The sequence below is a fragment of the Lactuca saligna genome, chromosome 3 (genome assembly GCF_052625555.1).
Source record: "Lactuca saligna cultivar CGN05327 chromosome 3, ASM5262555v1, whole genome shotgun sequence".
Classification (NCBI taxonomy): domain Eukaryota; kingdom Viridiplantae; phylum Streptophyta; class Magnoliopsida; order Asterales; family Asteraceae; genus Lactuca; species Lactuca saligna.
This window is the reverse complement of record NC_136419.1, coordinates 184,167,860-184,238,544: the sequence shown is the minus strand read 5'-3', so window position 1 is coordinate 184,238,544 and position 70,685 is coordinate 184,167,860. Positions and strand designations below refer to the sequence as shown.

The 70,685-nt window shown below is 35.9% G+C and overlaps 1 protein-coding gene and 1 pseudogene across 2 annotated transcripts; one reads left to right on the top strand and one right to left on the bottom strand.

Annotated features, from left to right (window-relative positions):
- The first annotated feature begins 30,587 nt into the window (after positions 1 to 30,587).
- On the top strand, positions 30,588 to 47,915 carry LOC145036245 (putative protein disulfide-isomerase A6). The gene is made up of 8 exons (XM_078984701.1): positions 30,588 to 30,915; positions 41,359 to 41,504; positions 41,799 to 41,890; positions 42,012 to 42,168; positions 42,273 to 42,343; positions 47,461 to 47,507; positions 47,629 to 47,735; positions 47,829 to 47,915. The coding sequence occupies exons 1-8, from the start codon at positions 30,588 to 30,590 to the stop codon at positions 47,892 to 47,894; spliced, it is 1,014 nt and encodes a 337-aa protein (XP_078840827.1). The 3' UTR covers positions 47,895 to 47,915.
- A 7,354-nt stretch (positions 47,916 to 55,269) lies between these two features.
- LOC145037603 (putative disease resistance RPP13-like protein 1) lies at positions 55,270 to 62,474 on the bottom strand (annotated as a pseudogene). Its single transcript, XR_013678921.1, has 5 exons — positions 62,164 to 62,474; positions 58,133 to 61,910; positions 57,943 to 58,005; positions 57,400 to 57,486; positions 55,270 to 57,206 (listed from the first exon to the last, which is right to left on the bottom strand). The product of XR_013678921.1 is annotated as a putative disease resistance RPP13-like protein 1 (transcript).
- Positions 62,475 to 70,685: the final 8,211 nt, after the last annotated feature.

Here is a 70,685-nt window from a genome sequence, read left to right as displayed (position 1 = left end):
GTAACCAACCCCCTACCCCACACTTATGTGATGCAATGCCCTCATTGCATATTATGCATAAAAACAGAAAAATAAAGAGGGAATTGGAACAAACTCCCCTGGGATAGCAGTGGATAGGTTGATCACTCTTATTTAAGCTCCAACTTCAATAAACTTTATACATGGGAACATCTCATCCATGTCTCGTGTGTTTCGTCTCGTGTGGGTCGCTCCAAATATGCGAAAATCGGTGTAAGATCTTCAAGAATGGATATGGAATTAGAAGGAAGCAAGTGGTATAAGTATTAGCATCAAATCAGCAGTCGTTCGGCATAAAAATGAACGACTCGTCGAGTCTTATGATGGACTCGTCGAGTAGCAGCGCGCCTTCTCAGAATTTGTGGAAATACAAGGCGACTCGTCGAGTCAGCTTAGTGCACTCGACGAGTTGGCCACTGAACGAAAAATCTTGGTTTGTGGCAACTGTTTTAGCCTCTAGAAACTTCTTTAACCCTTCCTCACATGCGGACTCAATTGCTCATACCCCTAGGACCGGACTCGACACTTTGACGTTAAAAATCCGCTTCCTTGACTCGCTCTCACTCGCAAAAACATCCATGCTTTACATCTCTATACCATCCTAAGCAAGCAATCATAATTCAATCCTAAAAAATAACTAAAGCAAACAACCATTAAACATAATAAAATCTCAAAGCATACACACCAAAAAAAACAAAATAAAAATTGAAGTTGTTGGATTCTAGCTTCCTTGGTCGACTTCTAGGGTTCTCCTAGCTTCTTATTCGCAGCTAAGCACTTCTGAAACTTCCCAGAATTCTCCCTTCTCGATTTGTGGAGTTATCTTTATATATGCGTTCCGACTCGTCGAGTCATATTGTGGTAAGTATTCCTGCCTGTCACTCGGGTGACCCCCTACCCCACACTTATGTGATGCAATGCCCTCATTGCATATTATGCATAAAAACAGAAAAATAAAGAGGGAATTGGAACAAACTCCCCTGGGATAGTAGTGGATAGGTTGATCACTCTCATTTAAGCTCCAACTTCAATAAACTTTATACATGGGAACAGCCCATCCATGTCTCGTGTGTTTCGTCTCGTGTGGGTCGCTCCAAATATGCGAAAATCGGTGTAAGATCTTCAAGAATGGATATGGAATTAGAAGGAACCAAGTGGTATAAGTATTAGCATCAAATCAGCAGTCGTTCGGCATAAAAATGAACGACTCGTCGAGTCTTATGATGGACTCATCGAGTAGCAGCGCGCCTTCTCAGAATTTGTGGAAATACAAGGCGACTCGTCGAGTCAGCTTAGTGCACTCGACGAGTTGGCCACTGAACGAAAAATCTTGGTATGTGGCAACTGTTTTAGCCTCTAAAAACTTCTTTAATCCTTCCTCACATGTGGACTCAATTGCTCATACCCCTAGGACCGGACTCGACACTTTGACGTTAAAAACCCGCTTCCTTGACTCGCTCTCACTCGCAAAAACATCCATGCTTTACATCTCTATACCATCCTAAGCAAGCAATCATAATTCAATCCTGAAAAATAACTAAAGCAAACAACCATTAAACATAATAAAATCTCAAAGCATACACACCAAAAAAAAACAAAATAAAAATTGAAGTTGTTTGATTAAAAACACAAAAACATCAAAATCAATCTTCATCCTCCCCATCATCATTGTTGGCTCCACTTCCCCCGACTCCGCTTCGTCGCGCACCAATCCTCTCATCCCAAGATGGAATGAATGGGTAATTCCCACCATCAATATGTGGAATATTGAAGTGGTCAAAAAGTCGTATGTGGGATTGGTTGCTAAAGTTCAGCCCCCTCGCCATTTGATCCTGCATCCGCCTCAACTCTACATTGTACCAATCCATTGGTACGTCTTCATTCTCGACTGGAATCACTGGCGGCTCGTCCTCCACATCCCGTTCTCTTCTTGATCTCACCCTCCTTCTCGGTGCTTCGGGACCAACAACTGGGTCATCATTTGGGATGGCATAATGGCCACCACCATAGTCTTCAATTATCCGTGCTCTTCGGAAAAGAATGGGATTAAACGGGGGTGTCGGGATCAATTTCATGAAGTTCCAGACACCACGGTTCATCAACCCGAATGAATTAGCCAATCGAGTGACAAACATCCCTCCATTGATACGAGAGGTTTTGCGATCTTTGACCGCACCCTCCGAGAGATATGAAGCAATACACCACGGGATGTTGCAAAAGACGCCGGGTGTTATTATGCTCCATAGGTAGAAAACGTCAAGGTTGGAGGCCTTGTCATTGTCTTTCCTTTAGTTGATGGTGGAGGAAATAAGGCGGTGAATGAGGCGGTGAGTCGGGGATCGGATGCTCCCTTCTTGTGCAGACTTTGGGATGTAAACTTTATTTCCTATAGTATTCCACCAACCCGTGCTTGTAACTCCACCGGGGAACACCATGTGAGTGCTTGCCAAAAAGGCCCGAAAGATGTTTGTTGACACCAAGGGTTGATCATAGATCCCTAGTCGGCAGGCAAGGTCCACCACCGAGCATTGACGATACTCGCCCCCAAGACAAAAAGTAAAGCTCACCGGATGATACACATCCACTCCCCCGGTAAAAGATACCGTGGAGAAAAACTCCAAGCAAAGCTCTAAATAGACCGGCTCTTGTATGCAGAAGACCCGGCTCCACCCATCGCAGATCATTGTCTCGCCTTCATGTTGGAACTCCTTCAAAAGGTAAGGAGCTAATTCTTCTTCATATCTAACACTTTGCAGCCACTCCCAATCAATTCTGTTCGACACATACACCTCCTTCTTTTTAATGTCGGAGAGCTTCTTCTTCCACTTCCTCATTGTTGAAGCGGATTCAATTTGCGGGAAATTTAGCCATGGAAACTCCCCTTGGCTACCACTAGAAGATTGTCCTCTTCTGAACATGATTTCTGCAAAACGTATACACAAAACCCAGAAAACACAGAATATAATTAAAAACTGGATTGTCTCTGTAAATCAACTAGACTCGTCGAGTCCATGCCCGACTCGGCGAGTCGCGCAACCTGCACGAGTCGGTCGACGGGTCTCATAAAATTGGACCATTAAACCTATAAATTCTTTCAAGGGTTTTGTCTCAACACTTAGTATTGATGTATTAAGGCCAAAATAAGCATTCAAAACAACTTAATTCATGAGAAATCAAAACCCTAGAAATTTGGAACTTCTCAAAAACGGGTTTTTCATGCAATTTCTACCTTGGATAGCCTTATAATCATGCTCTTAACATAAAATAGGAAGAAATTTGATACCTTTTTGGATTGTGCTTAAGAATTTTGGAAGATCTTTAAGAACTTGATGAATGCTTGAGGGAGAAGTTGCAAAAACGGCCCATCGAGTGTATAAGTGAAACTGATTCTTTAGGGTTAAAACCCTACTTACCCAATGTAAAATTAATTTTGAATTTTTTTTTTCTGTAAATACGACCGACTCGTCGAGTCGTGGTCAGACTCGCCGAGTCTAGTCGCGAAGTCAAATGCTTTTCTGGAATCCATGTGGACTCGTCGAGTCGTGGTTAGACTCGGCGATTCATTTAAAAATTTGCATAATTTTCAAAAAATTTCTATTTATTATGAATCATTTCACCCCACACGTAGGCTATGCACACTCTCAAGCAGACATGCCCGATGATTTGGAAGATTATGAATAAAAACGAAGGGGAAATAAAAAATAAATAAATAAATAAATAAACTAAAAGTAAAAGAAAGCAAACTCTATATAACGGGTTGCCTCCCGCCAAGCGCTTCTTTTTGATGAGTCATGAGCTAGACTCCTTCCCATCTACGTTTTGTCATCTTCGAGCATCGGGAACACACGCCTAACTTTTTGTGATTTGTACTTGGTCTTGTAAGCGTGGATCTTTTTCTTGTAATCCCTTTTTAATTCATCTTTTTTTTCTTTTCATTGCTTCATCTTCAGCTGCTTGGGCTTGCCTTTTCCTCTTTTTCTTCTTCACCCCCTTCTTTTCCACCGTCTCTTGAACCTCCTTTTCTTTAAATTTAATAACTTCACATTCCATGATGGTCCGTGCTCTGGGTTTAGTGGTAAATTTGTGAGCAGCTTCCTCCTTCCTTTCCTTTATTCCTGGATCCTTTCCCGTGCTTAACCCTTCCTTGAATTTGACCGTATCAAGACATGCAACATTGGCGTATTGAACTCCCCTTTCCTTTCCCTTTTCTGTTGTTTGTTCTTCTAAAAACTCCTGTATATTGCTGAAAGCTAAGGTATGTAAAGGACTAGTAACAAGCAGGTCCAGGTTGGCCATGTGTTTGCCCAAATCGACTGGACTCGCCGAGTCCATTGAAGTGACTCGGCGAGTCGGTACGAATTCCCACAAATCTTGGGTTTCTTCTGAGTGAGTTCCTTTCAGTAGCTTTTCCAGTTCTTCCAAGTCCTTGTTGACATCTCCTTCTTCTTCAGAGTGCATCACAAACTTGCTTGGATCTTCTTTCATCAAATGCATAAGCTCTTTTTCTAATATTTCATCATCCAATTGGATTATTGAGACTTCTCCATTCGTTTTCTCTTCTTGCTTGATTTCTGGAATAGCTTTAAACTTCACGGCCTCATCACCCACTGTCAATGTCAATGTAGACTCACTTATATCAATTAAGGCACACGCGGTGGTCAAGAAAGATCTCCCCAAAATGATTGGAATTTCGGGGTCTTCTTCCATATCAACAACCACGAAGTCTACTGGGAATATGAATTTGTCAACTTTTATAAGGAGATCTTCGCAAACGCCTTTTGGATGGATTATTGTCTTGTCCGCCAAATGGATCTTCATATGCACCGGTTTTGGTTCTGGTAGATTCATCTTCTTATAGAATGACAAAGGAATCATATTGATGCTTGCCCCCGAGTCAGCCAATGCTCATGTGAAGATCTCATTACCAAATTGGCACGGAATCACCATATTGCCAGGATCACCCTTCTTTTTAGGTAGTTCACTCATCAAGACTTCTGCAACTTTAGCCAAATCCTTCCTAGCAGCAAAAAGGCCCTTAAGCAAGTTGAAGTATTTAGGCGTTTAAAGTATTGTTTCCACGAATGGCACATTAACTTGTAGAGCGTTAACATGATTCATGAAGGTTCTGTATGCTTCAACTTTTTCTGCAGGCATGGCTTTGGTTGGGTATGGCAGTGGAGGCTTATAAGGTTTCGAAGAATTGATGGGTTTCTCTTTTTCGCATGGACTCGTCGAGTCCACAGGAGTGACTCGGCGAGTCGGGTCGGGTTTAGGTGGCTCTGGTTCTTCTTTCTTGTCTACCTTCTGCATGGAGATCCTTTGGGCTTCAGTGCATTTTTCTTCACTTCTGGAAGTTATTGCGCTCACGTTCTCATTTCTTGGATTGGGCTCGGTGTCGCTCGGAAGTTGGCCCGGTCTTCTTTCGTTCACTTGATGTGCAAGTTGGCCCAGCTGTTTCTCAATGTTGAGAATGGAGGCTTGCTGATTCCTCAACATGTTTCTGGTTTCTTGCATTGCCACATCATGATCATTATGTCTTTTTTCAGACGCGGTTATGAATCTTGTAAGTATATCTTCTAAATTCGCCTTCTTGTCCGTCACCGGTTCTTCCTTTTGATAATATCCCCTCTCCCTCTGTTTGTATTTCTCCTCCTTTGCCTTTTTGTACTCTTCGTATGGGAGCCATTCCTTCTTCGGTTTCCTCCAGTCTTCATCGTATCTATCGCCACTTGAATAGAATACTTGAGCCTTTTTATTTCCATTCTCGTCTCGATCACAATCCTTGGTAAGATGGGGACCGCCACAATTTTCGCATCCAACTCTAATAGCATGGATCGTTTGATCCATTTTCGTCATTCTTCGGTCTAGGCTATCGAGTTTAGCTATCACCACCGCCATGCCATCGTTTACTGAGTTTACTGCTCCACGACTCACTTCATTCCTCAGGTTGTGGTATTCTCTAGAGTGCCTGGAGAATTCTTCAATTAACTCCTTTATTTCCGGAGGTGGCTTTCGGGTGAGTGGGCCTTGTGAATCGAGTAGGTTCCTTGTGGTGACATTGACTCCATCATAAAAGATAGAGACCTCTTGTTGGCTATTAAGATCATGGTGGGGGCAATTTCTAAGTAGGCTCTTGTATCTTTCCCAAGCTTCATAAAGAGATTCTCCGGGTTGTTGCTCGAAGTTGGCAATGGCTTTCTTTAGCTTGGCTATCTTGGAAGGTGGGCAGAAATGATCTATGAACTCTTCTTTCATTTTGGCCCATGTGGTAACCGATCCGGGGGGGAGTGACTTCAACCAATCCTTTGCAGCTCCTTTAAATGTGACAGGAAGCATGCGTAGTAGCTGGATCTCGCGGGGCACATTAGGTACATTGAAGTAATCCGCCACGTCATTTACTTCATCCAAGTGCTTATAGGCGTCTTCATGATCTCTCCCGTGAAAAGGTATCTCCTTGAGTTGAGCGAGAATATGGCCCTTTAGTTCAAACGTAGCGGTAGCGGGAATTGCAGGTTGCACAAGTCCCGGGCCGGTGTCATCACGCATCCTTTTCTTCCACTCCCCCATGGGGATTTCGTCAATATTAGCCATAGCGGTGGCTAAATCGTCTTCAAACTCGGATGTGTGCTCGCTTTCTTCCCCGGTCTCGTAGTCGGTGTCTTTTGGGATCGGGTCTTCGGTTGTCAACGATGCACTGGATGCTCCTGATTTGCTGCTCCTTTTCTTGCTAAAAACGGATTTGAGGTTTTTGAGTGGTGAGTTCTTTGAAGAAGCGGTTTCTCCAACGGTTTTGCCCTTGTTTCTTCTTAATGCGGTTTCCGGATCTTCAAGAGGGGGAACTAGAGGCGTAGCAGATCCTCGGGTCATGAACCAACTGCAAACAAAACAAAAACAAAACAAAACGCGTAAAAAAGAACAAAAATTTAAATCTGATTCAGCGTTGTACTCGCCGAGTCGGGGCGAATGCACTCGGCGAGTTCAAGTTAAAATCAGCGTTTTTTTTTTTCACCTAAAAACTTAAACAAAAATTAAACAAAATTTAACTTTGTGTAAGATAAATCTTACACAAAGATCGATTGAATTAGAATTTTAATGCTAATTTTAGAACCGTTCCCCGGCAACGGCGCCAAAAACTTGATGTGTGTAAAACTCACTTAGTTTTAATCCTACTTTAATTATCAAATAACACACAAAAGGCAGTGAACCTATCAATTGTGGTATAGCTAAATAAGCAGGGTATCGAAAACAGGGAACGACAAATTAAATTAAAAACTAATTCTATCTAAGTTGATTAAGCAAATAGGGGATTTTTCTCTAGTTTTACAAGACTAGAAACTTACTAACTAATTCAAGACTAGAAAAGGACAAATTAACTAGATTCAATAATGGGAAAGGAACTTCTGTTTAGTTCAACTCGGTTAACTTTATGGTTGATTTTAGGGTAATAGTGCAATGGATTAATTCTTTCGTTGGTTACCGATTCAAGTGATTAGGTTTATGTTCACTACCCTAATCTTTAGCAAATAAACTAATTCAAACAGTGGCCAATTGCTTAATTTAATTATATTTACTAGATTAATTATTCGGGTTAAGTTAGACTTGCAATAGCTAATTAATTCATTATTCTTAATTAACCTCTTGTTTGATGGTCATCTTACAAGCTTGCACATGAGTTTACTCAATTTCCTTATTAATCCTAGTTTCATGTTCATTAATTCTAGACATATGGTATAGTGGTCACATATCATATGAGGTTGATAATCAATAGATGTTCATGCTAATCAATTATCTTCCTATTAACAGAAAATTAATTATCATTCATACACAAGGTTCTTTAGCAAGCTAAAATAACAATTAATCACCAACTTGGAATTAATCCTACCAATCAATCAAACCATATTGTCAACTTTGTATTCCCAAACAGAAGTCTAAAGAATTTAGTTCATAACTAAGGTAAATAACAGCAAACAAATAAGTTCAAGTTGCTTAATCATGTTGACAAAACAAAAGAATTAAGTAGAATGGTGAAATTATGCCTTAATTACTCCCGGGATTGGATTCTAGCTTCCTTGGTCGACTTCTAGGGTTCTCCTGGCTTCTTATTCACAGCTAAGCACTTCTGAAACTTCCCAGAATTCTCCCTTCTCGATTTGTGGAGTTATCTTTATATATGCGTTCCGACTCGTTGAGTCATATGGTGACTCGTCGAGTCCCTCTCACATCTTTCGTAATCCGATAACTATCTTGACTTCCGAATCATTATCCTTCTGATTCCGCGACCGGACTCGTCGAGTCAAGGCTCGACTCGACGAGTAGAAGCCTTTTTATGGGTGTTTTCTTTCTTCATTCCACTCTTGAGCTCCTAACCGCTTCTCTTGCTTCCTTTCGCTTCCGAGCTTCATCTTTGGACTGAAAAACATAATTTAACACTTTTAAGTACCTTTTGTCCATAATATGCAACAATTTAGCTAATATATGAATAAATAAACTACACTTAATACACACTAAATATGCACATATCAACAGCACATAATATCAACATGGTGGGAGCTTAACCAATCCATGCCGATTATCACATCAAAATTCCTAATATTTAGTGGCATCAAATCTATTTGAAAAGATTATTTGTTTAGTGTTAATGTGCACCCTACACAAATATCTTTGGTTGTTTCGGTTTTCCCATTAGCCATCTCCACAGTAAAGGCTTTGTTTAGCTTCTGGGGTTGTTGGTTTAGTAAGTATTTGAATTTGTTACTAACAAAGCTCCACTCGGCTCCACTATCAAATAAGATGCATACATAAGTGTTGTTAAGTGGGAACATACCAGTAACAACCGTCGGGTCTTGAATTACCTCACCTTGACCCAAAGTCAGGACCCTCCCTGATCCTCCTACTCCTTGGTTGTTGGCGTTGGGGCAATTGCGTCTGAAATGATCGGTTCCTCCACATCCATAACAAGTGTGACTAGCCCCAACATTTTTGTTGTTATTTTTGCTGCGGTTGTTGTTGTTGTTGTTGTTTGGCTGTTGGTTCTGTTGGGGTTGAGATCTGTAGTATCGAGCAGTATGGCCCTTACGGTTGCAATTTGTACACTATATATCCTTGTATTCCCCATGATGGTGGTAGCTGCATTTTTTACACTTGGGTAAGGTTCCCGAGTATTTCCGGGTAGTAGTTTGCATAGTTGACGCTCGAGCATGTGGTGCTGAGGCAACCTGAGCAATAATATTGTGGACCGTAACAGTTTGCTTCTTTTCGATGACTCTTGGCTTTGTCTCCCCTTTCATTTGTTATTGCAACGACCCAATTTTCAAGTCCAAAAATTTTAATTTTAATTAATTGACTTGTAAAAACATTCGTAAGAAAACACCATCAAATCATAAGTTTTCATAAAAACTACAACTCATGTCTGAAAGCCATTCACAAAAACATGAATAATGTCATAGTACATGTTGGATTAGTGTCTAAGTCTATAACTATTTTGGTATGTACTTGACCCGATGGTGCATGGTCCTTTTGGGTTGCCTTCACCAAAGCAACTTGATTGGAGAAATAAATAAAGAGAGAGAGGTTATTATGATTTATTAATATGTTATAAGAATAATATATTAAAGGAGAAATCATATTTGTTTAATTAATAATTGGTCAATAATTAATTAGGAATTAATTTTGTGATCAAGTGTAATTAATTAAACTAGAGGGGCTGATTTGTAAGTATGTGATAGTTGCAAAATAAGGTAAGGATTATCTTATTATTAGGTTGGACGAATTTAAGGTGATAAGGCCTTAGAATTCGACTATGATAAGGATTCAAGGATTATCTTATGGGTTGTTTTGTGGATAAGCAACTAGATAAAGATAATGACTGAAACCCTATCTCTACACCTATATAAAGACCCTAAGGCTCATGAATTCGTGTAACCCTTCCCAAGAGGTCCTAGAGACGAATTCTCATACCTCTCCTCTCTCCTTATACCTTCTCCATTTGCTCTTGGTGTTTGTAAGCCATTAGAGGAGTGACACTTGTGACTCTAAGCATTCCAAAGTCAATTCAAGGAGGAATTAGGATTGTTATTACTCTATAACAATCAAGGTATGTTCTTAAACCTAATTATATGTTAATATCGATTTCCATATGCTAGAATTAGGGTTTATAGTCTTGGATTCAAAGCATGTACAATAGAGAAACCTAGATCCAAGCTTTAGGGTTTGTATGAGCACATAGGATGTCTTATGACCAAAACCCATCAGTGGTATCAGAGCCTAGGATGGTTTCAATTGTATTGATGCATTGTATATCTAAAAAATTCGATTTTTTGGTGTTCTAGAGGCTGGACTCGCCGAGTCCATAGCTGAACTCGCCGAGTCCAGGGTGACTCGACGAATCCAGGATTGACTCGACGAGTCAAGCTCGTCAGATAGTGCTTATCTCGGGATTTCTTGCTGTTTTTGCATTAGGATAGTTACCTTATCATGTTAGATCAATATAAATCCGATTTTATGATATATATGACTATATCCTTGATCTAATTAAAGATAATTATCAATTAACAAAATATTTGTTTCCTTATATGATAATTGATTGATTATTTTGATTAAATTGATAAATTGTTTTGCAAGAAATCATTAAATAAATCAAATATAGATAATTTTGTGATTAAATGTTAATTTAGATTATTTGTTATTTGATCCTTGTTGTTATGAAAAGTTTCATATTTTACCCTTTAGGTTTTATAGTTTAAATTTGAACCCAAAAGTTTTGTTGTTTTGAAATTTAAATAGTTAAAACCCTAACGTTTTGAAAAGTTCAAATACACCCTTATGGTTTTATTAATTAATTAAGGAGTATAATTAAAAGAGATTTAATAAATCCATAAAATTTTAGGTTAACCATTTAATTGAATTAAAAGTGTAATTGTTAAAGTTAACCACATAGTATTTTAAAAGTATAAAATGCACCCTATACTATATATAACATTAAAAGTCTAACATTATATATATGTATGAGTAAAAGTCAGTCTTACCATTAGTAGGCCTCATTCACGAAGCTGGTCTATAAGGGGTGTTTAAGGAAATTGCCTATAATATGGCGATTGAATGGGTATCCACTCTTACCCACCGTACTCTTGACTAGTGGAGGGTCGTTAGCTGAACGGGTAGGATAGGACGAAAACCTTCCATTATAAGTATAATGAAATACATAGTAACTAAATGTTTTGCAAATTCCCAATCTTAGTTACTTAGGCAAAAGTGAATTGATGCAATTCCATGAAATTACACTTTGTGCCCTTGCGAAGACGTTAGTGGAGCGTGTGTGGTTTACCGGCACACTAAATGGTTGTAAGCAAAGGTATCAAAGGGTGACTCAATGTTTGTCATAGTTCGGTGGAGCGTGTGTGGTTTACCGGCACATCGAATAGGTGATTGTAACATGTGAGGGCACCATGTAAGTTTGCATGGTTATTCACACCCGCTTTGTGATCCTCGGCATCCCAGTCACAAACAAGAGGGGCATATCGAGATTTAAACATGCCATTGAAAGTTCAATGAATCTCAAAGGATCTAGGAGTTTTCATAGATCTAAAACTTAAATTTCTTTTTCGTTTTTCATGGTGGAAATTAGTGAGTCGTCATTCACTTACCTTCAAATATTCTGCAACTAGATTACGACATCCCTTTTCTAGGTTGTAGCGTATTGTGTTGGGTCCTAGCCTTGGTATCTCATTTGGGTGATTTACTAAGGACTCAATCGATCAACTAACTTGAATTTGTTTTCTCCCGTTTTGTAGATGTCAAAGTTCGACAACTATGGTCTTCCCAAATCCCGTGGAACAAGCATTCCACATGAAGATGATATTCCACGATTCGATCGAGGAACAAGAAATCATGCTTCACTTCCTCCTCCTCCTCCAAATATTCTCCCTAACCCACAAGATTGTAAATGTGAAAGGTTCAATATCACTCAAGCCCTTTTGGCAAGTAAACATAAAGAAGGAAAGTCGGTGTGTGCACACGTCTTAGAGATGAAGTCACACATTGATAGGTTAAGAATGATGGGATCCATTGTCGGTGAAGAGATGGCTGTTGATTGGGTTCTTCAGTCACTTCCTAACTCGTATAGTGAGTTCGTAAGAGAGTACTATATGATGAACCACGACGTAACCCTTATTGATCTCACCTATATGCTTATTGCTGCTGAATCAGCAATGGTTTGGCGCAATAGAAAAGCAAAGTTGATTGGTGAATCTGCCTTCAAGACCTCTATGGATATAGACAATGGCAATGAAAGACATGCAATGATCAAAAAGTTTGATCATAAGAGAAAGGCAATGTTTGAAGTAGTTCCATGTGTTGTTTCTAAAGAGTCAATTTGCTTTTATTGCCAAGAGAAGGGACATTGGAGACGAAGTTACCCAATTTACCTAAGAGATCTAAGAGATGGGAGAGTCAAAAGTATGACTACGATTCAGGTAAAATCCACTATCTAACTCCATTAAGTTCCTATTCATTGATTCTTAATACAAGATGTGATAAGATTGCATTTGAATGTTTTGAAGGATCAGTGAAAAGAAAGGAAGCTTGATAAGAGAGCAAGATGAATCTAATCACAAGAGATGGATCTTGATCGCATGGACTTGAAGATTGGATTTTGAGCTTAGATAGTTATGATAGACTTGTTAGAAATTTTCCTTTTACATAGTTTTCAATAGATTTTGCATTATAAGGACAAATGCTTTTCCGCTGCTTTTATAAATAAAATAAATTTTGTTTGACTTATTTATTTATTTGTTTACTTCCTTGCAATGAAATCGTTATGAAAATTGATGTTTGTATATTTCTACAACGAATGGATATGATTCCTAGTTATTTATTTATGGAAATGTCGAGAATTTACCAAATAGGGAGAATTTGGAATCACGCAACTTGGTTGCATGATGAATGAGAAATTTCATATTTGGAAATTAGACAAATTCGTTGACAAAATGTCAAGTGAAGGACTAGGAGATCGAGTACACAAAGTTGTGTGTTGATCAAGTTCACCATAAGAGTAACAAAGATATTCATCATGATTTACTAAAGGTTTAGTAAATATGAATATACTTACAGGATTAAGTGTAATTCTAAATTGATTAAAGGGTTTAGATCAATAGTAGAACGAATAAGAAGAATCAAGTAGGCAGAAAAATAAAAGTTTCTCCATTCTAAGAAGAAGGGAGAGTAGCTTTTATGCTTTATAATAGGTCTTAATGATTAAGAACCATATCTTAATTGATCCTCTAAGTGAGTCTTAGTACAATTGTATGTTTAAGAAGAGGAATCAAGGATTGAAGAAATGGTTAAATCAAGAAGTCTATCATACTTCGTTCCAATAACAAGTCTTAAAGTTAAGATTGTGACAATGAGTGAAAAGTATTAAAGGTTTATAACATTCATCAAATGTGGAAAGTTGTGATGTCTTGAATAAGACAAAGGCCAACTAGGACCAATTTATGAAGTGTTTTGATAAAAGCTACACTAACTCTTGAATATTTGGTTGTTAACAAATGTTTATTGACAAGAGAATCTTATATGTCAAGGAGTCAGTGGGAGTCTTAATGGTCTTGAAAGGTTTCAAGAACAAATCAAATAAACCTCATCGATCATCACTAGCACACGAGTTGAGGTTAAGAACCTATCGTGTTGACATTATTTTGTTTCTGTGCTGTACCAATTGAGTTAATTATGCATGTGAGTCCTATGAGTTCTCATCTTGAACGCATAAAAGGCAATGCACCTTAATCAATGAAACATACATTGATAGGAAAAGGTGAGCTGCTTAACTACTTGGAAGACGTGGTGGGCAGCTGTGCTACCATAAGGCAAGAAATCAAGATTAAGAAAGTTCGGTCCATATGAGTTTGAATTTGTCATAAACTTTGTTTTTAACAAATTCACATGGATAGGAACAAATACACCATTTAAATCTAAGTGTCATAAGATTTCCTCCTTCATGAAAATGATTGTGAGGAAATGCTTTCACTAAGAAAGATTTTAAAAAGATAGTGATTGTAAAATTGCATTCTCGAATTCGATCATGGTTACGGTATCCCTTTCCATAATTTGAATTGTGAGGTTTGGCAATTAGTCTTAATTGTTAAGACACACATATGAACTATCTAAGGCAAAGGTGTATAAGTTCAAGAAAAAAGATTATCAAAGCACTAAGTATTAGAAACATGGACTTGAGAAATTCAATAGGTATTGTCTTTCTGAAAGTTAAGATGTTTATGAATACATGTCGAAGCTAGTGGGAGCATAAGTGTTATGTTTTATGGTAATCATCATGATAGTGGGAGCATAAAAGTTATGATTGTATGATTATTATGGAAAGTTTTGCAAGTTTGCAATATTAATTATAGAAAACAAGAGTTATACCTTGCAAAGTCGTAAGGGTTGCATAGTTGTTTTGCTATAATTAAGGGAGAGAATATTATGCTTCATTTCAAATCTAAAGGCTTAGGTTGAGAAATGTTAATAAATTTAGTTAAAGGTACATAGTGTGTTCTTAAAATTTCGATTATGATTACGGAATTCCTTTTCACAATTCGAATTTTGAGAATATAGCAAATAAAACATTGTGCATCGTGTCCCATACGCTTCGGGTATAGGATCGATTGCAAATGCTTTAATATTTGACCATTCTAAAATTTTCCAAATGTCTAGCGCATTTAGAGGGAAAAGGGACTAAAATTGGTTTTGACTAAAATAATTAAATAACTATCAAAGGACAATCCAAAGTTCGACGAAGATTGGTCGCTTCTGAGTAGTTGGAAGTATAGTATTGGAAAATATGGAAATGTTTCCATATTGGATGGACCATATCGGCATTATTATGAATAGATAAGATTCTATTAAGAAATGAGTTGTCATATGGAAAATATGGAAGCGTGTCCATGTTGGGAATTGAATATTGAAAATCTATGTCTAGATTAGAAACTTTTATGCAAAAGGATGTTCAAAGGAATGTACTTTGAGAGAGAGACATCATATCTAAGGAATTCTCTTGTAACAATCTCCGATGGAGGACTTTGTAATATAATTGACAATAGTCTTTGTGACTTTGGTGCAGTGACATTACGAAAGGATCGTTGCATAAAGTGTTAGAATCTAGCATATTGTATAAGTGACAAGAATTTGATATTCTTAAACTTATGAAAAATGGATTGGGAGTTGTGAAATGAGAATGATTGGAAATGTGTTCAATTTGTCTATTTCACAAAAGTAAGAACCATATGTAAACATTGTGTGCATGCTAGGAGCATGGGACAAGTGTTGGAATTCAAGTAAGAAGTTGATTACCCGAAACGACAAATAATGAGTAATCAATATGGTGATAAATAAAAGGCGTTTTATTTATACTCAAAGGTTTGAGGCCATATGGGATTAGTATTATTCTTGTGTTTCACATTTGCATGTTTTGACTTCCTGAATAATTGAGTTTATTAAGAATAATCGAATTATTCGAACGGGCCACAGCCATTCATATGTTGGAAGTAGATATGAATGAAGACTGTCATGAATTGGTGTGTGGATTGTCTAAAGAGCATTAGACATAGAAAATGTTTGTTGCAACGTTCATGAGTGCTTATGAATATGATTTGAGCATTGGATTCAACCCACGCTCACTTGGATCACTCCATGAATTGTATCACGAGTAATTAGTGAGACGATAACATCTTATATTCTTGAAACTGAGATGTGTGAGTTGTATCTTGCAAATCGGTTGCACATTGATAATATGTAAACGCACCAGTAACTTGGTGTTATAAAACATATTGTTGTGTGTAATTCGGTGGGTGAGTGCAACCAAGCATTGTATCAAAGTTTATCCATTCATTTTATTCAAAGTAGGATAAAAGCCATATCTTTTGGGCCCTTCGATGGTTTAGTGATGACAAACGTAAATGCTCGGCCGGGCTAGGGCTAATTTGATTTGTTCAATTAGTCGGTTGTCATAAATCGGAAATCGAGAAATAGTACAAAGAGAATGATTAAAAATCATATCTCATACGATATCTAGAATGGAGGAATATATGATCCCTTATCTAAGGACATGCGTATCTGATAGGATCAGAGTTGACAACGGCTTTGGAAAGCTACGATTGCAGATCAGGATCTGAAGTCATACGCATAATAGTTATTAGACTTATCCAAGTGGGAGACTGTTGGATTAGTGTCTAAGTCCATAACTATTTTGGTATGTACTTGACCCGATGGTGCATGGTCCTTTTGGGTTGCCTTCACCAAAGCAACTTGATTGGAGAAATAAATAAAGAAAGAGAGGTTATTATGATTTATTAATATGTTATAAGAATAATATATTAAAGGAGAAATCATATTTGTTTAATTAATAATTGGTCAATAATTAATTAGGAATTAATTTTGTGATCAAGTGTAATTAATTAAACTAGAGGGGCTGATTTGTAAGTATGTGATAGTTGCAAAATAAGGTAAGGATTATCTTATTATTAGGTTGGACGAATTTAAGGTGATAAGGCCTTAGAATTCGACTATGATAAGGATTCAAGGATTATCTTATGGGTTGCTTTGTGGATAAGCAACTAGATAAAAATAATGACTGAAACCCTATCTCTACACCTATATAAAGACCCTAAGGCTCATGAATTCGTGTAACCCTTCCCAAGAGGTCCTAGAGATGAATTCTCATACCTCTCCTCTCTCCTTATACCTTCTCCATTTGCTCTTGGTGTTTGTAAGCCATTAGAGGAGTGACACTTGTGACTCTAAGCATTCCAAAGTCAATTCAAGGAGGAATTAGGATTGTTATTACTCTATAACAATCAAGGTATGTTCTTAAACCTAATTATATGTTAATATCGATTTCCATATGCTAGAATTAGGGTTTATAGTCTTGGATTCAAAGCATGTACAAGAGAGAAACCTAGATCCAAGCTTTAGGGTTTGTATGAGCACATAGGATGTCTTATGACCAAAACCCATCAGTACACTCCCAAGAAACTCTAGTGCGGAAAACCAACATGTGTGTGCATGATGTGTCGCTACCGCGCCACCTCCTTCCCCTTCGCTGAAGAGGTACCTGAAACTAAAACTGTAAACTGTAAGCACGAAGCTTAGTGAGTTCCCCCATCTTACCACATACCATACAATCATATAACATATATACTGCCGGGCAATTTTGGGGTGCCCGACCTACCCGGCACGGCCATTCTGGGGTGCCGACCTACCCGTACGGCCATTCTGAGGTGCCGAGCTACCTGTTTCAAGCCATTCTGGGGTGCTGACCTACCTATGTCAAGCCATTCTGGGGTGTTGACCTACCCGTCGGTCCTAACAACTGACCCTCGGGGACTATTCCACCCCATACTACTACTATCACATATATCATAACATAACATACTACCAGACATATATTGGGTGTCCGAACTGCCCTTCGGTCCAAACAACCGAACTTGGGGACTGTTCCCCTCCACCACTATCACATATAACATATCATGCCATCGTATAAACATATCATAACATACTTTCAAACATATATGGGGTGTCCGAACTGCCCTTCGGTCCTAACAAGAGAACTCTACTACTATCACATATAACATATCAGGTAGCAAAAAACCTAGATGATATCACAAAGACAATCATCTAACATAAAACTCCTACTGGTGGGCCGGCATTGTGGCCGTAGACCCACCGCTACTGGAAGGTAACTCACCTCGAACAAGTAGCTGCTGATAATCTGTGTGGGAAGTCGCTGTCTTCTGCCGCTCCGAAAATCCTTCGGCTACCATCCCCATAAAACACTTAGTCAAAAACTGACATTTACTCTTAGGGTAAAATGACTATTTTACCCTCAATCCAGTCCAAGTCAAAGTCAACCTCAAGTTGACCCGACTCACCGAGTTGGGCCATCAACTCGTCGAGTCCCTAACCCTTTACACGTCCTCATCCATGACTCGACTCGTCGAGTTTGGCGATGACTCGACGAGTTCCTCTCCTATAAGAACATTGAATGATCCTTCATCTGAATCGCCGAGTTGTATGAACAACTCGTCGAGTTCACCTTCATCAGATGAACAAGTCTAACCTCGACTCGCCGAGTTGTATGAACAACTCGTCGAGTTCATCTTTAGTCTTAAGGATATTGCCTTATACTTGCCGAGTCTATTCTAGCACTCGTCGAGTCCCATGAACTCCAGGCCTAAAATTACGTCTAATGCTTTGGGTCACTCTTTCTGTCTGGTTACAACCCTTCTAACACTCAACTGAGTTCTTTTGACCCTCAACAGATATGAGACTCAAAGCCTTGGACTCATCAAGTCCCATGAACGGACTTGCCGAGTCGATCACGTCCAAACTCTAAATCCTCTTTTTTTGATGTACAACCTTTGATCAAAAGATATATCTAAGCTTCTACAATCGATCTAGCAAGTAAAGTTACAAACATTACGTGCATGCATGGAATAATGAGCTTAAATGGCTCAAAAAGGAACTCCCAACATGCATGAGGCTTTCCATGGGCTCTAAAATAGTTGTTTTCTGCCTTAGGGTCCCTCAAGAACTCTGGATCCGATACCCTAGCCCTCAACCATGCTTGCAATCATGGTTGGTTGCCAAAATGGCTCTTAGAAGTCCTAACTTCATTCACAAATAGATCCATAATAATAATGAGCAAGTTATAAACTTTATACCTCAAATGCACTGTAGAAGATGCTCAAACTCGGATCCCTCTAGCCTCCTCTTGTTCCTTCAAGCTTTTCCTTCCTTCCTTGGATCACAAAGGCACCAAAATCACTCAAAATGCCTTAGATCTTTAATCACACGATTTGGATTGCTATGGGGGTCTTCTGGAAGCAAATGGGATGAAGGGTGATCGAATAAGTTGTTTAAATAAGCTGAAAACCCTCATATTAGGGTTTTTGTCCAGATTGGGTCTAATCGTCGAGTCTGGGACCCGACTCGTCGAGTCCATCATTTAAATCCCGTGTCTCACCCCGCTTCTACTCGGCGAGTTGGTCCTTCAACTCTCCGAGTCCAAGGCCACGAATGCAAAGTACTTACATAAAAATAAAAGAAATACATACCAAGAACCAGGTGCTACAAATATCCCCTACTTATTTCAGACTTCTTCGTCGAGTCTGCTGCTTGTTCTTAAAACAGCTCTGGGTAGTGTTCCATCATCTCGTCCACCGGCTCCCAAGTCTATTTTGTGCCCTTCCGGTGCTGCCATTGCACCTTCACGAGTTCCACTCTCTTGTTCCTTAGATCCTTCGACTTCCGGTCGAGGATCGCCACAGGTCGCTCAATGTAATTCAGGGTGCCATCAACCTGAATGTCCTCCAAGGGAACCACTTCCAAGTCATCCACCAGGAACTTTCGTAGTTGGGAAACATGGAAAGTGTTGTGGATCTGACTGAGTTCGGATGGTAGATCCAGCCTATACGCCGCCTTGCCCACCCGGGCTATAACCCTGAACGATCCAATGTACCTGGGGCCCAACTTGCCCCATTTCCTGAATCGGATAACGCCTTTCCATGGAGACACCTTCAGGAGAACCATATCCCCGACCTGGAACTCCAGGTCTAATCGGCGCTTATCGGCATAGCTTTTCTACCGACTCTGAGCAGTCTGAAGCCTGCTCCGGACCTGCTGAATCTTCACTGTCATCTTGAGCACTACATCAGTGCTCCCCATCACCCTCTGGCCAACTTCGCCCCAAAATATCGGAGTCCTGCACCTCCTCCCATACAACATTTCGAAGGGAGGGCGGTCAATGCTCGCATGGTAACTATTGTTGTAGGAGAACTCTACCAATGGAAGGTAGGGATCCCAACTGTGACAACCCAAAATTTTCATTCGGTCAAACCTTAAAGTCAACCACTTCAAATTATAAGTCAATCTCACTTTTATTTATTTTTAACAAATTTAAAGTTTGTTTGATTATTATAATAATTATTCTTTAAACGAACGGGTGAAAGGATGTGCCGTCTCGAGTCTTGAAATTTCAAAACCGCAAATACCACGTAGTTAAGAAATTCACGTCCAAAATTTTATGTTTGGGCCGTAAATTCCTCCAAAAACCGTAAAATCATGCCTTAAGCACGAGTTTACTCCCCAAAACTCTTCACTTCTCACTTCCATTCTTAAGAACAACTCCAAAACTCTCTCAACTATCATCCCGTTTTTCACCCGATTTCCCGAAAATGTAAGTATTTCTCGACTTGATTTGTTGATATATTATAACAACTAGTGATTATACATCTTTTCATCCATCCATTTTCATGTTTTGCTTAGATTTCCAAAACACCAAGAACACACACTAGTGTTCTTGGGCCCTTAGCACCTTTTCAAGCTTCTAACTAGTAAGTACTCCTACCCTAGTGTATTGTAAAGCTTGTTACCTTTCCATACATCAAGAAAACGTCCCAAGAACACCAAGATCAAGGTGTTTACGGTCCAAGAAGTTCTTGGACCGTAAACCCCAAATAAAGGTGCCAAAGTGTGCTTTAATCCTTCATAAGCCTTGGAAACTAGCCTAGACTCAACCATTGTTATGTTTAGGACTAGAAAACATCAAAATACCATAATCCTTAAGGTTTTACAATAGTAAACCCAAAAGAAAATCGTCTTAGGGCCGTGAACTCCTCAAAGGAGGGAAATGGTGCCCTAATCTCTTCCAAAGACTTAACCATCAAGTAGAAATGATTCTAAGGGTCTTGTAAAGCCTTAAAACATCAAATGGTCAAAGAAGTATGAGCTTACGGCCATAAAATCATGATTTTACGATCGTAAACTCATTTGTTGATGGCCTTAGAACCGTAAACTCCATTAGGGAGTTTTCCTTGAACCCTACACTCACTAGCCATGCCCTACAACACTTGGATGCAACCTTTGTGATCTTTAACACTTGAAACAAAGTGTTTCCATGTTCTAGAGTGTCTTAACTTAATTTATTAGTTATAAATTGACTAATTAGTCATATATATGTTTATTATATGATAACTTGGCACATTGTGTGTGTACAAGTCTCCGCTTGTCACCTAGCACCGTATCCGACACTTCAATCCAATCCACTCACTGCAAGTGAGGTCATACCCCTTTAACTAACCTTTGAAATGCTTTTAAATGTTTTAAATGCTTTATGGGGGGAATACAAGTTGAACCATGTTGGTTATTAGATCAATCATATGTGATTAATAACTAACATGCAAATGGATTTTTCACGCTTTAAACTGTTTTATCAAACAAATGACTTTAAACTGTTATCAAAATATTTTACATGTTTTTAAAACTTATATATTGTTAAAAACCATGTCTACTACATATATAGTTATATAAATAAGGTTTAAAGGACTTAGGAGAGACATCCCACTTTACTTCCTATCCTCGTTGGGTTGTGGTTCTAAAGTACCCGGTTGTTTGTCCGAGTGTCTTTGAATCCTTACTAATATATTGGGTATATATGTATAGACATAAAGATTTATATCTCAGTTTAGTACATTCAGTCATTCATCGAATTTACTAATAAACTATAATAGGTGTAGTTTAGGGTTATACTACTTACTACTTTTAGTTCAATAAGACATACATGAGTTAGTTCATTCATGAGTCATTACTTATTAGATTGAGAACATATACAACTATACTAGAATGAGAACATATACAACTATACTAGAATGAGAACATATACAACTATACTAGAAAAAGAACATATACAACGATACTAAGATGAGTAACAATACATTACATATACATGAATACGTTAACATAAATGTGATCCACTGTATCGGAGCATGCCTTCAATGTCATGGCCCGAGTTGTAGCCAGAGTTTCTTGGAGGGAGAGCGTGAGTGTGCGTATAGATCTATACTGGATTGACTATCCTACACCTTGCTGCTAGCTACAGCCGGACCTGCAGGTTTGCGGGTGCCAAACGTCATACCTTTTTACGACCTACATTGTCGTGTTTCACAATCGATAGTATAGTTGAGAAATCCATTTATGGATTAAAGCAAGCACCTCGCACATGGAATCTTTGCTTTGATGAGAAAGTCAAAGAGTTTGGCTTTTCTAGGAGTGATGATGAATCTTGTGTATGTGTAAAGGCTAGTAGGAGTATAGTTAGCTTTTTGGTATTGTATGTGGATGACATACTACTCATAGGAAATGACATTCCAACTCTGCAGGAAGTGAAGTCCTGGCTTGGGAAGTGTTTCTCTATGAAGGACCTAGGAGAAGCTGCCTATATTCTAGGGATAAGGATTTTGAGAGACCAGAGTAAAAGACTAATTAGACTTAGTCAAAGTCCCTACTTGGACAAGGTGCTAAAGAGATTCAGCATGCAGAACTCCAAGAAAGGAGAGTTACCCATCCAGAGTAACGCCAGATTGAGTAAGACACAAATCCCTAGTACTGAGGCTGAGATAGCAGAAATGAGTCGAATACCTTATTCTTAGGTTGTAGGATCGATCATGTATGCTATAGCGTGTACTCGACCTGATGTAGCCTTTGCGTTGATCATGGTTAGCAGGTATCAGTGGAACCCTGGCAAGGCACACTGGACTATGGTAAAGAATATCCTCAAGTACCTACGGAGGACTAAGGACTGGGTCCTTACCCTCGGTGGTAGTGATGACTTGAGAGTTGTAGGGTATAGTGATGCTGGCTTCCAGACAAATAGGGATAATTTCCACTCTCAGTCGGGCTGGGTCTTTACCCTAAACGGAGGAGCAATCACTTGGAAGAGTTCCAAGCAGGAGACAGTGGCTGATTCCACTTGTGAATTAGAGTATATAGCAGCGAGCGAGGCAGCAAAGGAGGAAATATGGCTGAAAAACTTCATTGGATACCTTGGAGTTGTACCAGCTATAAAAGAGCCTATGGAAATTTTCTGTGATAGTGAAAGTGTTGTTGCCTTAGCTAAGGAACCAAGGGATCACGGGAGATCCAGACACCTCGACATAAAATATCATTTTATCAGACATCGCATAGAAGAAGGAATCCTCGTGGCAAAGAGGGTATCATCGGATGAGAACCCAGCAGATCCCCTCACGAAGGGACTGAGTAGGGCTAAGCATCTTCAGCATGCTCGGAGCATAGGGCTAAAAGATGATATAAGCTTTAGTAGTTAGATAGATTATGAAATTTCTAAAGTGTAATTGACATTTGATGATAAATAATAATTGGTTGTTTATTTATGAGTAAAGTGGTACTATCTTTTGTCAATCGTTTACTATAATTTCTTTTGCATGTTTTGACTTCCAGAATAGTATGTGGTGGTTTTACATATTATTCAAATCTCCACAGTCAGTCATATATTGGAAGTAGATATGAATTAAGACTGTCATGAAGTTGGTTGTAGGTGTCAAGGTTAAGGACAGCACTTCATGAGTACTCATAAGTTCTGAGTATTGGGATTAACCCACGCTCACTGGAATCACTTCATGGAATTTTATCTCGAGTGATCGTGACACGGTAATATCATATAAGTCTTCAAACCTAGAGATATGATTTGTTACTTACGAGTTGGTTATGCATTGATTGTATGTAAGCGCATTGGTAACTCGATGTTATAAAACGTGCTTTTGTTTATAATTCAATGAGTAGTAGAACAAACATATGAGTCGAAGTTTATATATTCCTTCTTGGATTAGAAGCTGATATCTGGGCCCTCGATGATTTTTTTTTGACCTATGTACCGGGCCCGGTCAGAACTAAGTTGATGTGTTCAATTAAGTTCTTTGTCAAACAAATCGGAAATCGGGAAACAAACTGCTAGACAATAAGTAAGACATTGTTCCATGTATTTGTCTAGCTGATATCTAGAACAAAGGATTATATGATCACTTATCTTAAATGACGTATCATTATCTTCTTAGTTCTGAGAGATCTTGAAAGAGCTACGATTGCTGATTGGTTCCTGAAGTATTGCAGTTATAGTTATTAGACTTATCCAAGTGGGAGACTGTTGGATAGGTGTCTAAGTCCATACCTATTTCTGGTATGTACTTGACCTGACCCGGCATGGTCCATTTGGGTTGCATGGCATCATGCAATTGAATAAACTAGATGAGAGAAAATAACACTTATGGTTTATTAATATATTATAAGTTCTAATATATTAATAATATTATTTAATTAGTTTTGATCAAGAATTAATTTAGAATTAATTAAGTGGTCAAAAAGATAACTAATTAGATATATGGGTAGATTATGTAAATCTTCCATATCTTATATAGTGGGCTAAGAGGCTCCATGGATTATCAAGTTGGGTTCCACCCATAGGATGCTCCATGGAGTTAACCCATGGATTAAGAAATGAAGAGTCATGTTACATTAGGGTTTACCTAATGCAACACACTATATAAGCAATGTGTTTCTCCCCAAAATCGGCTACACTAACTAGAAGAAGAGGGCTTGGCCGATTTTGCAAGTGTTAGAGTTTTCTCTCAAGTTTGTTCATTGCATTTGGTGTTGTCTGAAGCATTTGAGGCATCACACTTGAGGTGCTAGGCTCACAAGGTTTTAAGGAACACTTTCAACAACAAGGTATGGTGTTCTATCTTGCAGTCAAAGAAAAATTGTTCCCCATGTATGCTAGATAGGAACATAACCTTGGAAATCAACTTTGCATGATAATTAGACAAACATAGATCCAAGGTTATTAGGGTTGCATGTACACTTAGGAAGTGTTAGAATGCTCAAAACCCATCAAAATGACTCCAATACTCCATCCCTTTGTAGTTTTCCTATGCGTTTCTTGCTTATATGTCCAAGACGACAATGCCATAATGTTGCTTTGTCCAAGTTATTATCATTAACATAATCAATACACAAAACATTATTTCCTAAGTTATCAACTATAGATACAGTTTCATACACACCATCATAAGGTAATGCTTTAAAATAAAAAAAAACATTATTAAAGAAAGCATTAATCGAACCAACTTCATTATCAAATGAAAAGGTAAAACCTTGTTTATACAATGCATGAAAGGAAATAACATTTCTTGCCATTTATGGCGAATAACAACATTTATTCAAATCTAAACTAAACCCACTACTTAGTGATAAAGTATAAACTCCAATCTTGGTGACAGGTGAAACTTTCCTATTCCCCATGATCAGGTTTATTCCTCCTTCCTCCACATCCTTACTTCTTCTTAGTCCCTGCAAATCAGAACATATATGAATACCGCAACCGGTATCAAGGACCCAAAAGTTAGAATAGGGTGAATTATTAGATAAGATAGTGTAAATACCTGCATGGATGGGTTTAACTTTCCCATCCTTCACATCTTGCTAGTACTTTGGGCAGTTCCGCTTCCAATGTGCCTTTTCATGATAATAGAAGCATTCAGCCTCTGTTGGGTCTGCAGATCTAGAAGGAGTAACAAAACCTTTCTTGGTTCCATTTGAAAAGGAGCCTTCAAGGGTCCTAGCCTTGGTACCCTTCGAAGACCTCTTCCTTTTCTTCCCTCTATCTTTCCCGAATGCCAATACAGGGGCGGAGTTGGTAGGAGTAGAAGTAACAACCGACTTACCCTTAAGACCACATTCCGCGGTCTTTAGGAGTCCTTGAAGTTTGATGAGTGTGACCTCTTCCTTATTTATGTGATATGTCATGCAGAATTGATCATATCACGAGGGTAAGGAGTGCAAAATGATATTTATTACAAGCTCCTCGGGGAAGTTCACATTAAGCTTCAGCAAACGGTCCACAAATCTTTGCATTTTCTGCATGTGGCCCATGATGGGTTCACCATCCTTCATTCGGATTGTTGTCATGGAGGAGATGATTTCATACCTCTCTTGTCATGCACTTTGATGGTATCTTTCCATCAAATATTGGTGCAATTCCAAAGGGTAGAAGTCCTCATAGGACTTTTGGAGTTTGGCTATCATGGTGGCCATCATGATGCATGGCACTTTGGTGGCATCCCTTTCATGTGTCCGGAAGTCAGCGATCTCCTGGGGAGTGGAAGTGGTCTCATTAATCTCCTTAAGCTCCTTATCGAGGATATATTCTTTGTCCTCGTAGCGGGTAATCATTCTGATGTTTCTGATCCACTCATTGAAGTTGGATCCATCAAAAGTTACTTTACCACACAAGTTCATAAGGGTAAAGGATCCATTAAGATTAGAGCCAGAAGCAACATTATTTGAAGACATCCGAGGAAGAAGAAAGAAAAGATTAGTTTAGATTTAGATATAGTCCTTAATAAAACACCCAAATATAATACTAAGGCCAGGACCCAATCACAATATATTATACTTAGAAGAGGTATGTCGTAATCTAAGTAATAACATATTTGAAAGGTAGGTGAATGACGATTCACCAATTTCCACCAAAAAATGAAATATTAAAATATTAAGTTTTTAATTTGTTTCTTAGAAATTCCTAGATTCTTTTGAGATTCAATGAACTTTTCAAAGGCATGTTTCAATCTCGAGTGTGCCCTCTAATTTTTGTGACTGGGATACCGAGGATCACAAAACGAGGTGTGAAGTAACCATGCAAATCACTTGGTACCCTTAATGTTTATCACTCAATCGATGTGTCGGTTAACCACACACGCTCCACCGATACTATGATAAACCTTAAGTCACCCTTTACCTACCTTGTTAAGTCTAAGTTAGTGTGCCGGTTAACGACACACGCTCCACCAACGACTTAAACAAAGTGTAAAGTGTAATTTCACGGATTAGCACCTTATTCACATTTTCCTAAAGTAACTAAGATTGGGAATTTAATAAAACATTTAATTACTTTATAATATTCATTATACTTTTAATGAAAGTTTATAAGTCCTTGTCCTACTCGTTCGGCTAACGACCCTCCACCGATCAAGGAAGCGGTGGGTGAGAGTGGACACCCATTAAGTTGCTATTTTATAGGCAACAACCTTATACCCCCCCCCCCCTTATAGAACGGCTTCGTGAATGAGGCGTATTAGTGGTAAGATGACTTGATCTTATACATATATATATATATATATATATATATATATATATATATATATATATATATATATATATATTATTAACTTATAATATTATAATAAGGGTTGAATTTTAACTTTTAAAATTCTAAGGGTTGGAACTAAAGTTTTAAGTGACTTTACATGTTCCAAAACTTGAGGGCAAGTTTTGTAACTTTACAAAACCTTTCATATTCATAACTTATGAGTCATTAAAATGAAGACTCTTCATTTTATAAGTTATGTGTTCTTTTAATGGTTTTTTAACACAAAGTGACTTTTGGTTACCCATAACTTGGGGACAAGTTATGGACTCCATTAAAACACATAAACATCATGAATTAATCATATAAACAGGTAACTCCTATGATCTATCAAGAACTCATAAGAACATGAATATTCATATAAAAAATTCAAGAACATATAAACACATATAATCATGAAAAATTGATATTAGCCATTGTAAATGGATTAGAACAACCATTACACCAACTAAAAAAAGTTTTACAACACCAAACCAGTTTAGGGTAATGTTTCTAGTCCATTTCCAACAACACAAATCGAATTTCTACATTCTGCATGGCCAACTCGTCGAGTGCACGAACTGATTCACCGAGTTGGTTGCATTTTCACTTGGACTCGTCGAGTCCCCTGTGCAGATAGTAAAAAATTGATTTTCAACACTATTTTGCATCAAGTATTCACAAACAAGCCTAGGCTCTGATACCACTGATGGGTTTTAAGCATTCGAACACTTCCTAAGTGTACATGCAACCCTAGAAAACCTTGGATCTATGTTTGTCTAAATACATGCTAAATATGATTTCCAAGGCTCATAATCCTATCTGGCATACAAGGGAACTTTTAAACTAAAAAGTTGGTTAGAATTACATACCTTGTAGTTGATTTGATTCCTTGAAAACCTTTAGAGCCTAGCACCATAAGTGTGATGCCTCGAATGCTTCACATAGCACCAAATGCCTTTGGAATGACTTTTGAGAGAATACAAACACTCTAAAAATCGGCCTAGCCCTCTCTTGTTCTTGTGTAGCCGATTTTAGTGGAGATGGTGTTACTTATATAGTGTGATACATCTAGGGTTACATTATGTAAACCCTAGTGTGTCATGACTCTTCATTTCCATGACCCATGGGTTTGTAACTCCCATGGAGCATCCATGGAGCATTCTATGGGTTTAACCCAACTTGATAATCCATGGAGCCTTTTAGCCCACTATACAAGTTATGGATGATTTACATAATCAACCCATATATTTAATTAGTTATCTTTTGATCACTTAATTAATTTCAAATTAATTCTTGATCAATAATAATTAAATAATACTATTAATATATTAGAACTTATAATATATTAATAAACCAAAAGTGTTATTTCTCTCATTTAGTCTATCCAAATGCATGATGACATGCAACCCAAATGGACCATGCCAGGTTGGGTCAAGTACATACCAGAAATAGTTATGGACTTAGACACCTTATCCAACATGACTACCCCGCACCTAGCTGCTAGCTACAGTCGGACTTATAGGTCTACGGGTGACAATTGTCATAAAGGATAATAGCCTCATTACGTGCCATATCACGTTAATGTATGGTCATAAAACTCGCCAATCGTACGACTCTCTTTTAAGTAATAATATATCTTGTATAAACAATGGCTTTAATAACATGAGTATGATACTTATACCTCACAAGTCATAGAATCATTAAAGCATCAAACACACATATACCAGGGAAAATAAGGCATTTTCCCAGTCAAACAGAACATGCATACCGGTGGTAGCCAGGATTTTCAAAATAGAACATACTATATACATACTGGTGGTAGCCAGGGTTTTCAAAACAGAACATACTATATACATACTGGTGATAGCAAGGGTTTTCAAAACAGAACATACTATATGCATACTGGTGGTAGCCAGGGTTTTTAAAACAAAACATACTACATACATAACATTTTACATACTGATGGTGATTGGGGGTTCTCGATACAAACGATATTTATTATTAATGAAAATGAAGTATTTTCAAAAATTCAGTGACTAGTTTTCATTAAAAAAACATACTTATGAACTCACCAGGTTTATGTTAATATTCTTTCAAATAGCTTGTATTCTCAGGGCAACAATAGACAGGTACTCTTACCAACTTTTCGAGAAGACGGAGCATTTTTGGAGTCACGTCTTTTACTTTTGTTATATATTTTTATGTATAAACTATGCTTTCAAACAAATGTAAATAATCATATTGTAATGTAATGGTTGTGTTTACTTTGCTTACTATGATACAATTGTTGTGATACTACGCATGACATCATCCACCCCCGGACGTTTCCACCGTTTGATACTATGGTTCGGGGGTGTGACAGATTGGTATCAGATTCTTTGTTTATAGTGAATGAAGTATACCGAACCTTACATGATATACAACTATAAACACTAAGGGGCCGAAGTGCTCTGAACTAAAAAGTATACTTTAAAATATAAGTATTTTTACAAAAAGTATACAACTATACCTATACACTAGAAACAATAATCACGAGTAGAACAAAACAAAAGTAATTAGATGTTGGACACTGCGGTTAAATCTGAGCAGTTATGTAATCATGTCTAGGGTCAATATAGCTTGATCAACTATATTCATTCGAGACATGACCAACATGTGTTTGGGAGTGACTGTGGTGTTGCAGCAGGCTTAACACTTACCAAGTGTCCATACAACAAGGCATCGGTACAACAAAACACAAAATACTATAGGAGTATTTTACTAGAGTCAAATTCCTTGCAAAGATTCACTTCTAAGTGTTGCTACTTATTCCTTTTGCGATAAATTACTTGCATTATTAGTTTTTCCTTGATTATCGCTTAGTAGAACACTCTAGCTATCATGTTGAGATATTTCTTGCTTCATATGTCTTGATTCATATCAGAGGACTTACCATGCTCTCCTTCCTGATCATTTTTAGAAAAAGATGCCTCCAAATAAAAGACCCATCGCAAAGAACAACAATCCCCCACCGCCACCCCCTCAGTTCGATCCCGTTATGTTTCAGGCAACCGTTACTGGTGTTGTGGCTACCGCGATGTCACAGATGAATCCTGGCGGCGCTGGTGGGTTGGGAGGTGGTACCCATCCCCAAAATCAGGAAGGTAGTCAGGGACACCAGAAGGAGTGTTCCTATAAAGACTTCATGAACGCAAAACCTACACCTTTCGATGGCAATGGAGGTGTTATTGCCTTGACTCGATGGTTCGAAAAGATCGAGTCTATCTTCGAAATTTGCTCTTGTTCCGAAGCCAACAAGGTGAAATTCACTGCCTACACTTTCACCGACAGAGCATTGACCTGGTGGAATGGCCGGGTCAAATCCCTAACCCTACCTGTAGCAAATGCCATAGGTTGGGAGAGCTTGAAGGAGCTCATGCTCGCTGAATACTGCCCAAGGGGCGAGATGCAGAAACTGGAACACGAACTCTGGAACTTGAAGACGAAGGGTTCCAACATCGCCTCCTACATAGCTAGATTATGTGATCTTGCCCTCCTATGCCTGGGAATGGTCACCCCGGAAAGCAAAAAGATTGAGAGGTTTATATGGGGATTGATGCCCCTAACACAAGGGAACGTCTTGGCTACTAAGCCAACCACTTTTGACAGCGCCAAGTGCCTGGCGCAGACCCTCATAGATCACAGAGTTGATCTCGATGCAACAACAGCCACCCCTGAACCAGCAAAGGTGAGCAGTGGAAAAAGAAAGTTCTGGAAGCAGCGAAAGGGTCAGACTTCACAAGAGTCCTTCAAGAAACAACAAACAGTGGCAGTCCATGCTGTTACTGCTCTTGCTACTGCCCCTACCACTCAAGCACCTTCCAGTAGATATGCTGGTACCCTTCCTCGGTGCGACAAGTGTAATTTTCATCATCATGGGCAGTGCCGAGAGATGTTTTGAAAAAGCTATCGCAAGAAGGGGCACACAGCTCGATTCTGTATGACACCAATCTCGCCAACCAATCAGGCCTCTGGAGCAGGTGTTGGTCAAGCCTGCTACGGTTGTGGAGAGGTTGGGCACTACAATAGAAATTTCCCCAAGGCAACGACGACTGGCAACACTGAGAAAGTGCTAGCAATGGGTCAGGAGGAAGCAGTTGCAGATCCCACAGCTGTTTCGGGTACGTTCCTCCTTGACAACTCTTATACATGCATTCTTTTCGATTCAGGTGCGGAAAGAAGTTTTGTTAGCCATTTATTCAAACATCTTCTTAAACATAAATCCCAATCATTAACCAAAACATTTACCGTCGAAATGACTAACAGTGAGAAGGAGAGCACTAACAACATATTCATGGGTTGTACCCTTACTTTAAACAATCATTCCTTTCCCATTAACCTTATGCCAGGTTCCTTAAAAAAGCTTCAATGTCATCATCGACATGTATTAGTTGAGCCCCAATCACGTTGATATCCTATGTCACGAAAAAGCTATCCGTCTCAATCTTCCCTCTGGTGAAACCCTCATGATCTATGGCAATAAACTTAGCTCCAACCTTCGTATCATTTCGTGCATCAAAGCCCAAGTCGAGTTTCGCATCGACTTAATCCCTGGAGCTACTCCTGTAGCCAAATCCTCATATCGCCTGGTGCTGACAGAAATGCAAGAATTGTCTAGCCAGCTCAATGAGCTGCTCAGCAAAGGATTCATCAGACCGAGTTCCTCACCTTGGGGAGCCTCGGTTTTATTTGTGAAAAAGAAGGATGGGTCCTTTCGGATGTGCATTGATTACCGCGAACTAAACAAACTCACCATGAAAAATCATTATCCTCTTCCTCGAATCGACGACCTTTTCGATCAACTTCAGGGAACCAGCTACTTCTCAAAAATAGACCTTAGATCAGGGTACCATCAACTACGAGTTCATGAGAGTGATGTTCCTAAGACAGCATTCCGGACTCGATATGGTCACTACGAGTTCGTAGTGATGCCCTTTGTTCTAACCAACACACCGGCGGTGTTCACGGATCTGATGAATCGGGTGTGTCGGTCTTTCCTGGACAAGTTCGTTATTGTGTTCATTGACGATATACTTGTCTACTCCAGAAACGAGGAGGATCACAGACAGCACTTGAGGTTAGTGTTGGAAACATTAAGGATAGAGAAACTATATGCGAAATTCTCCAAGTGCGATTCTGGATTCGAAAAGTAACTTCCCCAGGTCACGTGGTAAGCAAGGAAGGCATACAGGTGGAACCCTCCAAAATCAAGGCGAAAGAGAGTTGGTCAGCACCGAAGACACCCACAGAGATCCGTTAATTCTTGGGTCTCGTTGGCTATTATCACAGATATATCCAAAATTATTCCAAAATTGCCAAACCCTTAACCACTCTAACTCAGAAAGGCGTACCTTTTTGTTGGAGTGAAAAGCAAGACGATGCGTTCCAAACATTAAAGCAGGCCCTATGCAGCGCACCTATTCTGTCTCTGCCCAAAGGGACGGAGGACTTCGTTGTCTACTGTGATGCATCCAACCAAGGCTTAGGCTGCATGCTCATGCAGCGAGGAAAAGTTATTGCTTATGCCTCAACACAACTGAAAGCACACGAAGTCAATTATATAACTCACGAACTGGAGTTGGGAGCAGTGGTCTTTGCTCTGAAGATATGGAGACATTACCTCTTCGGAACCAAGTGCACGATCTTCACTGACCATAAAAGCCTGCAGCACATCTTTGATCAGAAGGAGTTGAACATGAGACAACGGCGATGGGTAGAGCTACTCAGCGATTATGAGTGTGAAATACGCTACCATCCCGGCAATGCCAATGTGGTGGCAGACTCCCTTAGCCGGAAGGAATGTGTAGGTCGTAAAGTAAGGCACTAACAATGACTATCCATTCCCACTTATCTGCGCAAATCAAGGAGGCTCAGTTGGAAGCCCTAAAACCAAAGAACATGTCGGATGAAGCCTTGAGAGGAATAGATAAGAACCTAGAGATCAAGGGAGACGGTGTCTATTATTTAATGGACCGGATCTAGACCCCAAGGTTCGGTGGTTACAGAGAAATTGTCATGAACGAAACTTACAAGACTAGGTACTCCGTTCACAGATTCGTGTATCCGTATCTCAAATTGCTAGATCTAAATTTTTATGTATTATAATGCTAGGTTTTTTTTTTTTTAACATGTAAAAAATGTATAAATTTTGACAACTATGGGACTTGAACCGACGCCATTTCGGACGAAGAGCTAAATCTGGCACCTTAGACCACTCGGCCAAACTATCAAATTGATAACATTGTTTACATTAGGACTATAACTTGAACATAAAGAGCTGTTGAACATAAATTGTGACTCTAAAAACAAAATAGATCATATAAATGCCTATTATTTTACTAAATACTATCCATTAAAATAAACAAAATCAATCATAAAAAAAAAAAAAAAAAAAAAAAAAAAAAAGCAAACCTTTTTTTACCTAAATATTAGAAACTACAGACGTCCTACTTCATAAACATATAGCAAAATCACTTATACAAGCTTATATCAAACAGTTGTTCTAAGTTAGTTTCCTTGGATTCATCGTCAATCAATTTTGCTCTCTTCGGTAATTACCTTATATGAATAAAAGTATACGTGTCTGGGCCAAATGTTTATAGTGCAGACATATAGATACAAAGCAAAGTTAAGGATATTCAAATATTTACAAAATCATATATCACCCAAACATAGTTCCTAACACCAAACGATGACTAATTAGAGGGAACCCTTTTGAAAACTCAAACTAGTGATCCAAAAAGTCAAAAAGGGTAACACACATGGAGTCCCTGTAGAAAATTTCTTAGGGCCCGTTTGGTTTTAAAAAATACTTTTAGTTACTTCGAAATTTTCAAAAAAAGGGGAGGCGTTTTCATTTTTAGTACGATTTTAAATAAAACACATTTAGTCAAAACTTATTTACTTTTAATTTTTATTTCAGAAAATCAAAAACGTTTTGGATATGTATTTTCTATTGGTTTTTATTTTCCAAATTTTGTATGTGTTTAACATCCTAAAATATGTGGGTAAAAACAAGGCCGACCCAAAGGCCGGTATTTCTTATAGTTTTTTTTGGAAACGGCAAATATATTAAAAAGGGGAGAGCCTCACCTAGCAAGTAATTAGATGAGGATCCCAAAAACAAACATACAAGAGTATAGATTCTACACACCAGAAAATGGGGACACTAACTATTCATCCCAATTACAAATTGCTTTCCTACCCATGTGCTTACACCAATAAAAAACCATAGTTTTAATACAACTAGTCGCCTGGATCAATGAAACTCTATCATTATTAAACAGACGTTTGTTCCTTAAGCTATTGAAGGCGGGAAAAACAAAATCAACGCCAATTTCAGAAGTCAAGGCGTCGGCATGCCTTCACGCTATTTCAAAAAACAAGGAGACGAGTCGCTTGAAGCCTTGAAATTCAAATCCCCAATAAATTGCTATCTGAATGCTAGAAACTATCTTGAGCTTTTAATTTATAATTTTGTTTCACGTTTCCATAGCACTGAAACTTTCATTGGTTTCTTGAGTTTTCTATTTTTTTTCACTGTATTTCTTTTTGGCTGAATCATAATAACTAGATGCAAGAACACGTGATTTCAAGGATTTGTCAAATGAAGTGGAAAGACTCATGAAAATACGTATGTACTAATTTTGTTGTCTAATTTATTGGGTAATAGCTTTTAAGAAGTTTTTATGGTTTGTTCTAGTCCCTTTTCTTTCTGTCATGAACAAGTAATTGCTTCTCCTCTTGCTTTTGAATTTGTCTGCTTTCCAGAACTAAGCAAACAGTTTAGTTTTTAGCTTAACTTGGTTTCGAAGCTTTTACAAACTGAAAACAGTTTTCTAACTGTTTTTTTACTTGTCTTTTCTAACCGGAGTGTGTCAATATTCTTGTGGTGGGTTAATCTTATTTTTGCTCTTGTTGTTGGTTTTTAAAGTCGTGATGTTCATCTTTTGTAATTATGCCTTTATTCCCTCTTCTAATTATTGTTTGCACTTTTTCATTTTTTATTATTATTTTCTGTTAATAATTGAAGAAATTTTTTTATAGGTATTCATATGTTGTAATCCCTTAGTTTTTGAGCCTACTCTTCCTTGGTTTTACCATGAATGAATTGGTATTTAACAAGTACTTAGGAACTTCCATTTTAAATCATAAATCCTAAATAAAGCTGATAGCTTTGTGTGAGATTCATCATTGTTCCACATACTGTTAAGTGGATTATCCTCTAAAAAGAGACATGTTTTTACACACCAATCTATTTTTCCCTACCACACACCAATCTAGTTTTGTTATTTTGATATTTTCTAAAAAGAGACATGTTTTTACACACCAATCCATTTCTTTTCCTTTTCAATTTTCGTTGTGTTTATACTTTTTCTGTTTATTCACCACCGTCCCCCCCCCCCCCCCCCCCCCCCCCCCCCTTTACTTTTAGACAAATATCATAAAGCACTCTCCATTATAATAAGGCTCTCATTCGTTTAAATTTTACATTAAAATTAAATTAGAAATTATCTAATTAAAACCAAATAAATGGTTTGTTATTTTTTTGGTTTGTTCATTTTTTACAATGTAATAAGTTGACATGTATCTTATTATTAATATTATTATTATTATTAACTTTTTTAATAAAAGATTTTATATGTTATGTTTTTTTCGTTTTTCATAAAATATATTGTATTTTTCATTTTTTTTTTTCAAAAATCCGCTAACCGTTTATTTTTTCCAAAACAATCTTAATATTTTTTTGAAAGAATATTTCACATTTGCCAAGTTTTTTTTCGAAAAATAATAATTAAAAATGTCAAATTAAAAAAAAAAAAAAGTAAAATAAAAACAAGGTTTTTTTTCAAGAAAAAACATAAATTTGAGATATAATAAGAAAAAACAAAATATATTACATTTTTGTTATATAATATTTAAAATTTTAACCACTGTTTGGTTTATGACAAAATATAGAGATCAATAAAATATATGTAATATATATTATTAATTAAAAAAAAAATGTCACGTACATACAATCAAATGGCACAGTATTGTAATATTTATTTATTATTATTACATTCTTATTCTCGTTTTTACATTCAGTTGCTACTCCAAATGAATTTAAATCCGATTTGCTACTTTTTTTTTAGTTTGATCCGTTGACTTATATATATATATATATATATATATATATATATATATATATATATATATATATATATATATATATATATATATGAGAGAGAGAAAAAAAAAGATAAAAGAGAAAATTACTTTTTCGGAAAACAAGATAAACACAAAGTAACTAATAATTATGATATTATGGTAAGGCGTGCAATAAGATAGACCCTGGGGTAAATTACACCATTCGTCCCTCGTGCAGGTGCCAAAAGGCATGTTTAGTCCCTATTTTCAAAAATTAACTTGGGTCGTCCCTATGTTTGTTTTTTCTTGCATGCTTAGTCCCTATTGACATAAAATGACTATTTTACCCTTAATAATTTCTTTTTTCATTTTTTTTTATTTCTTTATCAGTTTTTAGATTTTTTTTAATAATTAGACTTAATATCAAAGCTTCTACCGTCGCTCCACCTCTTCCCTTCTCTCAACTTCTGTTGCTCCACTGGAACAAACCTAAATTGTATGGAATAAACCCACAGCAAACCTTAAATTACAGCGACATCACCTGGATTAAACCCTAACGAAACTGATTTCAAGTTAAATCCCCTTGAACAAACCATCCACATCGATGCTCAATTTGTGTATGCTGGTGCGGAAGAAATAGAGTTGTCGATGGCGACAATCACCCCCACAAAGGCGACAAATAGTTAGTGTCGATCCCCTTAGGTCTATTTGTGGTTTGGAACTCAGTTTCTCTGATCTCTCCTCTTCTTAGTTCGATTTGTGGTTTGGAAATTTACAATGTTTCTATCATTGTCATTGTGAATAACAAAGCTTAAGGATATGGTCTTGGAGATTTGGTTCAAAAGAGAGAAGGATAGATAAAAGGGGTGAGACAAGAGATGATAACATTGGTGGTGATGAAGATGTTGTCTCCAGAAAGTGAGAGAGGAGATTCTTTTCGACAAAGATGGAGTTTGTTTCCAACGACTTCTACAACCACCCAAAGCCACCGATATGGTGGAGGGGTTTGTGTGTAGCTTTAAGTTATGGGGTTTGATTTTGGGAGATAGGATGGTGGATCAAAGAGAGTTTAGGAGGTGATGACCATGTGAGTTGTTCAGCGAAGTTGAGAGAGATTGAGAGTCTGTGTGTATGTGCTGGCATCGATGTTTCAGAGAAGACAGAAGAGTTTCTTGATGCACATCGGAGGAAGATGAGGTCAGTGAGGTGATGTTCGCCGGAGGAAGATGAAGTCTAAGAGGTGTTGGTGGCGTTTTGGTGTTCCGATTTGAATCTTTTTTCTTCTATGGTACATGTGGGTTCTCGATCTTCTTATTCGGCAACGTTTAGAGCGGTGGTGGTTGGAGGTGAATAGAGCGGTGATCGTGGGAACCTCGGAGGTGAAAATAGTGGTGGTGGTCCGGTGAATTGTGATTTAAAGGGAATGTAGAAGGAAAAGGGGAAATGGAAAGGGAAGGGGTGGGGTATTTTATTTTATTTTCTTTTTATTTTAATACAAAATTAATTATAATTTAATTAAAAATAGAATAATGAGGGCAAAATAGTCTTTTTATGTCTTCCAAAGGATACAACATGCAAATTCAAACTATTGAGGGATGGAACACGCAAGTTTTAGATATATGAGGGACAACCCGAGTTAATTTTTGAAAATAGGGACTAAACGTGCTTTTTGGCACCTGTACGAGGGACGAATGGTGTAATTTACCCTAGATCCTAAATCTAATAATGTATGATAATGGTAGGTTGGTGTGTTCAAAGTAGGACCATTTTTGTTATGATTTGTTTGTGCCTATTAAATTTTGTATGAAATAAAATTTGATTTCTTTGGATGTAGAAAATTTGTTTTTTTTTTTTTTTGTTTTTGTTTTTTTTTTTTGTTTTTGTTTTTTGTTTTTGTTTTTTTTTTTTGCAACTAATTTCTTACTTCATATTAACATGATAGCATGCTAAGTTTTTTTTTTTCTTTTTTTTTTTAAAGCATTTTTATTGCAATGTGTTGAATTTAACATGGTAGCATGCTAATTTTTTTTAATGTGTTTTATTGGCCTTGGTATTGATAAGGCTAATATTACTTGGTGCTGAATTGCAATCCATCCTATTGCATTGTTCTTTTGGTGATATTACTCTTTGTGATATACACATTGTTTTATGACGAGCTCCTGACTCATAGTTAAAAAAAGTTGTTTGATGCTTTAAAATCTGATTTCAATTTGTTTTTCTGTGCATTTAGACCATCATATTTTGTCGGCATGTATTTTTATAGTTTTGTACTAGATAATATATGCACTTTTTACTATTTAATATCACATACATTTAACATAAAGGGGCATTATTAAGCTTTTTTGTCCGGGGCATGAAAAACCAACAGATCGACCCTGATTGTCACTCTAACATGTTTGATTATGATGTTGGATCTTCATGATAAAATAGTATGTGTTGGAGTATTATTTTAGTTAAAAAGATTATAAGTAATGGATGTCACATAGGACATTTACTATGCTAGATTTTTGTTTCTCAAGTTTAGTTGTTTATCGGTCGATGCATAATATTGATGGCCTTATCGTATTAACGGGTGCTTGAGTCGTCAGCTATGATGGTTGTATCCAAGGCCGGTCCAAGCATATTCTAGGCCTGTGGCAAGAACAAAAAAAAAGTCATTTGAGAAAAATATTGTTCTAATGCAACGGTATCAGATATTTTCCTTCTTTTTTGTGATCGAGGCTTTATGTTTTGTTTGAAACATAGATAAAATTAATGATAGTTTAGGAGTGAATTATATTTTTCTGTTAAAAGAAATAGTAATTATATATAAACTAAATTTTTAAAAAAAATTAATACTACCTCCGTCCCAAATTGATAGTCTACTTTTGAATTTTGAAGTCTTTTTTCATCAACTTTGACCTTAAATAGTTTTGTTTTTAATAGATAATACTTGATGCAAAATATATGAATAGATTGTATTTTAAATATTTTTTTTTATTGTTATAAGTTTTATCAAGTAATATATAACATAAATAAAAATATTTAAGGTCAAAGTTAAAGAAAAAAGACTTAAAAAGTCAAAAGTGGACTATTAATTTGGGACGGAGGGGGTAATAATAAACTATCATCAAGTTCTAAAATTGGGCCTCAGGAATAAAACTCAATTTATTAATTCATCGTGAGTAGGATTCTTATAAAAATAGATAAATAACTATCTTTTATATCATAAGAAAATAAATAGAATTGTTAATATATATATATATATATATATATATATATATATATATATATATATATATATATTAAAGAAGTGAACCTTAGGAACAGTAAAGTTCCTAAGGGGTTGAGAGAACTGGTTCTCCTATTTTGCCTTTTGAACATTTTTGAATATCTGATCAGTGGTCAACTGTTTCATCAGGTTACGTGTTCCTCTTCTATGCATCACCGCCTCCCCCATCCAATTACGTTCCTCACCGCTTGCTTGATTACGTGTAGTCATCGACTTCTGACACCACCAAATACGTGCCTTCTTCTCTTTCTTTCACGGTCTCATCTTTTATTTTAGAGGTTTTTATTGAAAGATGAATTTTGATCGTCCTCTTCATCTGTTCCCATGTTCGATTGAAGCTTCCATCACCGTTCGCCTGCTTTTCTGGTAAATGGAATTCATCCCCAAAATACACAGCCTCTTCTCATCTTCTCGCCTGACCATCTTCCTCTATGATTTAAAAGGTTTTTTTTTTTTGACAAATTTCATCATTTATGAACCCTTAATCTCCAATAGACAAGTTCACCTGTCGAAGTCGGACAAGCATAGCTGAAACAATTAGGCTATTACTCCCAATTTATATTGATCTAAATTGTATCCAAGCTTCGATTCACCATTTCCCTCTTCTAATAACTGATATGTGTCTCACTGTCTCCCCCCACAGTTTGTTCGCAAGGTTAGTTGTGTTTGTGTTCAGGATTCGACTGAGCTTAAAAACGGATTTCTTCCACTTAATCAGGTTTGTTCGATTTTTACCACCGCTATTTTATGTTTCTCACCGGAAACAGAACGCGGTGATTATCTCAATTCCTTTCAATTGGTCCCCGATTATATGCTTTGTTGCCGAATATATGGCCTCCACAAACCCTATGCAGACTCCATCGTCTTCTACTTCTTCCCAAGTGGATTGACCTTATGTTTTTATATTATAATATATACCCGACTTCATCTCTTCTTCCGTTGAAGAACTACTCCAGAATCTTTTATGTAATATAGTCACTCATCTTCTTTTAACTATTTTCTATATTCTTTGTTTTTCATTACAGTATTCAACAAGAGTGTTAGTTTCCGGTTTAAAATTGCTCCCTGATTATAAACTCTCTCTTGCTGACTGTGAAGCCTCCAGAAGCCCGCCGACACTCCACTATCATCTACTTCTTCCGGACTGGATTTCGCCTCAACTATGGTGGGTCAAAGAGCTTATAATCTGAATCTAACTTCAAATAACTATATCTGGAAAACCCTTAAAAGGAAGAAGGCATGTAACCGATAGCTTGACTCCATTTTTAGGTATATTTTTTTGTCTTAAGAATTATTTACTGTTTTGGCCTTTACAAAACTATAATTATGAAGTTAGGACTTTGTTTGTGAATTTTTTTTGTTATTTTGGTATGGATCGATCATTCATTATTGAATACTGATTTCCGTTGTTTTATGTAAAAACTTATCTCTTTGATCAATTTCAATCGGCTCAATCAGGCATTTCAATTAGCTCAGTGAGGGGTTAAAGAGTGGTTTACATGAGGGGATACTTCTATCCTTTAACCATCTTCCAAATTGGGTATGAACTTTTTCTTTACCGTATCAAATGCACACTAATTAACTATTTGGATTGAACCGGTCGTTTTCTAATGAACTTCTTGAGCTGGATAGATCGATATGAATGATCACAGGTAAGTTATATTTTTAGAGCTTTTGGGTTTGTTAAGGATTTGTTTTATTTTCTTGTTGTACATTGCTTTTCATGTTATATAATTATGAGGTAATGGAATTTTATCTAAGGGAAAGATCACTTCTTGATATGAGGTAGTTTTTCCATTTTGATTTTGCACCTTATCCGTTGTTTTTGAAAAAAAAAACATATAAGATTGTTGTTTATAATGTTTATTATGATTTTCAGGAACCAATGTAAAGATAGCTCCAGTTCCTTCAATTGTGGTAGTACTAAACTCTGATACCTTTGAGGAGATTGTATTCAATGCCAAAAAGGATGTGTTGGTTGAATTCTATGCACCCTGGTCAACCATTTTTTTAGTTTTGTTAGATGTTTCATGTTCTCCACCATCCTTACTAAAATGCTTATTCTTTTATTCCACCTTAACATCATAATCAAAAACATTTCAGAGTACAAAGCTATGACACTAATTTGTTGATTACAGTTGATTCACATCTTACAATCTTCACTCTTGTAAAATGCTCTTTACATTTAAAGTCTGCATTTGTTACACAAGACAAGATTTGAGAAGCTCTGTAGAGCTATTTTCAAAGATGATTATGAGAATAGGGACTAAGATTACCATTACAGCACACTAATAGTAATTATCTTTTTTTTTTAATCAGGTTTATGAAAGTCTAGCAGCTGCTTATAAAAATGAGAAAGATGTAGTTATTTCCAATCTTGATGTCGACAATTATAAGGATCTTAGTGAAAAGTAAGTAACAGTTATTAAATTGGGTCTTTTTTGAAATCATGAAACATTGGGTGTTTGTTTTTAACTTTTTTTTTATATATATTTTTGTGAGTTATGATGAAGATTATATCTGTTGATGCACGTATGGTGTAAATGGTTACCCAACAATTAAGTTCTTCCCAAAGAACAACAAAGATGGTGAAGACTATGAAGATGGACGCGATATAGATAGCTTTGTGACCTTCATAAATGAGAAATGTGGCACTAGCCGTTATGCCAAGGGTCAACTTACTTCCATTGTTAGTGTTTGACTTCAAATTTGATCTCAAAAAAAGAACATTTATTATTGTATTGTTTTATTATCCGTTACACATGCCACATTTTGTTTTTGTGGTGAATGTAGGCTGGTTTAATTGCAGAATTGGATAGCTTAGTGAAGGAGTTTGTGATAACTAGTAGTGATGAAAAGAAAGCATTATATGTTAAAGATCATCACTAGCCCAATAAAACAAATATTATTTAGAAGATTTTAGCTTGTTCTAGAATGCTCTAGAAGATTCTAGAACATTATGGAAGACTATGGAAGGCTCTGGAATATACCGGAAGAGTCTAGAATACTCTAGAACGACATGGAAGACCCTGGAAGGATATGGATTATTGTAGAAGACACTGGAGCAACCTAGACCTCTCCAGAACATGGTAGAACGTTCTAGAAACATATGGAAGCATGTAGAGTATGTTAGATAGTTCTAGAGTTATCTAGTATGTAGTAAGTGTATGTTAGTATCTAGAACCTTCCTAAGAGGCCTATAAATAGGTATGGAGCTCATTTGCTCCAAACCATCCAAGAAAGCCTCAAAGAAAGCAAGGTGTGTAGTAGTCTCACAAAGTGTAAGATCTTCTTAAGCATCTTAATAAACGTCCTGTTGCTTCCGACATAAAGAGTCGTGTTCAACAATCTGGTATCAGAGTAAGGTTTCTTGATAGTGAGAACGAGTGATTCTCGTTGAATCGTGAGTAGTTTGTGACTCTGCAAGTTTAGTGTCGAAACTAGCTTGTTTGGTATTGCCGAGGTACTTCCAACACGATGGATGATCTCCAAATCATCGGAGGAATCAAGAAACTCAACAACAACTACAAAACGTGGGAAACATATATGAAGCCCTACTTACAAGGATAAGATCTATGGGAGGTCATTGGTGGAAGCGAAATTACGCCACCAGAGGAAGACGTTAATGGTGCTTTGCGCAAATGGAAAATCAAAGCAGACAAAGCAATGTTTTCCTTGAAGACCACAATCGAAGAAGAGATGTTGGAGCATATGCGGGATGAGAACACCCCGAAAGAAGCTTGGGACATGTTTGTGACGCTTTTCTCAAAGAAGAATGATACGAGACTACAACTTTTGGAGAACGAGCTATTATCAATCTCACAACGTGATATGACGATTTCTCAATATTTCCACAAGGTCAAGTCGACATGTCGGGAGATTACTGAACTAGATCTGCAATCCGTCATTGCAGAAGCTCGAATGAAGAGGATCATTATCCATGGACTGAGGCCGGAATATAGAAGCTTTGTTACTGCTGTACAAGGATGTCCCGTTCAACCATCACTTGTAGAGTTTGAAAATTTGTTGGCTAGCCAAGAAGCTATGGCTAAGCAAATGGGAGGCATCACGCTGAAGAGTGAAGAAGAAGCACTCTACACAAGTAAAAATCGGAGGAATTTCAAGCCACCTTCTAAAGAAGGATACAAAAATGCTGACAAAGGGAAGAGTCAGCCAGGAACCTCACAACCATGGAGATCTTAAAAGACCGACAATAAGAGTTCTCGGGGGAGGAGGTTCGAAGGCAACTGCAACAACTATGGAAAGTGGGGCCACATGTCCATGGATTGTTGGTTAAAGAAAAAGTCTGTGGAAAGTAATGTCGTAACTTCCAAAAAGGAAATAGAGGATGAATGGGATGCTGAGGCATTATGTGCCATAGAAGAAAACGAGTTGGCACTCATGACAATGACGGGAGAGCGTATCAACTATTAAAATGACTGGATCATTGATTCAGGATGCTCCGATCACATGACTGGAGATCAGAACAAACTACAAGACGTGAAGGAGTATAAAGGGAGTCGCATGGTATTTACAGCCAACAATGCACGACTTCCAATTGCTCAGATTGGAAAAATAACGATCATGCCTGGTAATAAATCTGACATGGTATCACTACATAATGTCTATCACGTGCCAGGTATGAAGAAGAACTTGTTGTCGGTATCGCAACTAACATCGTCAGGCAACTACGTCTTGTTTGGCCCACAAGATGTGAAGGTCTATTGAGATCTTAAAATATCAGAAAAGCCAACAATGGAAGGACGGAGAGTGGAGTCCATTTATGTGCTCTCAGCGGAGTCTGCATATGTAGACAAGACTTGAAAGAATGAGACATCTGATATATGGCATGCACGATTGGGACATGTTGGCTATCACAAGTTAAAGGTAATAATGGAGAAATCCATGCTTAAAGGCTTACCTCAACTTGAAGTCAAAACAAATATTGTTTGTGTTGGATGCTAGTATGGTAAAGCTCATCAATTACCATACAAGGAGTCAAATTTTAGAGCAAAGAAGTCACTAGAGTTAATTCACTCAGATGTGTTCGGTCCAGTCAAGCAGACATCAGTTAGCGGGATGCGGTACATGGTGACGTTCATTGATGATTATTCGAGATATGTGTGGGTTTTCTTCATGAAAGAAAAATCTGAAACATTCTCAAAGTTTCTAGAATTCAAGACAATGGTCGAAGGAGAAGTGAGAAAGAAGATTCAGTGTCTACGCTCAGACAATGGAGGAGAATACACCTCAGAAAAATTCAATCGCTATCTGAAAGAATGTGGTATACGTCATCAATTCACATGTGCCAACACACCTCAACAAAATGGTGTAGCTGAGAGAAAGAATCGACATCTTGCAGAAATTTGCCGAAGCATGCTACACGCGAAGAATGTCCCAGGAAGATTTTGGGCTGAAGCAATGCGAACTGTTGCCCATGTGATCAATAAACTTCCCCAACCAAGGTTAGGTTTCATCTCACCATTTGAAACACTATGGAACATGAAACCTACTGTTAGCTACTTCCGAGTATTTGGCTGCGTCTGCTACGTATTTGTGCCTAGCCAGTTACGTAGCAAGTTTGACAAGAGAGCAGTTAGGTGTATATTTGTTGGATACGACAATCAAAGAAAAGGGTGGAGATGTTGTGATCCAACAAGTGGAAGATGCTACACTTTAAGAGATGTAGTGTTTGATGAAGCATCTTCATGGTGGTCCTCAGAGAAGAAAGTACTACCAGACTCGGAAAATATTGAAGAAGTTCTAAAACAAAAGATGGGGGAGCAAACTGCACATATTTGGTCAACTGTTGATACACCTGAAGATCCGAGCGACACTGATTTCATTGAGCAAGAAGTAACTCAAACAAGTGATGCCGGTGAAAGGGAGCCGCCGCCTCCACAACTTCGAAGGACGGAAAGAATCCGAAAGCCTAATCCCAAGTATGCTAATGCGGCCAGTTTAGAAGACGGTGTTAAAAAGCCGGAGACATATGAAGAAGCAATTAAGAATAAAGCTTGGCAGAAGGCAATGGAAGAAGAAGTTACAACCTTAGAGCAGAATCAAACTTGGGAACTAGTACCAAGACCAAGAGATTTAAAACCCATTTCCTGCAAGTGGGTTTATAAAATAAAGCGTCGTCCAGATGGATCAATTGAGAGATACAAGGCTCATCTGGTGGCTCGAGGGTTCTCACAACAATATGGATTGGACTATGATGAAACATTTAGTCCAGTGGCGAAGATAACTACTGTACGGGTGTTGTTAGCTCTTGCAGCTAGTAAAGACTGGAAATTATGGCAGATGGATGTGAAGAATGCTTTCTTGCATGGAGAATTAGACCGAGAGATCTACATGAACCAACCAAAGGGATTTGAGGATGAAGTTAATCCCAATCATGTGTGCAAGTTGAGAAAAGCTCTTTACGGATTGAAGCAGGCACCAAGAGCCTGGTATGGTAAGATTGCTGAATTTCTTACCCGAAGTGGTTATTCAGTTGCTCATGCAGACTCAAGCCTGTTCGTCAAAGAAAAAGAAGGGAAGTTGGCAATTGTGTTGGTTTATGTGGATGACTTGATCATCACCGAGGATGACGAAAGAGAAATCCATCAAACAAGAGAAAATCTATCGGTGCGATTCCAAATGAAAGAGTTGGGGGAGCTTAAACAGTTCTTGGGGTTACAAGTTGATTGTACAAAGGAAGGGTTGTTCCTCTGCCAACAAAAGTATACAAGAGATATACTTCAAAAGTTTGGCATGTTGGAGTGTAAGCCAATATCAACACCAATAGAGCCAAATGCCAAGATATGTGCTCATGAAGGAAAAGAGTTGGACGATGGAATGATGTATCGACAACTAGTTTATCTCGGCCTAACATTGCTTATGCAGTTGGAGTTATGAGTCGATACATGCAAAGTACGAAGAAACCTCATTTGGATGCTGCCCGACGGATCTTGAGATATGTCAAAGGTACAATTGAATATGGTCTCTTGTATAAAAGAGGAGAAGACTGCAAGTTGGTTGGATATTGTGATGCTGACTATGCAGGAGACCATGATACCCGAAAATCAACCACTAGGTATGTGTTCAAGCTTGGGTCGGGACCAATATCATGGTGTAGTAAAAGACAACCAACAATATCATTGTCAACCACGAAAGCGGAGTACAAAGCAGCGGCCGTAGCAGCTCAAGAAAGTACATGGTTGGTACTCCTAATGGAGGACTTACATCAAAAAGTTGACTATGCAGTACCACTTCACTGTGACAACCAATCTGCAATTCGGCTGGCAGAAAATCCAGTATTTCATGCTAGAACAAAGCATGTGGAAGTGCATTATCACTTTATCAGAGAGAAAGTCTTGATGGAAGAAATTGAGATGCGGCAGATCAAGACCGATGACCAAATAGTAGACTTGTTCATCAAAGGGCTGAGTACTGGAAAATGTGAAGGTTTTCGCTGTCAGCTTAACATGGTAGGAAGAATGAGGGCTAGTGTTGAGGGGGAGTGTTAAAGATCATCACTAGCCCAATAAAACAAATATTATTTAGAAGACTTTAGCTTGTTCTAGAATGCTCTAGAAGATTCTAGAACATTATGGAAGACTATGGAAGACTCTGGAATATACTGGAAGAGTCTAGAATACTCTAGAACGACATGGAAGACCCTGGAAGGATATCGATCATTCTAGAAGACACTGGAGCAACCTAGACCTCTCCAGAACATGGTAGAACGTTCTAGAAACATATGGAAGCATGTAGAGTATGTTAGATAGTTCTAGAGTTATCTAGTATGTAGTAAGTGTATGCTAGTATCTAGAACCTTCCTAAGAGGCCTATAAATAGGTATGGAGCTCATTTTCTCCAAACCATCCAAGAAAGCCTCAAAGAAAGCAAAGTGTGTAGTAGTCTCACAAAGTGTAAGATCTTCTTAAGCGTCTTAATAAAAGTTTTGTTGCTTCCCACATAAAGAGTCGTGTTCAACATTATATGCTAAGATTGAGGAGGAAGTTGGAAAAGTCACTGGTTATCTTTTTATTCATTTTTTTTATTAACATTTAACATGTTTGTTGAATATATATATATATATATATATATATATATATATATATATATATATATATATATAATACATTTTTTATACATGTGTTTTTTATTAGATATGGAAAGATATACGTGAAAGATGCCAAAAGTAGTCTGAGCAAAGGTTGTGATTATGCTAACAATGAGATCCAACATCTAGAACGTATTCTTTCTAAGGTAAAATTCAATTCAATCAAATATTTTTTTGGCTTAACCCATTAAGTCATGTCTCTGTTGTCTGATTGTATTTAAATTGTGTTATTGTTGCAGTCGATTAGCCCTACAAAGGCGTATGAATTTACCCTCAAGAAAAACATTTTATCTGCTTTTGCATGATAAATGATTGGAATCAGTCGTTACTACGAGTTCAAAGAGATGTTTGATCTCTTCTTTTATTAGTGGTAGTCTCCAGAGTTTACTTTGTTTTTTATTTTTTGATTTGGTCGGGGCACATACTATTATACTAACAATAGGGGAGAAAATGGCTATTATGTAGTACCATCACCAGCAACATTAGAAGTGAAACATGCAGAAACATTCTCAGATACAATATTAAACACATGATAACGAAATTGTAGAAATCACTTAATAATAAATATTAATTTTGTTTCTGTTATAAATAATTATTCACTAATACTAGATATTACATAATTATAATGATTTAACAAAAAAACATAAAAGATTTTATAATACCACCTGACTCACAAACAATGATCATAAATATGATAACATAAAACATAATACAAACGATTATAGTGATTTAACAAAAAAACAAAAAAAAAAAATTTGTAATACAAACCGACCTCCGCAACGCGAGGGCAACTCTTTTCTAGTTTATAATTAGATTTTTGTGTAATATAAAAAAATAATTTGAATAATTGAAGTGTGTAAACTATAAATTAACTATTTACATCTGTGTGTAAACCAATATTTAGGCCGACAGCTATGTAAAGTTTAAAATCCTACCTAATAAATGAAAACACTTCTCCCAAATGTTACCACCTCATTCAATATGCCACATGGCATTTTCTCTATTTTTTAAATTTTTCTAAATTCCACTTGTCAATTTGTGGTTCTTTGCTTTTTCATTATTCTACCAGTATATACATCTTTTACTGCACATTTACTGCATTTTTATGATATTTAAAGAAAGTTTAATGTATCATTAAAGTGTCCGGTAAGAAATCAATCGATGATTACATTCAAAAATAAACCTTCCCATATTACAAACATAAATTTCGGCAATACCTTTGAAATTCAAGGCAATCCCTTTCATTCATAATAATATTTCGAATATTGTATATTTTCAAATTAAAGTTTGATCTCCTCCCCAAAATAATTTTTATAATTTATGTATCACTACATTCCATTTTGTTTTTTTATCACCGTTTCTTCAAAGATCAAGTTCACAGCATCGTCTTCCAAATCTCTGCATCATCATAGTGTAATACGGACTTTTCTACATCAGGTTACCAAAGTCTTTTGAGTTAATGATAAATTATTGTGCAAATCATGTCATTATCAGTTTAGAATAATTAACTTTAGACTCGGAAATATTTGTTTCAATCTGACTACAAAAGTCTTTTCGTCTTTTCCTTCTTTTTTTACTTCTTCACTAGAAATTTGAATATATGTTGCTGATATTTGTTGATTTTTTATTGGCCAAGTCAAAAGAAAATCTTAAAAGTTTGTTAATTTACTATCTACTATCCTAACGTTTAGTTCACACAACATAAAATAGTTTTTAAGAAAATATGCAAAAAAAATCTTAATTTCATTCGAGTGGTAGTATTTTTAACATTTTTTACAAAGGAAAGTACTATGTTGTACTTAAGGAAGTCTTTGGAAATTTGTACTTCATAAAAATAAGTATCAATATTTTAATAGTTGTTTTTATTATTATACATTAACTTACTTATTCATCGTTTTTTTTATATGTAGCAAGTTTTAATTAATTCATGTTTAATGTTTACATCATTATTATCGTCATCATTTTACAAATATTTACCATTTTATTAGGGTAAATATATTAAAATAGTTACTTTATTCATTATAGAATTTTGTATTTATGTAAAATTATTACAAAAAAAACATGTAATTCTTATTAATTTATATTAATTTTTTAATAAAACCCGTGTAATACACGGGTCTCACACCTAGTAACTTTATATATACAAATTATAATAACATTTAATATTATAAATACAAAAAATTATGCACATTAACAGAATTGAACTTGGGACATGCCCGTTCTTCTCTACGAAGGAAGCGCCATTTATAAAAATTAAAATCTTTTTTAGGCCCCAATCAAATGGTGGGTCATGGGCCGTCGCCAGCTTGCCCATCCTCACGGGCCGGGCCTGAAAATAACACTGCCAATATATAAATATTAACGTAATTCTTTTTTGGGCCCTAGGCCGTCGCCCAGCCTGCTCACCCTTACGGGCCGGGCCTGGTTGTACGTAGTGAAAATGATGGTTATAACTGTCAAAGCTTGGACTGCCAATTTGTCATATACAGCTTGCTAACAACTGTTAGTTTGTTTTTTAGTGTTAAGTCGGTTACAAAACTCGTTTTTTATTTAATAATTAAAATTGATGACAAAATTTAGGGATGTGCTTCGGGACGAAACCAACCCGAACAGATCCGAACCCGAACAACCCGAAACCCGAATTGGATGAAAAGTGGGAACTTAAACCCAGACCGATTATACTAATACGGGACCGGTCCGCTTCAGGTGATACGGGTTTCGGTTGGGGTATTTACCCGAAAGGACCGAAATAACCCAAATAAACATTAACAATATGTTTTTTTACCCGAATAACCCAAATCAACCGAAATGACCTAAATAACCCAAATAAAAAATTATATATCTAGTTTAACAAAAAAAAATACTTAACGTTAATAATTTATATTCCAAAAATCCATAATTCATGATTAAACATTAAACATCCAAATTAAAATATGAATCTTAAGTTTTTTGCAAAATAACAATGACCAAATACAAATTAACTATTTGGGAATATTGATTGGTTGTTTTCCCTTTTCATCTCCATTATTTATCGCGTTTTCAAACTCTTTCGCAACGTCATCATCTTTCAAAACTTCATCAATGTTGTCCACAATTGGCTTCCTTGATTTCCTTATCCAATCTTGGGTGCAAACCAATGCCTCTAATATATTAGCGGACAAATTTGTTCGATATGGATCTAATATCCGTCAACTTGTACTAAAAGCAGTCTCGGACGCCACAGTAGAAATTTGTAGTCCCAAAATATCTATCAACATAAACAAAGAAAGTGTTAAAATATATTTATAAAAAAAAAAAGCATACAAATAAATAAAGTTATACATTTCGCCATACGAGCTAGAATAGGGTAAAGAGATGCATTTTGTTTCCACCAAAGTAGAATGTCAAAATCTTTATTGTATTTAAGTGATTGCTCGTTTAGGTGTCGTGTCAACTCCGTTTCTGTAGATGCTGATGGTTAATCCGTTTGTACTATTAAATCACCCATGAAGTCATTCTCATCATCAAGCATAAGTACATCTTCATAAGCACGTGTTTGACTTTGAGAAGACTCGGTATTGTCGAACATTACTTTGTAGAAATTAAAAAATTTCTCAATTTTTTTTTCAATGTCCTGTATTAAGGTATTAGCCTTCAAAGTGACCTCCGAGTTTAATATGGGAGGTTCTCCAATATTCTTCAACCTAATAAACTTCTCAAAGGCTTGTTTAAAAACTCAAACTTTAACCGTGGATCTAATATGGTCGCAAAGTACAAAAAGTCATTTAATTTTTTAAGGTCGCCCCAATACTTTTCATATTTGTCAATCATATCCTTCCCGTTCAAGCAAAATTGGGAAGTTGACACCCAATCTCTAATGTGCTTGTACACATCGTATATTTCTGGAAAAAAAAACGATGTGTCATAGGTTTTTTTGACGTCGATATTATTTCGGTTTTTACCTTGAATTTCTCAAGAAATCTAACCATAGCTCTACAAATTTTGAAATCTTCTTCTACGGGGGACACAACATCTCGAACATATGTAGGATCTATTAAAATAAAATAAGTGTTAGTTAAAAAAAAAAACGCAACTTTAATACCCCCTGTTTAAGGGCATGTATCCCATTGAATATACACCTAAAAATAGCATAAAATAGTATAAACTGAATGTTAACTTATGATCTACATGCTGGGAAAAAAATCAGGCAAATTGGACAGATAATGAAGAAGATATGACAATTCAAAGTGGACACAAAAATCTACAAACTTGCTGAATCAGAAAAAACAACTTCAATACCTCATGCTTACGGGCCTATATCTCATTGACTATACAACCAAAAATAGCATTAAAATAGTGTAAACTGAAGGTTAACTTGTGATCCACATGCTGGAAAAAAAATTAGGCAAATTGGACAGAAAATGAAGAAGATATGACAGTTCAAAGTGGACATAAAAATCTACAAGCATGCTGAATCAGAAAAAACAGCTTCAATAACCCATGTTTAAGGGTCTATATATCTCATTGAATATACAACCTAAATAGCATAAAAATAGTGTAAACTGAATGTTAAATTGTGATCTACATGCTGGAAAAAAAAATCAGGCAAATTGGACAGATAATGAAGAAGATATGACAGTTCAAAGTGGACATAAAAATCTACAAACATGTTGAATCAGAAAAAACAGCTTCAATACCCCATGTTTAAGGTCCTATATCTCATTGAATATACAACCAAAAATAGCATAAAAATAATGTAAACTGAATGTTAAATTGTGATCTACAAGTTGGGAAAAAAAATCACGCAAATTGGACAGATAATGAAGAAGATATGACAGTTCAAAGTGGACATAAAAATCTTCAAACATGCTGCTTTTAAAAAAAAAACAAAAAACAATGGAATGGAATGGAATGTGTAATTACCTTTAACTTCGAACTTTCCAAAAACCTTCTCCAACTCCACCGCAATCTTCAATAACTCGTATGTGGAGTTCCATCGGGTTGGGGAATCATTACACAAAACCTTCTTGGATTCCACATTTAACTCTTTCATGCATTCTTTGAACATTTGAATCTGTTGAGTGGAATTCCTAATATTTCTAACGGCCTTTTGGATGCACTTAATACTAGATTGGTGTTCATCAAACCCATCCTTAACAATAAGACTTAGGATGTGGGCCATACACCTTACGTGTAATTATTTCCCCCCATCGTATAAGTTTGGTAGTTTTTTCATTAGAAATTTAGTTGCTTTATCATTTGTAATAACATTGTCTATAGTTATGATCATTACATTATAGATACCCTATACTTCAAGACAAGTCAACAACGTGCGCCCAATGTCTTCTCCCTAATGACTATCCAAAGATTTAAAGTTGATAACTCTTTTGTGCATGACCCAATCTTTATCAATAAAGTGGGCCGTGATCACCATATAGCTCGATTGTTGACAGGAACTTGTCCAACAATCGGTGGTCAAATGCACATTCATTAGGGGATTACTAAAGAACTTATTCAACTTTGCCTTTTCTTCAACATAGTAATCGGCAACTCTTTTTGAAATTGTGGTTCTACATGGCAAAACCACTTTCTCGTTCAATGCATTGGTATACTCAATAAATGTTTCATTCTCTACAAACTTGAACAGTAATTCTCCAACTACAAATAAGTTTAACAAAGCTTTTTTTTGTTCTTTTCTCATCATGCTTCCAAGTGACAATACTATTCTCCCCATTTTCATTTTTTTGAAATTTAAAGTGCTTTGCTTTTTTAAATTTTCTTCTAAATTTTTTGGGTTTTGTTTACAATTTTTTGTATGTCTAATCATACTAGATGTACCGTTTTCGTTGGACTCAGTTTTGAGCAACGTCTCACCATTTGCATTTGCTATGTTGAATGTTGTTAACCTTAACTTCATCATAATCGGCCCAACAAGCCGCTCTTTTGGCATATTTTTTCTTCTTCTTTGTTGTTTGACCTTTTCCGTCTTTGTTGTCAATTTGAGTGTTATCAACCAAAACATTTTCATCATCAATCTAAAACACAATAACAAAATAATTTTAATATCATAAAATAGAAAAATATGTTCTTTAACATTGAAATACAATCATTAATCTAAATTACAACAAGACAATGATTTACAATCACATAATACATTGAAATAGATTAGCAATTTTAACATAGAATATTGTATTTAATATGATAAAATAGCAATGATAACACTTTGAAAGAATAAGATCATAACAATTAAAAGAAAAACAGTAGATTAAGATAATAATGCTTACTTGAGTTTGTTGACTTGGAACCCTATTATCCATGATTTAGAATGATTCCTGGAAGATGAAGATTGGAATTCGATTTCTTGATAGTAGAGTGTAGGTCGATTTCTTGAATGCTTGACTAGATTTTTTTTTTGGTGATCGATGACAGTAAACGAGGAAGTAGGAACGATCGATGAGAGTAAAGCCGATGAATCAATGAGTCGATGGAAAATGGGCAGTGGGCACGATCGATGACAACAAGGGTGAAACAATGATCGACTAGGGCAAACTCGCTTTTTTTTAAACTTCGATGATAGCGGGATTTGGGATACGTTCATAGCGGGATACGGGTCTTTTCTCTTTAGCACGACAATATTACTTGCTATGCAATACGCACGGCCAAAGTGACCTTTCATTTTCCAGGCCGGTCTTTTTGGACCAATTAAATCTTTATTCAGGTAGCCCGAACCGAATAACCCGAAACCCGAATTGGGCAAAAATAAATACACGAGAACCAACCCAAATAACTTATTCGGTCCTAATTCGGGTCGGTCCGATCCGGGTTTCAGTTTTGGTTCGGGTATTCGGTCCAAACGCACATCCCTACTTGCTATGCAATACGCACGGCCAAAGTGACCTTTCATTTTCCAGGTCGGTCTTTTCGGCCCAATTAAATCTTTATTCGGGTAACCCAGATCAAATAACACAAAACCCGAATTGGGAAAAAATAGATACCCGAAAACCGACCCAAATAACTTATTCGGTCCTAATTCGGGTCGGTCCGGTTCGGGTATTCGGTTTAAACGCACATCCTTGCTGACAAAAGAATGGAAAAACTTGTACAAAAGCAAAACAAAGTAACAAAATTCCAATACAAGATGCATGTGTAGTACAAAAATTGAGTGGTTCCAAGAATTTATGTAAAAGAGCGGTTAACACCATAGACTATGAATCGCAAACACAAATTTATTTTACTTCACAAAATATAAAGTGAGCCTAAAGGCTTGATGATTGCTTCTAATTTAGCATCTAAAGCTAAGTATATGCTCATGTAGCTCCTTCTAACTCTCTAATTTGATTAAACATTTAAAGCTGAACAAAAGTTTGTTGTTAAGTTATGAATTTATCAAACATCAAAACATTATGATATGACTAATTATTAAGCATCATGCATAGTTTTTCTAGACAAAGAAATGTGGTGTTAATATTATCACCTTAAATAAAATATATACTTACTTTATGTACCTGTTGCATTGATATTAATATAATCTAGTCTTTTGTGCACCTTAAAAAGGATTGTCATTTTACAGGAGGAAGTCTCGAAAGGACATCACTCCCAATTAAACAGCAATCAGGTGTCTACAATAGATTTAGAATAGTAGTATCATTAGATGTCAATCAAATACTAATGCATCCAAAGAATGTATACAAGAATGGAGAGTGGGAAAAGGCAAAAAAGGTATAAATTTTAAAAAAAAAAAAAGTCAAATCTAGTCGTAAATGAAAAGTAAAAGTGCATTTTGTCTGTTGGCAAATAATACTTTCAGAAAGCAAGATGAGTTACTAAATTTATACATAATACAATGAAAATCAAAAGGAAATATGACTTATCAAGGTAATTAACTTTTGGGTATGTTCACATCTGGGTAATTATCTTTTTTTTGTACATATCTAGGTAACAAACTCTTTGGAAGTGTTCATATATGACCATTATGACCTGCTATAGCAGGTTAAATCCTAGATGTGAACGTTTTCGACAAGTTTGTTACCTAGATGTGTACAAAAAAAATAGTTACCCAAATATGAACAAAACGAAAATTAAAAATTAAATTACATGAATGGTCCCTGTGGTCTGGGGGAATTTGTGGTTTTGGTCGCTAACTTATTTTTTTAACTTAAATGATCCTTACTGTTTATTTTGTTGCGCGTTTGGTCCCCGTCTCACCTAAAAATACTATTGTGCCCTTATTAATTTATTTTTTAATTATTTTTCTTATCTATGTATTTATTTTTTACATATTTAAAAAAATTAATAAACCACACATATTTGTATCTCCTCGGATGATCCCTACTGTTTATTTTTAATTAATTTATTTTTTTTAACTCGGATAATCCCTACTGTTTATTTTTGTTACGTGTTTGGTATCTGTCTTATCTAAAAATACTATTTTTCCCTTATTAATTTTTTTAATTAATTTTCTTATTTATGTATTTATTTTTTATAAAAAAATTAATATACCCCATATATATGTATCTCATCACCGTAAACCTGAAACCACATTTGAGAAACTTAATTTGAGTCTTACCATTCACCATCTCATCTCTGATCATCCCCATCTTCTATTTCTTTTCCATCTTTAGTAACATCGACGTCTTCACCATCCTTTTTTTTTTGGTACTTCTGGCGAACCAACACCATAACCTACTGTCTCTTCATCTTTAGTGGGTTGTGGTGTTGATTCGACGGAGTTGAAGGACCGAAAAAAAAAGTGATGATGAAGACGTCGATATCACTAAAGATGAAAAACAAATAGAAGTTGAGAATGATGAAAAATTGGATGGTGAGGAGATATAGATATATGGGGTCTACTAATTTTTCTTAAACATATAAAGCATAAGTACATAAACAAGTCAATTAATTAAAAAAAATTAATAAGGGCACAATAATCTTTTTAGGTAAGACAGAGATCAAGTTCGTAACAAAATTAAATAGTAGGGACCATCCGAGTTAAAAAATTAAATTAATTAAAAAATAAATAGTATGGATCATCCGAGGAGATACAAATATGTGTGGTCTATTAATTTTTTTAAATATGTAAAAAAATAATTACATAGATAAGAAAATTAATTAAAAAAAATTAATAAGGGCACAATAGTATTTTTAGGTAAGACGGGGACCAAACGCGCAACAAAAATAAACAGTATGGACCATTTAAGTTAAAAAAATAAGTTAGCGACCAAAACCACAAATTCCCTCAAACCACAAGGACCATTCATGTAATTTAATTTTTACTTTTCGTTATGTTCATATTTGGGTAACTATTTTTTTATACATATCTAGGTAACAAACTTGTTGAAAGCGTTCACATTTATGATTTAACCTGCTATAGCAGGTCATAATGGTCATATGTGAACACTTCTAAAAAGTTTGTTACCTATATATGTACAAAAAAAAGATAATTACCCAGATATGAACATACCGAAAAGTTAATTACCCTGACAAGTCATATTCCCAAATCAAAAGTTACATGGACTCTATTTTTAACTTCTTGGAACAGCAGATGCAGTTCTCTGTTTTTGCTATGTTTTTGCATAACCTTTATAGGATGTCTCTTGATGAAAACAAGAACTTCTCTTCCTCTTTGGGTTTAATCAAATCTAGAAAACAAGTAAATATCAGAAAATAAATCATATAATAATTCCTATTGAGTTTGCCTTTAGAAATTAAGTAATCAATTTCACAATGAGATAAATGTATACCTATATATCAAGATTCTATTTTAAACAAATTTAGAACAAGAAAAACTGAAGTAAAAATTTATAGGGGTTTGTGAGTCTGATAGAAGCAAACCTTGTAAACAGAAGCAGCACCATATAAAAGTCTTCCTTTGAAAACCATCAAATTGCGTTCACTGACCTTTCATCTTTTATTGCTTGGCTGTAAGTGTGTAAGTGTGAGAATAATACATTTAAACTCGATTAATTAGCCATGAATTTAAATCAAATACTGTCGAAATGAAATTAGACAAATGTACACCTAAAGATAAAGAAGAATGCTGTTCATAACAGTTTCGCAAATATATGGAATCATATTTTGAAGAATTAAAGGTGTGAAAATAGACGTATTTAATGAAAATCCATTATCATTAATCATGGGTCAATTGCATCACTTGTTACACAACATATAGATTGGCATTATAACATGGGTTCAACCCTGGTGGCTCTTAGACGATACATCATCAAATATATTCATGATTTTAACATATTTGAGCTGGTTTGTCTATACTTTATTAAATTATTATTATCATAATTTTATTACTATGTTGTAGTACAACTTTAACAAATAATTAAAATTCTACAACCAATCCTATTTCAAATTATTTGGCTGACTAACCATTTCGATTCATTTTGCAATTCATCGTGATAATCCTCCTAGTATTACTCATCCACAAAGAAACTGAAAAAAAAAAAGTAATCAATCAGGCAACTAGATATGTAGACACAAACATAATTTTTGATGAAATACATGTTTCTATTTCTATTGTATTTATATAAAGTTTGTTAGAATGCGCAAATTAACTTACTTAATATATACAAAGTGAAACTAAAAGAAGTCATGAGAGCGGGTGTATCTTCACAATAAAGTTGTAATTACTGGTGTATGTTGAAGCAGGGGATAAGGGAGATGTGGGGCCAATAAGAGCCTCCTCTACTAATCCTTTCTTTCAGATTTGGGCATCCAAATATCCACAATATCAGAAGTGAAGGCAACAACTTTTCTGGAAGATCTTTCGTCTTTGGGCAGGTGAAGATGAAGAGACGTTGGAGGGAGGTGAGGTGTTGGAGTCCCGTAGAAACCAATTCCAGTTTCCTAAAATTTTGTATTCGAAGAGAAGTAAGAGACGAAGGAAGAATGTGGGACAATTGATCGAAATTTTTAGCATCATCAAAAGGTCCACCATATAATATTAGGTCAACAAGTGAGGTTGGGAAATTCTGTGGACCCCACTCTGAGATGGGCTTCTTCAATCCTCCTATTTCAAGCCGACACAATTTCAGAGGCCAAAGCCCACGAGGGAAGGAAGCATCCATACTTGTACACTTTTGAATTGTCAGATCTGTTAACGAGGTGAGATTCGGTAACTCAAGGTCAGGAAATGACTCCATATTTGGACATTCTTCTATTGTCAATCTGGTGAGGTGAATGAAGGAACATTCTACTCCTCGCAACTCCTTTTCTGGTAGTTCCTTACAACCAGCAATGGAAAGTGTCTTGAGCTTGTTCCCCCTTCCTGTTAGGAAGGAGACAAATGTAATTGAATCACAATACCGAATATGCAAATCCTCTACACTATCTGGAAAATTGCAATGTTCTAAGCTGTTGCAATAGTATACAAGTAATGTCTTAAGAGATGTTAGGTAGCTCCCACAATTATCCTCTTCTTTCTCTCCTAAACTCACCAAATTTGAACAAGACGATACATGCAATGTCCTTAAATTCACAAGAACCTTACTTGCCTCTGATTCAGATTCCCACAAGTATCTTACTTCATCACACGTATTGATGCTTATTTCTTCTACTGCCCCAAGATACTTTGTAACACCTCTCCACAGTTGATCTGTAAGCCCTGAAATGCCACGTATTTCCAACTTGGTGATAGATGAAGCTACATGAACCAGAGTTGTCAACACACCATGACCACATTGGGTTAGGTATAGAACCCTCAGTGAAGGTATTGCTCCAAGTGATACTTGATGTAGATTAGGACAACTTTGTATAGTAAGCTCTTGAAGGGATGGAAACGTAGCATGTCCAACCCCACCACTTTCTGCTGACCATACCTTCCACCCCTTCATATCAACAAAACGTAGAATTTCAAGTGAAGGGAATGCAGGACTAGAAGTCCCAAGAAACTCCAAACCCACAACTTTCACCTCATCCATGCCTTCAATAATCAACTCCTTAAGTGATGGTAGTTGCCCGAGTGATGGTAGAGATGTACATGTTACACAGTTACGTATTGACACATGAGTCAACCGAAGAAACAAGGGATCCCCAACCCAATTTGGAAACTCTATACCCCTATAAAACCTGATATCAAGCTTTTTCAAAGTGTCAGTATGAGGCTTCAACTCACTTAGCACCTCCTTTTCATTTGTTTCCGTTCTAAATGAATTAAACACATTACCCCAATCCAACTCTAACTCACTGAATCGATTTTGGGATAAGTTCGCCTCATTTGCGGTCATTGCATTTTGCACGTTGCCAAGCTCCATAATGGAAATTTTCCCATGGAGATTTTTCAATTTTTTAAGGTCTGTTAATGCAAAATGGTTCTCCATTCCAACAATGATCTTGGTGAGAGTGCGTAGGCTTTTCAACTCACCAATCCCTAAGGGCATCTTCTTCAAAAGTGGAGTATCCCTACAGTCAAAATGCTGTAGATTTTGAAGCTTTGAGAAGCTTTTTGGTAACTTAATTAATTTATGACAGCAAGAAACATTCAGCGTCTGTAAATTATAAAGATTGCAAACATTTTCCGGTAAATGTGTGATCCATGTTCGAGATAAATTAAGATACCGCAAGTGCTTCAAACTACCAATGAACTCAGGTACCCACCATATGTTAAGATTACTCAAACTTAGGACCCTTAACAATGGTAACTCATGAAGTAAGTCATTCAAGACCTTATTTGATAAGTAAAATACATCCCAACTTTCTACCACCCCAACAGATAACGCTAAGAATGTTCTTAAACTTTTAGCTCCCTTGAATGGCTCGAACCTTTTGTTACTCATGTAATTCTCACAAACAAATGACATATGGCGGTGAATTTCCATAGATTCCTTCCTAGATTCCTTCTTCATCCCAATGTCTAACCTTAAAAAAAAATCTCCAGCAACAGACATGGCCAAGTCATTCATAAGATCATGCATCACAAACAAAGATTCATCATTAGAAGATTGTTGAAAGAAGGACCTCGACAACAGCTCATCAAAATATTTGAATCCCAAGCGTTCCATGGACTTGCTTGTAGTAGAGTGTTGCAAAAACCCTTCTGCCATCCACAACAAAATCAACTCCTCCTTGTCGAACACATAGTCCTTGGGGAACAAGGAGCAATATGCAAACAACAGCTTCAAAGAGGCAGAAAGATCATTATAGCTTAGTCTAAGAGCCGGAAGAATATCATCTCCATTTTCCAACCTCCATATTTCACTACCCAACAGCTCCTTCCATTCTTCCTCATCTGTTTTTGTCCTCAATAACCTCCCAAGTGTTTGTAAAGCCAAAGGCAAGCCATCACATTTTTTCACAAACCCTTCACCATATGGTCCAAGTGTTGGATGTGAATCAAAGTTATCTACACCCAATGCATGTTGAGCAAATAATGACAATGCATCGTCGTGTGACAGACCCTGCAAACAATCATGATGAGAGAAACCCAGCTTTCTGAGCAATTGCTCCTTCCGAGTTGTCATGATAATTCTACTTCCAGGAGACCCTACAAGAAATGGGCCCACTAATTTCTCCCAATCATTATAGCTTTCAGACCATACATCATCTAAAACTATTAGAAATAGTTTGTTCTGCAGTTTCTCTTTAAGAGCTTCTTGAAGCAGATTTAAATCTGCAAATTCCTTGTTTTCCCTGGTTACAGATTGATAGATAACTCTGCTTATGTTGGGGATACTGAACTCATCAGAAACACAAACCCAAGCCTTGATTTCAAAGTAATCATTCACTTCCTTTTCGTCATACAACATTCTAGCTAGAGCTGTTTTACCAACTCCACCCATACCAACTATGGGAACGATGCTGAAGTTGACTCCCTGATTCATCTTTATCCCCCAACAGCTTCTCAAGCAATTTTTTCTTATCACTTTCACGTCCAACAATACGACTTGCACCCACCAAAGACGTCTCATATCTTTCAATTCTTAGCTTTTCATTTGTAATCACACTCAAACCAAGATTATTTTTTGCCTCCACTAATTCTTGTAACTTGGTGGCAATATCATCTAACTTGGCATGCATCCTATTACTTTGTGAGAAACTTGTGCAACAACTTGGGATTAGCTTTCTTACCATGCTGGTGGAGGCTCCAGATTCCCGGGTCAACTCACGATGAATAGCTTCGGTTGCCAAGTCATCAAGTAGGTCGTCAATGTCGTAAGCCAAATGTTGGAGACCATTCAGCCATCTTTTAATAGCTTCATTATTTATTTCCTTCTGAGAAGCATCGTTAAGAAGATCTTGGATTTGGTCTAATGTCTTTTTCAATTTCTTGAGCTCAGAATCAATTCCCTTTGAACGAGCGATCTTCTTCAGGGGTTCAGAAGCCAGCTTTTCAAAGACCACTGTCAAGAAGGCAGAAAGAATGCTTTCAGCCATTTATGGTAAGAGCAGAGAATATAGTAGAGATGTGGATGAAAGGATGCAACGAGAGAATGATTTCAATTATTAAGAGATGTTGATGAATTGCAATTACAATTATTGTTTACAGTAAAAAGATGTGGATTAAATTAATGCCCACCACAAATTTGTGGCCCCTAAAATTGCAAGTTGCTTGAGAAGTTTCAACGAAAAGATAATAGATTGAAAATTGTTTACCAAACATTGAAAACTGAAACTTGACGATGTAAAAGTCCCATGGACCCATACTCAGTGGACAAGAATCAGCTATTTAAAAATCTTCGAGTTTTCTTCATGGCCTTCTTCTCTTACTACAACGTTACCAACTCCGGCAGCCATCAATTGTTGTTACATTTCGACAGAGATAAACATTGCCGACCAGAATCCTCCACCATCTGGTCTCCTCTTCCACCAATTTATGTTTACTGTGAGGAGTCAAAGCCAATGCTCAGCGGCGATGCTGCGGCGGAGACGGAAATTTCTGAACTGCTCCATGATTCGTCATTGGTCAAAATTTTGATGAGTACTAGTGGTGGAACCATTTGTTTTACTTATACCCTTTTTGTTATGATAAATAATCCCTTTATTTTAGGGATTGGTTTCTTATTAACCCTGTTAAATCCGCCTCTTTCTTCCTACTACTGATCTTAAACAAATTAATCGATTTGAAAACCCTTTGCTCTTGCTATCTCGTTTCCAGACGTTTCTCCTCGATTGTACTTCAAGTCGATACGATTTCCTTCATTGCACCATTCTTAGACCCTAACATTCCATATAAGCAATGTTTTAAAAACCGGTTTTTTAGTTGGACCGGTACGGTGATCGGTTCCCGGTTCAACCGGTTTAACCGGTTCGACCGCCAGGTGAACCGGTTTCTATATTTTTCATGTTTTTTTTCAATTTTCCTACATATACATACATATAGAAATTAGGAATTTTATGTTTACAAGTTCAAACATTAAAAATACACATAAAAATAACTTGTAGATGAATCTAAATACATTAAAATAACACATAACCATAAATTTTAGTGTTTTACATCAATCCATATACATTAAAAATAAAATAAAATATAATACCGAAACGAAATATAGTTTTTGATCAATACAAAAACATCAAAAGAATTTATAACTTTTACTATATGTTTTTATTTAGAGAAAACTAAATAGATTTGAAAAAAAATCACCAAAGTTTATTATGTAAATAGTTCTTTTTCATGTGTTTTTATTCGGTTTAACCGGTTCAACCGGTTTTTTTCTAAAAAACCGGCCAGTTCAATCCGGTTCAGAAATCAATATAAAACCGGTGATAGTTGAACCGCTCCCTCTCCCGGTTCCCGGTCCAACCGGTTCGACCGGCCGGTTCAAACCGGTTTTTAAAACATTGCAGATAAGAACACCGTCCGTGATGTCGACGACGACCGATTTCCTAATAAGCTCTTGAATCTCTTTATAAGACCCCTTCACTTTCTCCAAGGTATGATCGTCACCCCAAGTAGGCCGCTTCCATTTGTAATTTCTTCGATTCACAGTGAGTCCTTTCGATCCACCATTCAGTTTCTAAGCAATTTCAGTGAACTGAAGTCCTTGTGCATCGACCTTGCATTTTCCAGTCTCTCGGAGCTATTGATAATGCTTCTTTGTTCAAGTGGAAGGTTAAGTCCGGTAAGGGAATCGAATTGTTTATATTTATGTCGCCAAATTCAACCTAGTGATTGTAGCACGTTTTGCACCACCCTTTCAACAATGTTTACTAAACCAATACTCCTTTTACAGTTTGCAGACCGCAAGTTTGATAAAATTACTCAAGAAAATCCGACCTAAAAATTTAACTTATAACGGTATTACAAGTATACGAAAATGGATTTGCTGGTAATGTGGAGCCTTTCTTGAACGTTCCAACAGTAGTGAGATCATGTTTGAGACATTCAATGTTCCAGGTCTTTATATAGTTGTGCAGCATGTTCTTGCTCTTGCTGCATGATACACCACAAAGAAGGTTAGTTTTTTGGATCTTTAATCTTTAATCTTTAATCTTGATTCTTGAGTTTATTTGGTAATTTGTAATGTTTAAAACATTATATTCTTTTGCTTAGTGTGAGATGAAAGGTATTGTCGTCAATGTTTTAAAAACCGGTTTTTTAGTTGAACCGGTACGGTGATCGGTTCCCAGTTCAACCGGTTTAACCGATTCGACCGGCAGGTGAACCGGTTTCTATATTTTTCATGTTTTTTTCAATTTCCCTACACATACATACTTATAGAAATTAGGAATTTTATGTTTACAAGTTCAAACATTAAAAATACATATAAAAATAACTTGTAGATGAATCTAAATACATTAAAATAACACATAACCATAAATTTTAGTGTTTTACATCAATCCATATACATTAAAAAGAAAATAAAATATAATACCGAAACGAAATATAGTTTTTGATCAATACAAAAACATCAAAAGAATTTATAACTTTTACCATATGTTTTTATTTAGAGAAAACTAAATAGATTTGAAAAAAAATCACCAAAGTTTATTATGTAAATAGTTCTTTTTCATGTGTTTTTATTCGGTTTAACCGGTTCAACCGGTTTTTTTCTAAAAACCGGTCGGTTCAATCCGGTTCAGAAATCAATATAAAACCGGTGATAGTTGAACCGCTCCCTCTCTCGGTTCCCGGTCCAACCAGTTCGACCGACCGATTCAAACCGGTTTTTAAAACATTGGATGTGGTTGATGTTGGAGATGGTGCTACACATGTTGTTCCTGTTGCAGAAGATTATATTATTCGGAGTAGTATTAAGTCAATACCCATTTTCAGGAACAGATGTTACTTACTTCATCCAACAACTCATGAAGGTATCTTCATTTTCACTTCCTTAATTATTCTTTCAAAATCAAGATTATTAATGTCTGGTTTAATCTTTAATGACATTTATCTTATTTAGGAAAGAGGAGAGCACCTTCCACCTGAAGATTCACTTGAAGTAGCACGAAAACGTTTTTTAGTTATATTGGTGAGATTCTAATTCTATTGGAATGGAATCATGAATTCAAATTCTGGTGGAATGGAATCACGAATTCCAATTCTGTTGGAATCACAGAAGTTGATGCTTGAAGAACGGACCACAAAAAGTTTTTTTAGTTTTATTCTTTAACAATAAATATAATTATTAACAATTGTTACATGTATTCTATAAGAAATAATGTACTTTTTGTTTTTATTCTTCTATTGATTGTTCAAGAATTTGTTATTCTACAAGAAGTTTTTAAATTCATGATCAATAAATAGGTTCAAGAATATTTTTATTTTTTATGGTTTAAGAATATTTTTATTTTTGAATATACTCATAAACATATTCTGTCAGAATGTCCGAATTAAAAGAATTATAATTTGTAAAATTGGATTTTTAAAATTAATAGAATCTATGATCCCTTAAAAATGCAATTTTCCTTTATTAAATCTATATTAACTGACTAAATTACCCTTGTAATTAATTAAGATGATATTTTTCAATTATATTTAATTCAATAATATATATTAATCACTTTCTTAAAATAAGTAAATTTGAGTGGTCCATATTTATGCATACAATAACACAATAATTAATTTGAATAGAATAACCTAAGCATATATATATATATATATATATATATATATATATATATATATATATATATATATATATATATATATATATATATATATATATACACACACATATAGGGTTGAGATCGGTTGAGAATTCAAAGTTTCTTGAGAACCCGAAAACTAAAAATGAAGCGTTGGATCAAAACTAATTCGTTAAGGACATCATCGTCATCTTACCAATCTCATTTAATGTTTAATTTTTTGTGTTATTTAATATATTATATAAATGTCTAAAAATTAACAAATTAACTCAAAATTTCAGATTTATTTTTTTTTAAATAATAATTTTCGATTTTTTTAAAAAATGAAGATTTTTTAATTTTTTTCAAAAAGCATGAATTTTTTAAAAAATGAATTTTTTTTTAAAAAAAACTGCATCTTTTTTCAAAAAAACTGTATTTTTTTTTTCAAAAAACTGCATTTTAAAAAATATAATTTTTATAAAAAAGTGCAATTTTTTTCAAAAAATATTTTTTTTTAAAAAAAATTGCATCTTTTCTCAAAAAAACTACATTTAAAAAAAGAACTGCATTTTTTTAGAAAAAAACTGTATTTTTTTTTCAAAAAACTGCATTTAAAAAAATACGATTTTTATAAAAAAAGTGCAATTTTTTTTCAAAAAGCATTTTTTTAACAAAAAAAATGAACGTTTTAGGTGCATATATGCATATTTTTTCAAATGCATATTTCTTATATTATAATATTTGTAAGTAAATTATAAAAAATCGCATTTTTATTAATCAATCTATAAATATAATACAAGTATTTTAATCGATACAAAATAAACAGTAAAAAACTACAAAGATTCACAGTGTTATCATTTCTTCACATCAAGATTTCCATATTTTCTTCAATTTATCACTTTTCGCTTCTTCAATATTTTCAACAAATTCTTCAAAACCTACAAGAAAATTTAAAGAAAAAAATTAATTAATGCAAGAACACTCAGAAAAATGCATAAGTATATATCATGTAAGATTCACATGTGATTATATCATGTAAGATTCAAATGTGATTATATAATATGATATTCACATTTGATTGTATTTTTTTAAGATTCAAATGTGAAGTTCACAAGAAAATAAAAAAAAAATTAACAAAGACCTCTCACACAAATGCATGTGTGCATATTGTCGTAATTCATATGTGATTCACTAGTGATTTACATGTGAATCATATGTAATTCATATGTTATTCACTTGTGATTTACATGTGAATCACATGTAATTGATATGTGATTCACTTGTGATTTATATGTGAATTACATGTGAGTAATATGTGAATTACATGTAATTTATATGTGAATCATATATGAATTACATGTGATTTACATGTGAATCACATGTAATTCATATGTGAATTAGATATTATATACATGTAAGTCACATGTAGTGAATCACATGTAACTCATATGTGATTCACTTGTGATTTACATGTGAATCATATGCGAATTACATGTAATTCGTATGTGAATCACTTGTGATTTACATGTGAATCACACGTAATTCATATATGAATTACATGTGATTTACATATGACTCATGTGTGAATTATATGTGAATCACATGTAATTCATAATTACATGTGAATCACATGTAATTCATATGTGATTTATTTGTGATTTACTTGTGAATCACATGTAATTCACATATGAATTACATGTGATTTACTTATAACTGTCACACCATGATTCAGACAAATAAAAAAATTCAAAAAAATTGGAACATGAACCATTATCAATTATGATTGACCTGATAGAAGAGTTGGTGGTGGAAGAAATCCAAGTCTGATGGGTTTTGATCATAAGACATCCTATGTGCTCATACAAACCCTAATGCTTGGATCTAGGTTTCTCTATTGTACATGCTTTGAATCCAAGACTATAAACCCTAATTCTAGCATGCATATAATCATATTAACATGAGAATAAGTTTATAGTGTTACCTTGATTGTTATGTAGCAATAACAATCCCAATTCCTCCTTGAATTGACTTTGGAAGGCTTAGAGTCACAAGTGTCACTCCTCTAATGGCTCACAAACACCATAAGCAAGAGGATGAAGAGGAGAGAGGTTAGAGGCTGCCAAAAACGTGTGTAAACCCTTACAAGAACCTTAGCCACGTTTTTGAGCCTTAAGGGATCTTTATATAGTTGGGCTATTAGGGTTATCTAACAAGGAAACCCTAATTTGGATGCTTAAGCCCTAAGCAACCCATAGACTCCTTTTATTACGCCCATGGACGATTTCCTTATGGGTTTCCCATTAGAATTCGTCCATCCCTTAATACAAGGCAATCCATGGCCCAAATTGCAATTATCCTATAATTACAGTTCCAGTCCCTTAAGTTTAATTAATCTCTTTTAGTCACAAAACTAATTACCAATTAATTATTGACTAATATTAATTAAACAATATGATTTCTCCTTTAATATATTATTCCCATAATATATTAATAAATCATATTTAATCCTTACTCTCCATAAATCATCCTATCAAGTTGCTTTGGTGAAGGCAACCCAAAAGGACCATGCACCATCGGGTCAAGTACATACCAAAATAGTTATGGACTTAGACACTAATCCAACAGTCTCTCACTTGGATAAGTCTAACAACTATTCTGCGTATGACTTCAGATCCTGATCTGCAATCGTAGCTTTCCAAAGCCGCTGTCAACTCTGATCATATCAGATACGTGTGTCCTTAGATAAGGGATCATATATTCCTCCATTCTAGATATCGTATGAGATATGATTTCAAATCATTCTCTTTGTACTATATCTCAATTTCCGATTTATGACGACAGACTAATTGAACAAATCAAATTAGCCCTAGCCCGGCCGAGCATTTACGTATGTTATCACTAAACCATCGAGGGGCCCAAAGATATCGCTTCTATCCTACCTTGGATAAAAGGAACGGATAAACTTTGATACAATGCTCGCTTGCACTCACTCACCGAATTACACACAACAATATGTTTTATAACACCAAGTTACTGGTGCGTTTACATATTATCAATGTGCAACCGATTCGCAAGATACAACTCACACATCTCAGTTTCAAGAATATAAGATGTTATCGTCTCACTAATCACTCATGATACAATTCATGGAATGATCCAAGTGAGCGTGGGTTTAATCCAATGCTCAAATCATATTCATAAGCACTCATGAACGTTGCAGCAAACATTTGCTTATATCTAATACTTTTCTAGACAATCCACACACCAATTCATGACAGTCTTCATTCATATCTACTTCCAACATATGAACGACTGTGGCCCGTTTGAATAATTCGATTATTCTTAATAAACTCAATTATTCTGGAAGTCAAAACATGCAAAGTGAAACACAAGAATAATACTAATCCCATATGGCCTCAAACCTTTGAGTATAAACAAAAAACGTTTTATTTATCACCATATCGATTACTCATTATTTGTCGTTTCGAGTAATCAACTTCTTACTTGAATTCCAACACTTGTCCCATGCTCATAGCATGCACACAATGTTTACCTATGGTTCTTACTTTTATGAAATAGACAAATTGAACACATTTCCAATCATTCTCATTTTACAACTCCAAATCCATTTTCTTAAGTGTAAGAATATCAAATTCTTGTTACTTATAGAATATACTAGATTCTAACACTTTATGCAACGATCCTTTTGTGATGTCACTGCACCAATGTCACAAAGACTATTGCCAATGATATTACAAAATCTTCTATCGGAGATTGTTACACGACAATTCCTTAGATATGATGTCTCTCACTCAAAGTACATTCCTTTGAACATCCTTTTGCATAAAGGTTTCTAATCTAGACATAGATTTTCAATATTTACTTCACAATATGGACACGCTTCCATATTTTCCATATGACAACTAATTTCTTAATAGAATCTTATCTATTCGTAATGATGTCGATATTGTCCATCCAATATGGAAACATTTCCATAATTTCCAATACTATACTTCCAACTACTCACAAGCGACCAATCCTCGTCGAACTTTGGATTGTCCTTTGATAGTTGTTTAATTATTTTGGTCAAAACCAATTCTATTCCCTTTTTCCTCTAAATGCACTAGACATTTGGAAAATTTTAGAATGGTCAAACATTAAAGCATTTGCAATCGATCCTATACCCATAGCGTATGGGACACGATGCACAATGTTTTATTTGCTATGTTCTCAAAATTCGAATTGTGAAGAGGAATGCAGTAATCATAATCGAAATTTTAAGAACACACTATGTACCTTTGACTAAATTTATTAACATTCCACAACCTAATCCTTTAGATTTGAAAAGAAGCATAATATTCTCTCCTTTAATTATAGCAAAACAACTTTATAACTCTTACAACTTTGCAAAGTATGACTCTTGTTTTCTATAATTAATATTGCCAACTATGCAATACGTGCCTTAATAATCATACAATCATAACATTTATGCTCCCACTATCATGATGATTATTATAAAACATAACACTTATGCTCCCACTAGCTTCGACATGTATTCATAAACATCTTAACTTTCAGAAAAATAATACTTATTGAATTTCTTAGGTTCATGTTTCTAATACTTAGTGCTTTGATAATCTTTTATCAAGGCTTCTTGAACTTATACACCTTTGACTTCGATAGTTCATATGTGTGTCTTAACAATTAAGACTAATTGCCAAACCTCACAATTCAAATTATGGAAAGGGATGCCGTAACCATGATCGAATTCGAGAATGCAATTTTACTATCACTATCTTTTAAAATCTTTCTTAGCGAAAGCATTTTCTCACAATCATTTTCATGAAGGAGGAAATCTTATGACACTTAGATTTAAACGGTGTATGTGTTCCTATCCATGTGAATTTGTTAAAACTAAAGTTTACGACAAATTCAAACTCATATGGATCGAACTTCCTTAATCTTGATTTCTTGCCTTATGATAGCACAGCTGCCCACCACGTCTTCCAAGTAGTTAAGCAGCTCACCTTTTCCTATCAATGTACTTTCCATTGATCAAGGTCCTTGCCTTTTATGCATTCAAATGAGAACTCATAGGACTCACATGC

Excerpts from the sequence above, each read along its gene's own strand:
- LOC145036245 (XM_078984701.1), top strand. The coding sequence starts at position 30,588 with ATGGTCACCCCGGAAAGCAAAAAGATTGAGAGGTTTATATGGGGATTG. Across the intron at positions 42,344-47,460 it reads AGTAGTGATGAAAAGAAAGC|ATTATATGCTAAGATTGAGG; the intron begins ATTATATGTTAA and ends GTCGTGTTCAAC. Across the intron at positions 47,736-47,828 it reads TAGAACGTATTCTTTCTAAG|TCGATTAGCCCTACAAAGGC; the intron begins GTAAAATTCAAT and ends TTATTGTTGCAG.